The 66,336-nt window shown below is 35.8% G+C and overlaps 2 protein-coding genes and 1 long non-coding RNA gene across 9 annotated transcripts; 1 reads left to right on the top strand and 2 right to left on the bottom strand.

Moving 5' to 3' along the window:
* Positions 1 to 16,298: 16,298 nt before the first annotated feature.
* Positions 16,299 to 20,997, bottom strand: LOC138348121 (uncharacterized). Its single transcript, XM_069296732.1, has 3 exons — positions 20,838 to 20,997; positions 17,059 to 17,361; positions 16,299 to 16,915 (listed from the first exon to the last, which is right to left on the bottom strand). The coding sequence occupies exons 1-3, from the start codon at positions 20,995 to 20,997 to the stop codon at positions 16,299 to 16,301; spliced, it is 1,080 nt and encodes a 359-aa protein (XP_069152833.1).
* A 4,507-nt stretch (positions 20,998 to 25,504) lies between these two features.
* Positions 25,505 to 28,671, top strand: LOC104646995 (uncharacterized). Its single transcript, XR_011220685.1, has 3 exons — positions 25,505 to 25,621; positions 26,268 to 26,679; positions 27,004 to 28,671. It is a non-coding gene; the product is annotated as an uncharacterized lncRNA (long non-coding RNA).
* Positions 28,672 to 33,199: 4,528 nt separating this feature from the next.
* Positions 33,200 to 63,060, bottom strand: LOC101253276 (regulator of nonsense transcripts UPF2). 7 transcript variants are annotated; one of them, XM_069297136.1, is made up of 19 exons: positions 62,857 to 63,008; positions 62,681 to 62,730; positions 62,123 to 62,216; positions 61,883 to 61,970; positions 61,056 to 61,258; positions 59,371 to 59,715; positions 58,657 to 58,761; positions 58,266 to 58,393; positions 53,166 to 53,342; positions 52,992 to 53,073; positions 45,070 to 45,387; positions 44,757 to 44,954; positions 44,556 to 44,657; positions 43,753 to 44,004; positions 43,457 to 43,675; positions 37,999 to 38,169; positions 36,380 to 36,565; positions 34,424 to 34,888; positions 33,200 to 34,185 (listed from the first exon to the last, which is right to left on the bottom strand). In XM_069297136.1, exons 3-19 carry the CDS (start codon positions 62,183 to 62,185, stop codon positions 33,691 to 33,693), a joined length of 3,597 nt encoding a protein of 1,198 aa, XP_069153237.1. In that variant the 5' UTR covers positions 62,186 to 62,216; positions 62,681 to 62,730; positions 62,857 to 63,008; the 3' UTR covers positions 33,200 to 33,690. The 7 variants fall into 7 exon arrangements, with proteins under 7 accessions (XP_069153237.1, XP_069153238.1, XP_010319848.1 ...); XM_069297137.1 differs by having other exon boundaries at positions 62,123 to 62,211; positions 62,857 to 62,965; XM_010321546.4 differs by lacking the exon at positions 62,681 to 62,730 and having other exon boundaries at positions 62,857 to 63,060.
* Positions 63,061 to 66,336: the final 3,276 nt, after the last annotated feature.

Raw genomic sequence — 66,336 nt, 5'->3', positions numbered from 1 at the left:
TTCCTTGAAGAGAATGTGACTTGTGATGAGTATCGTAAATGCTCGATCATTCTATAAGAAAATGAGTCCAGATGTGATAAAATCATTATGGGTTGGATATATGCCACAACTCACCTCTATGAAAGGTTTGAGAAAAAAAATGATACATGTCACTTCTCATCTCTACGGGAGATTTGAGAGGAAATAAATTTTATTTGGCAGAAATGGCTAATTGTATTGTACGTTTTATACGTCACTATGGTATGAACTACCGAAAGGGAAAAAGAAAGAAATAGTTTTTGCCTATAATTAAGGATTGTGGTCATTATTGTGTGGCAATACAAATTTGTCATTGGTTGTGTACCTATGGTACAACATGCTCGTAATGATTTTGACCATGACAATAATAATATAATTTCCTCCTTGAAGGAGATGCTCACAACAGGATAATGTCATGCAATATGTGATAATACACAAAATTAATTGCAAGCTCTAACGAGTTGTGCTATTATCATAAGAATAATATTGGGGTTGTAGTAAGTCTCAAAAGAAACTTTTTAAGCTTCGGATGAATTGAAAATAAATATTGAGACTATAAATCACTACAACCGAAGAGGGTTATAAATGTTTATGTAAAAGATTACCCCACTTTTCCTCTTGTTTGTTCCATACAAACATGTACATGTTGATGAAATCACATGTAAAAGTAAATTATAAGTGTACTAAAATAAAGATCAGTTGGCATGACTGGTTGACCATTCCGATTAAATGTGATGCAAACGTGATTGAGAATTCAGGTGATTTATATGATGAAAAAATTAAGATTCTTCAAAAATTCTCTTGTGTTGCTTGTTCTCTTGATAAAATGATTATTGTACCAGCTAAGGTTGGGATTGTAATCCCTTAAAATTTTTGGAACATATGAAAGGGTGAATATGGGTCCATTCACCTGTCATGTGGATCATTTGCAACTATATGATTGATGCATCTATGCGATGGTCACATGTATTTTGTTGTCAACTTACAAATTGGTTTTTGTAAGGTTGTTTGCTCGAATTGTTAAAATTAAGAGCACAGTTCCAAACTATGAAATCATATTGATAATGCTAGTTGATTTAGCAGAAATTGTATGCCTCCAATTATAGTAAAATGATGGTTATGAGAACAAAACTCCCAAATAAGATTTGGTATGAGATAATTTTATTTAACATGTAGCAACACATGTATGCATCAAACCAACAAGGTTTCCCCATTAAAATTGGTTCAGGGTTAGGAACCATATAATTTTCATCTAAAATGTTGAATGTGCGGTTATGATTTTAATTGCTCCACCTCGCACAAAGATGAACTTCCAAATAAGGTTGAAATGAATGTTAGATTTTCTAACACTAGGGGGAGAGATGATTGACAGCTGAAAATTATGTGTGAGGTTAATCATGAATTATCTAGATCCTCGTTAATTAAATATGCGAACTTAAAGTTCAAGGGATAATTCAGTTGCATAATGTTGCAAATCAGTTGCCAGATGAATGCACTGACCCTATGATATAATTCAGCTGCAAATGCTCCAATGTGAAGTCCTTAAAGGACAGAGTCTATGATACGCCAAAAGCGTAATAGACCAATCGATTTCAAATATAAAATTCCTTGAAAAAGGAAGGAGCAAATGATCAATATGGTCATGATAATGAGACAAGTTCTATAAAAGAGCACATTGACATAACACTTCATAAAATCTTGAAAAAGGTTCAGGTACCTGAAATAATGAAAAATGAAGAGATCTCGATAAGTTATGTCTTGTTGGAATCGATATCAAATAACCGTCGATGGTATCTTTGATATGAGGTAGCTCTCAATGATATAAATTGTGACGAGGATCTTGAATTCAAATATGTCATATAGTGTGGACAGATAAATGGTTGGCCAAGTAAAATGAACAATTCAAGTATATTTTGTTTCACTTAGAATAATGATATTTTGAACTGGTAGTCAATAAATCAAGGTATAATGTCAGTGGGGTACAAATAAATTATTATGCGATAGTATAACCATAAGATATCAAATACGGTTTGTGCCTTGGGGCATAAAGGTTTATCGCAAAAATTCTGACATTATTGGAGATGTTTTCTCTTTTGGTGGATGCAATGAGGTTTGTTTTGATCTGGCAACATATGAAACTTGAATGAATTTAATGAATAATTGTAATGTCTATCTAGACAATGAAGGTTATATGAAAATCCTTGAAACAATCGAGGTGTCTAAAGCATATAAGAGTTTGAAAGAAACTTTTCCAATAAAGCTTCAAGAATCCTTATATGGATTGAAATAGTCAAGGAAGAAAAAGGGTACAAAAGAATGACCCTAATTGTCCTTGTATTTTATGAAAAGGTCTTGGTAAGACAAAATTTTGTCTTGACCTACAGTTTGATAATTTGACAAATGAAATATTTGTCTAACAGTGCACATACACTGAAAAGTTTTGATGCAATTTTATATGGATAAATTGCATTCATTGAGTATCCCAATGATTATGAGATCACATTACATAAATGATGATTCAGTTTGATCTCAAAAGAAGGATGAAGAGTTTCTTGGTGATGAAACTCTATATTTGTGCAATCAGGGCACTAGTGCATCTTACTAACAATATTTGATCAGATATTTGTTTTGCAGTAAATTTACTGGCAAGATTCAGTTTCTCCCCGATAAAAGCACATTGAAATGGTGTTTAGCAAATGATTGAATATCCTCGAAGGACTATAGTTATGGGTTTATTCTATTTCGAGGAATCCAAGACAAAATTGATTGGTTACGCAGATGCAGAATATTTATCTGATCCGCATAAAGATGTACCTCAAGCACGCTATGTGTTTGCATGTGGAGGCACAATAATATCCTGGCAATCAATGAAGCAAATGTTGCTATGCAGAAATAAAAGTCCTCCATGAAGCAAGTCGAAAGTGCGTCTGGTTGAGATAAATGACACACCATATTCAAGAAATGTGTGGTTTTTCTTTGAAAAAGAATATACCAACCACAATGTACGAAGATTGGAGACATCATCACAAGAAACTAAGTGATGTTTTAATCAGAGGGAGTATAATACGCGTTGCACTCTTTTTCCCTTGACCGAGGTTTTTTTCCCACTGGGTTTTCCTGGCAAGGTTTTTAATGAGGCAACAAATAGTGTGTATCAAAAGATATGTGTACTCTTTTTCCTTCACTAGAATTTTTTTCCACAGGGTTTTTCCTAGTAAGGTTTTAACGAGGCACATTATCTATGGACATCCAAGGGGGAGTGTTATAAATATATTGTGTTATGTGGATGATCCATTAGAGTTATCCAACAATTAATTGGATTCATGTATTAATGTTTCCAATGTGATAAGATTCCAAGGTGATATGAACCTTGATGATAACTATGTATAATTCCAAGGTGACCTTTCACTATGATATCTCAACACTATAGATAGAGATATCATTCACCTTTGTATACACTTGAATAAGAAGAAAATTCCCCTTCTTCTATCTACTTCTCTTTATGATTATACTCTTATGAACTTGATTTTATAACATATTCTAATTATTCTCTTATTATATGGGGTTCGAAGTCTTATTAATAAGTTGGGAGTTCATCTAATTAACCAACATTTACTAACTTTATCCTAATTATTGTGAGTTTTTCTTTAACATAGCAATATGTAGCGCACATGCTCTTCGTATGTTTCCCTTCAAAACTTAAACTTAAGATTTTTGTTAAGGTTAGGAGTGTCACTAGGACAGTTCAATCGGTTATCTTTAAAGAATTATATTACTTTTATTTTTTGAATATATTATGACGTATAATCAAAATTAAGTCTTTTAAAATCATCTCAATCATATCAATTTCTCTTTAATATCCGTATCATTCATTTAATTTTTGTTTACTTTTTTAACTTATAAATGATCATCTTAAAATACACAATTCTTTTGTAAGTGTGTTTTTGGAGAAGTATCTCAATGCTTCACCAAGAAGTTAAGAATGTAAAATCTTGTTAGCGTATTGTTTGATCTTTAACTTTTAGTAGGAATGTTTGATTAGGTTTTTCTGTAATGTTTGATGACTTTTAATTTTTCAAAATGTTAATATTTTAACATTTAATAGGATTCATTGTCAACATTTTCAATATCTAGTAAAAATATCAAAAAAATATAGTTTATTATGTATCTTAACTAAGCTTTTAATATTATTGAAAGAACAATTTTTAAATAACAGAATTGAGAAATTTAAGAGAGATAATCATTTGAAAAAGGTACAATCGCCTAAAAGTCTCATCAATTACAAAAATCAAAACTAAATGCTTCATAGGCGACTCCATTGTTGATCAATTTTCTCATTATCAATATTCAAGATTCAATTGAAAAACTCAATCTCTCATATATATTTGAGCGAAATAGAGATTCCAATCAAAACCGAGCAATAAGCAAGGCATTTTGCCTGGGAGATCTCCATATCTCTGAAGTAGCAAGGACGATTAAACAACTTAACTAGCAGCTAAAGATGTGAAGATGGTTATATTCGAAGACAATGACAAATTTGAGGAGTTTGCAATTGATCAAGAGTGGGAGGACAAAGAGAAAGACAAAGAAGTAATCCAACAATTGCTCATAAACTCGTTTTCTTCTCAACATTGGACCATGTTATTTTTATTTTGCGTTTATATGTTTCCCTATGTTTGTACTTCTTATGTCAATGATAAAACGTAGTTTATACCCTTGTTGACATATGAGACTTGTGGTGCACAAACTTGAATTTAGTTCTTTATGTTCTTATTTGAGCGGAAAAAGTCGAGTGGTGTTTCTTCTAAAAAAAGAAGATTTTAACGAAGTAGGACAAAAAAAATGTTGACAAGCATCTTTGGAGGAGAATTTTTCTGTTGGAAGTTCAATGAAATTGGTGGAATACATATTTTTCCTGATGATAAAGATTCAAATGCGACTCGATTGATTGTTCTTGGAGAAGATGTTTACAATACTTTTAGCATTCTTCGAGATAACTCGAAGTTTTCCTCGGGACAAAGAATTCCGCAAGTTGAATGCAGCAGACCAGACTCTTCTGATCTATATTTAATTTGTTATAGTGACAACAAGTGTCAGCGTTGGACAATTTTGTTTGTTCTTATTTTTATTTAATTGTTGTTTTGATCATTTTTAATGAATATTATATTTTGAAATGTATTCAGTTTGTATTTTTCATTTATTATGTATTCATTTGATATATTACTTTAATTTTTTCTATGTAATTGATTTACTTTTATGAAAGTAACAGTGGATATAGCTATATTGATTTTATAAATCTTTAATTTATAAAATACCAGATATATAATTATGAATACTAAATACAAAATGATCAATACGAAATGTAAAACTGTTCAAGTTCAGTTTATGTAAAATGAATACAAAAATTAAACTAACATCTAGTAATTAACATACTAAAAAATTGTTGAGAAACAACATGATGAATAGATATTGAATAAATTAATAAATACATACTATAATTTGGTAATTTATGTAAACTCATTATCACTTCTAATTTTGATTAAGATTGTATATGAATCATCGTGGCAAACAAATCGTATATGTATTTCAAATACCGCTAATGAATCTGACCTATCTTAGTGTATGTGAAAGTATAACCATTTGTATTTAAATTATCTACTCTATCAAGAGATACAACATATACGATCAGTGAAATATAATAATATGTATCAAAAGTTTTTAATGATAAGTCACCACTTCATAAGATCAAAATGATGACTTTACAAAATAAACTGCTATAAAATTTTTAATATATAATAGACAAAATAGTTTAAAATAAAGAAAGATTTAGCATACTACAAACTATTGTATTTCAATTGTTTCACTATCATCACAAACTATCTGATGCTTGTTATGTCTTGGGGTGTCTTACTACACTAATGACTCCTGCATCATTCTTCTGTTGGCCTTGGTTTCAAAGAAATGCAGTGTATATTGACCTTAAAGACATTACAACGAAGTTACCAGCTGTATTTCTTTGTCCATAAGACAACCATTCGGCATAATCAAACACATAAATATCGCAATCCCTACGTACATTAAGAGAAGAGAAAAAATTTCAAATACATAAATGAATGAGAATACTAAATACAAAATAATTGAAAAGTCATTGTTTAAAATATTGAATACAAATGTACAAAGTTAATATGTATCTTAACTTGACGGGATATAAACAACACTCTTGCAACATTCATAACTAGAAAATGATACACTGAGCATAATAAATACAAACACATATAAATACAGTAACTTGTAAAGCTAATAACACAATTACAACAAATATGCCATAACAAATACAAAATAGTCAAATAATAAGGTGTGAATACAATCTCAAATATCATCACTATTTATTTTAAAGAAATACAAATGTATAAGTTAATATGTATTTTTACTAAATTGGATACAAACTACTAACTAGAAAATGATATACAATATAATGAACACGAAAATCTATAAGTACATTAACTTATAAAATCACACAACACAAATACAACAAAAATATCATGATAAATACAAAGCCATCTAATAAGAATTCATTAATATAATATGAAATAACATCACTATCTAAAGTATAAAAATAACCTACATTATCCGCTATTTCTTGAGTATTAAATAATGAAAATCGCTAGAAAATTATTGACTAAATTAAATTTCTCTAGTAATTCTCTTACATTCTATCATTGGAGAGTGATTTAAAGTTTATCAAACCCTAAATGTGATTTGAACTACAGACAACAATTCTGAACAATTTAAAGAATACAGAATCATAAAATAAATCTTAAGAAACGGATAAAGATACATACCTTAATAAAAAGGATTATGTAATTATCTTTATAAAATATATTTTACAATATCTGCCAAAAAAAAATTAAAAGAAGGAAGAGAGAGAGGTGGACAATGAAATAAAGAAGAATTGAAAGATAAAAATATGAGAAAGAGAAAATATTCTTTTTTTAAAAATATATGAGAGAGAATTAATTGGAGCATGTGTAATTAAGATGAGATAAAATAGAAAGTAAATTAGGATACACAATCTTTTCTAAAATAATGACATTTTGACATTTTTTACTAATATTTATAAAGCATGGAGGTTTTTACAAATTAAGTTAAGTTTTTTGACTAGTTTGCTAAATTTTTTTTTATTATAGTATTAAATGACAAAGGCCCAAAGTTGTTACCAGAGGTCTTGGACCTGGGTTATATTTATATTCGAAAAATATGATAATATATATTTGCATATATAGACTATTCGATTCGATTCAATTTTTTTTTAAAATTAAAAAGATCATCTAAATTGTTCGATACAGTTATATACTTAAATAAAAATACAATTCTATTGAGAATTTATATTAATCGGTTCAGTGCGTTTAATCAATCGATTTTTCATATATACTTTTGACACCTTTAGTTACTGCAGTATCGTTTGAACTTCTCATTTTGAAACATCACAGATTTCTTTCTTAACTTCTTCTCTCTTTATCTCTAATCTCCAAAACACCTTAAAATCTAAAAATTGCGTCATATTTTCTCCAATAACATAATCAGAAAAGGGCCTAAAATACCCTCGAAGTATTGAAAATGGTACACAATTACCCCCATCCACCTATTGGCCCCAAATTCCCTTCACATCCACCTTTGGGTCCAAATTTACCCCTTCATTAACGGACCAAATTAAAAATAATTAAATAATAATTTTTAAGTACGTGGCACTCAACCATTGGTTGTAATTTAATTATTTAAAATAATTTTAAACCCACCCATTTTAACTAAACCCGTCCCACTTGACCCAATTTTTTTTAAAAAAAACTCATCTAATTAGAATACCCTAAAACCTTATTCCTCCAATTTTTACAACTTCCATCGACTCTATTGTCTTCTTCTTCTTCTTCCTGAAGAAAATGTCAACTTCTTCTTTGATTTCTTCCCCTGAAGAACTTTAATCTCGTACATGTAAGTGTTAATTTTTGGCAAGATATTATACTGCTACAACTCTTGAAAATGGTGGGCGTTGATTTGATAGATGTGGTCGTGTTGGGTCAAATTCTTGTGATTATTAGAATTGGATTGATGAAAAACTTCCACGTCATGTGTCAACCATGATTCATTATCAAAAAGTTGAATTGGATTCAATTCGGGAAGAAAAAAATCATTTGAAGAAGATTGTGGAGGATATGGGTGGCATTGGAGATTCTTATTTGAAGGATATGATTGCCGATGAAATGTCTGAGTTGAATGATATGAATGGAAATGAAATTTCTGATTTGACGAAAGTTTCTGCCTTGAAAGGGAAAATGTTAAATTTGGAGTTGATGGATAAAATTGAGAGTTCAAAGATGAAGAAATTATCTAGCTTGGATGAAAAAGTTTCAAAGTTAGAGTTGAAAGTTCATAAATTGATAAGTTTGCTTGCAGTTTCTTGGGCTTTTATTGTTGGTTTTGCAGCTGCCAAGATAATTTAGTGTGGTGCTATTGTTTGTGTTAAGTTAGTGAACTGCATTTTATTTTGATTATTTGTAAAGATGATGTTGGTTGTTGTTGTGTCTACTAATGAAGAATTATGCAATATTGTTATGTCTACTAATGATACATTTGTGTGTGCATTTTCTGGCAAAGCTACATTTGTTTTGATTGTTATGTCTACTACTTCAATTTGGCAGTAAGCAGTGATTGTTAATTTCTCATCAATTTGGCAGTAAGTCAGTGATTGTTGCTTCCTCTGTTCAAAGGTGAAAGATATGAATTTTACTATAAACTTGTGACTTTCACTATAAGTTGTTGATAATCCAAACCAGAGGAAGATAAAAAAGACTACAAGCCTCAAATCTGTAGAATTCACAAACTCTATTTACTCCATTATCTCCTACTGTTATTATTATCCATTTTTCTCGAGCTTGAAGTGTTTTTAAAAGATATTATTCTATCATAATTTTTCTGTGATCAATTCCAACAGTTAAAAATAAGAAATTTACATACTAATAGGAACCTACAGTGTGCAGAGAATTTCTCCTAATAGGATATCATAAGTATAGTATCTCCAACATGGAACTCCTCAAGGCATGCTTATCGAGGGAATAGATATTGATAAAGCGGAATTCCTTCTCATGTATATTTAAGACATTCCAGATCACTGTGATGTCAATAATTGCATTCACTATAATATTCAATAACTTGTGGTTTTATTGTTGCAAAAGATGACCTCGAACCATGGATGAGATGGGGCTGCTACATAGTTATGGACTTCAGCATCTTCAGCTCCACTGATTGAACGTATAGTTATGGATGTTAGAAACACAAACAACTCAAGTATTGAAGAAGCCAAAAAAAGAGTAATGGTGCTTCCTTTTCAGCCACTGTCCATTGCATTTAATCATATTTTAATGTACACTAAACAACAACCTCCATACAACTAACTCATTATCTCAATACATTTCCAACTCAACGAGTGTTTCCAACTCAATGTTGGACCTGAAAAGAAAACAATTGAGTGAAGCATCTCTAAAAAAATTACTATGGTCTGCTCATCAGTTCCACAGACCACGAAACTGCAACAGTTCCACAACCACAAAGTTTCAACAGTTCCAGGAAACCACCGAATAATAGAATGCATTTATAAAATTTTCAAGTCACAAAATATTTTCAGCCCACAAAACATTATCAAACAAATTTTTAATTCTTTCCCCTCCAAAATAGCAGTTTAAGAAGTTCCACTGTGCCATTACATACTAAAAAAAACATTAAATCAATACTTAGCAACTACTTTCTAATGCTTGCCCCTCTTTGCCTTAAGCTTGCCAATCTTTTTTTCCTTGTCTTTTTTCAAATGACTTGAGGTCACACATGCTTTGCCTTTCCTAGTTAGCTTTTTTGGTGAGTATAGTAAATTAGTAGGGACAACAACACCATTTTCATCACCCTTAAAACTAATCCTTCTTGAACCAATTGATTGTTGTAGCATCTTCTTCATTTGAAGTCTAGTTTTTTCTTCAGATATCACTCTAGGTGCAAGGACTGTATCCTCATCCTCAGATTCAATACCGTCTTCAACTTCATCTTGATCAACAATTGCAATCGAAGGTGCAACAACTTTTTTTTCCCATCTTTTTTAGACTTTTTTGGGAGTGCATCAACTTTGTCCTTTGAAACATTTTTTCTCTTTGATTTTGAGGGACCAGCAGCTTCATTGAATTCTTCACTTGATTGATGGCTTGTTTATCGACTAGAAGATGCAACAAATTCAAGAGTTGGCATCAAGATTGGTTCATTTGGGAGAACTTGTCCTCCTTCTTGAAGCTGTAAAATTTGTTAAAGTGTAAGATAAATAATTATACATTGGAAGTAATTAAAAATTGATAAAACATGACTTACTAGGGGACATCTTCTTCGATTATGACCTACAACACTACAATTTCCACATGTCATTTGCAATCCTTTTCTACTTTTCGACCATAATCCTTCCCTTTTTCTTGCCTCTTCTTTTTCCCTTACTCTCTTTAATTTTGGTCTACCAACCAATTTATGTATTTGTGGTGGTTGTATAGCTTGAGAAAGATCAATTTTCTAGAATTTTTCAACTCTAACAAGTTGAATTTTAGGCTGGTATACAAGCAAGTAAGCTTCTTTAGAATACCACCAATGCATCTCATTCAGTGGCTCTATTTTATCATGTTCTAATGCTTTAATAGCATGAGAACATGGTATTCCTGTCAAATCCCATGTCCTACAAGTACACGTCTTACTAGCAAGATTCACAACATGTCTATCTATACCCTCAAACACCTCATATCCTAAGTCTTCATTAGCAACAACTTGACAACCTTGAGAAATCATTCTGAAATCATGATACAGATCCATAGAATATGGACTATACTCTTCCGTCCACTTCTTACCCTCTTCTTCAAGTTTTTTCAACCTTTTAATAACCTATAGATAACAATGAAATATATAACATGTACATGACATATATAATCTATACATATACACCTACATATTACTATCATATTAAACAATAATAGATGTTATCATATAGTTATAATAACAGATAGTATTAAATAAATAGTATTAAATAATATTAGTATTTACTGTGTACTAATCCTAGTCCTATTAGGATTAGTATTCCTTAATCCTAGTCCTATTAGGATTAGTACTCCTTCCTATATCTCCTATATATATCTCCCATGTATTCCCTTATTAGGTTAACACTTCAATACAATCAATATTCCTTCATGGTATCAAGAGCCAGAAAACCTAGATCTTCTTTTCTCTAGGTTTTTTTCTCTCTTTAGGGCACCGATCGTTCCCTCTCTTCTCTTGGGCGGCGGCAGCCATGACAACCGAGGTGGATCCTCTCGATTCACTTCCTTCTAGCGTTAAACTCCTTCTCAAGCATCTTCATGCCCTGATTCCCAAAAAATTATCAGACATAAATTACCCTACATGGAAAATCACCGTTCTTACAGCCCTTGAGGCCAATTACCTTCTCAAATACGTCGATGGAAGCACAGAACCACCGCCGGCAGTCATCACCACCACGGACAAATCAGAAACAACCAATCCAGCCCATGCCACCTGGAAAGCCGTGGATGGGCAGATCCGATCATGTTTGATTGCGGTCATCTCTTCCACGGTTCAGAAACACGTCCGATCCTACAAAACTGCTTCAGCCCTGTGGACGGCCCTCGCAACACGCTATGCATCAATTTCCCACTCTCATATTTTTCAATTGCGTGATCGTCTCCACACAATTACCAAAGGCACGAAAACTATGACGGAGTATTTAGACGAGGTATCCACCATCATCACAGCCCTCGACACCGTGAACAAAATCATTCCCAAAAAAGATCTCGTCATGTGTGTCATTCGAGGGCTCCCATCAGCTTACTCCTCCATTAAACAGGCGGTTCGCATCAGTCCAACGCCCGTTGACCTGGCTACTCTCTCCTCGTGGCTAAAAAATGAAGAAATCAACGTGGATCTGGATGCAAACTTCTTCTCCGAGAAGCCGCTATTATGGAGCCGGCCACCGCCCTCACCGCAAGCCAGAACTATCGCGGGGGGCATGGTGGTGGCCGGTAGGGGAGCCGCGGCGGCTACGGCAGAAACAGCGGAGGCCGCGGGTGCAGGGTCGGCAAGGCAGTCGTCTACCCTACGACGGTCAGCAGCACGGCAGCAACAACAACATGCACTCCTTCGGCAGCGGCGGGCAGTCATCTTCTTGCGCCGGGCAGGGCACTTACGAGCGGGATTGTCCAACTTTTCAAATCTGTCAGAAAATAGGACACACCGCTGTTCGTTGCTGGTTTCGGTATGAGGAGAGCCGAAATAGTGATAACCGTGCCAATTATGCATCTCAAGCCGGCCCTTCCTCTAAATGGTTGTTGGATACTAGGGCCAACATGCACGTTACTTCTGATCTATCAACGCTTAACGCTCTAAATCCATATCATGGCTCCAATGGTATTAATGTTGGCAACGGTGAGTCCCTTAATATTTCTCACACTGGCACGGGTACCATTAAAACCCCCACCGCTATCTTTCACCTAGGTAACCTTACCCACGTCCCTTCTATTAAAACCAATCTTCTTTCAGTTCACCAATTCACAAAAGACAATAATTGCTCACTCTTGTTCACCGCTAATGATTTTCAGATCCTAGACAATACTACCAAGAGGGTGATTTTTCAGGGCCCCTGTGAGCATGGTCTGTACGTTCTTCCTAGCACAAGTTCGTCTGTCCACCCAGTTTCAGAAAGCATTCCTGTGGCTCTGGTGGCTCTTTCGGCTGATGGCCACAGTCTGTTGTGGCACAATCATCTGGGTCACCCGTCTACTCAAATAATAAATTATTTAATGTCTAAATTAGGTTCTTCTTCCATTCATGTAAACAATTGTGACTCCTGTTCAATCGCTAAATCTCATAAATTACCTTTACTTTATCTGAGAAGCGTACAACTGCACCTTTTCAACTTATTCATTCTAACCTATGGGGTCCTATTGTTGTTCCTTCATTTACTGGTTTTCGCTATTATATTTGTTTTGTGGATGATTTTACAAAATACACTTGATTGTACCCACTAAAACACAAATCACAGGCATACACCACCTTTGTCACTTTTGAAAAAATGGTCAAAACACAATTCAATTCTCATGTTAAACTTTTTCGAAGTGACAATGGAAAGGAATATGGAAATAACATCTTTGGCCAGTTTCTGCAATCCCTGGAATTATACATCAAACCTCTTGTCCATACACTCTCGAACAGAATGGGGTGGCTGAGCGTAAGCATCGCCATCTCATTGAAACGATGGTTACTTTTCTACATCAATCTCATCTCCTTGTCTCCTTTTGGGTAGAAGCTCTAGCCACCGCAAACTACCTCATTAACAGAATGCCCAGTCACACCCTCTCCAACAAATCACCTTATCAACTCCTTTACCAAGAACTTCCCAATTATACCAACCTCCGTGTCTTTGGGTATCTTGCCTACCCTTGGCTATGCCCTCATATTACTCACAAATTACAACCCCGATCCCGTCCTTGTATTTTTTTGGGGTATCATCCTACCTCCAAGGGTTATTGCTGTCTTGACCCACAAACTCATAAAGTCTACATATCTTGTCATGTCAAATTTGTCGAAAATGAGTTTCCCTATGAGTCTATTTCCTCCACCACAAATACATCATTCATTGGCGTCCTTCCCCTTTTTCCAACATACTCACAGGGTCCCTCACCACCTTCCCCCACACCTCCACCCACTACACAACTACCCTTCATCACCCCTTCGACCGTCACCCACAATACACCCGTAACCACCACCCACACTCACAACCAACCCGAACCACCCCATACCCACAACATCTCCAGCCCGATCCATTTTGGGTCCTTCCCAGCCACCCCCGAATCACCACCACCCGTGCCACCCCCCAATACTCATCCCATGTTAACCCGTGGCAAAGCCGGTATCTTTAAACCCAAGACCTTTCAGGCTACCATACTACCAAATACACCCCTTCCCGATAGTGAACCAACAACCTACTTTGTTGCCTCAAAAAATGCTTATTGGCGTCACTCTATGGATGACGAGTTTAAGGCTTTGACTGATCAGAAAACTTGGGTTCTTATACCAAAGCCCCATGGGCGGCACCCAGTGGGCTGTAAATGGGTGTACAAAATTAAACACAATGCAGATGACAATATTTCCAGGTACAAGGCTCGTTTGGTTGCTAATGGCTACAATCTGGAGTATGGGCTTGATTACTCCGAGACATTCAGTCCTGTTTTTCGGCAGGAAACCATTCGCCTGGTACTGTCACTCGCCGTGCGCAACAATTGGCTCATCAATCAGTTGGATGCTTCCAATGCTTTTCTTCATGGCATGCTTGATGAAACTATCTACATGACGCAACCACTGGGCTATATTGATCCCCGCTTCCCTCAACATGTTTGCAAACTCCAGAAGTCTCTGTATGGGCTCAAGCAAGCCCCCCGTGCTTGGTACACACGTATGAAAACGTTCCTCCAGGGACTCGATTTCACGTGTTACGTACACGACACGAGTCTGTTTATTCGACATTCAGCACACGGTACAGTCATTCTTCTTGGCTATGTAGATGATATCATTATTACAGGCTCTACTGCAACTCTCATTCAGGATGTCACTCGAGCTATGCATACTACCTTCAAAATGAAGGACCTTGGCCCGTTACATTATTTTATGGGAATGGAGGTTTCTCGGACAGGCAGCGGCTTGTTTCTTCATCAGTCAAAATATGCTCGAGATCTGTTGCAGAAAGATGGACTGGAAAAATGCACTAGTCAACCAACACCGATGGCAGTCTCTTCGTCTACGAATGGAGCCGACACCTACTTTGCCGATATCACCCACTTTCGCAGCCTCATTGGGGCTCTACAGTATCTGACATCCAATTTGCTGTCAACCGAGTTGCTCAGCGCATGCATCAACCAAGTGAACATGATTACCATTTTCTAAAACGCATTCTCAGGTACATTTTTGGCACTCTTGGTCGTGGTTTACTAATTCGACCTGGGGACTTGAAGCTTCGGGGTTTCTCAGATTCAGATTGGGCGAATGATAAAAATGACAGAAAATCTACATCGAGGTTTCTCGTTTTTTTGGGGCCGAACCTGATCTCCTGGTGTACAAAAAAACAACCCAAGGTCTCTCGGTCCTCGACTGAAGCTGAATACCGCGCCCTTGCTCTTCTTGCTGCTGAGACCATGTTGGTCACATATATTCTTCGCGAACTCCGCACCACTCACACTGTTCCTGCTCTCTATTGTGACAACAAATCAACCATCTGTGTGGCCAAGAATTCCATCCTACACACCAGAATGAAGCATGTTGATACCGATTGTCTCTTTGTTCGCGATGAAGTTCAGGACGGCACCATGACTGTGCAGTATGTACCCACTGAAGAACAACCAGCTGATATTCTCACCAAGCCTCTCCAGAGCCGACAGCACGATTACCTCAGTTCCAAGCTTCCGTTCGCTTCTGCTCAGCTCAGCTTGAGGGGGGATAATAACAGATAGTATTAAATAAATAGTATTAAATAATATTAGTATTTACTGTGTACTAATCCTAGTCCTGTTAGGATTAGTATTCCTTAATCCTAGTCCTGTTAGGATTAGTATACCTTCCTATATCTCTTATATATATCTCCCATGTATTCCCTTATTAGGTTAACACTTCAATACAATCAATATTCCTTCAAGTTATATAAAATAGCGGCAATACCTTAATTCTAATGTCTTCCAGTATCTTGATTATTGGTTTTGCCCTTGCTTCCAAAATCCATTTGTTGAAAGACTCAGTAAAATTATTATCACATGAGTAGTTTTTGCAGACAGTGTCAAAAAAGGCCCTACACCAATGTTGTGGTGGATACCGTAAAAGACCTTCGGTTGCTTTTTTAGACACAGAATCCATGGACTTCAATTGGTCTTCAAATTCCTCTCCATATGTACTCCAAGCAGACCACCAAAACATCTTCTTCATTTGTACACCTCTCCAAGACTTAGACCAATTGACTTCTATGTGTTTTGCACACCATCTATGTTGTGATTTTGGGAGCAAAGCACTAACGGCACCAATCAAGCCCTGTAACAATAAGAAAAAAATAGAATAGAATAGCTTACAAAAAATCAAGTGTATACAATAACTATAAATAAAAAACTGTCAAACACTTGCAACATTACCTTTTGCATATTAGACATTAGTGTCAATCATTCACCATCTGCCAACCCCAATGAGTTCCTCAGCAACTCAATGAACCATTTCCATGTTCTAATAGTTTCTCTATCCACTACTGCCCAAGCAAGTGGATAGAAATGCTTCATTGAATCTTGACCAACTGCGACCAATAGAATTCCCTTGAACTTCCCTCTTAAAAAGGTGTCATCTAACCCTATAAGTGGTCTCAAAGCAGCTCTCCAACCACTTTTCAAAGCCTGAATAAAAATATACATTCTCAAAAATTTTCTTAGTCCATGTTCCAACAAAGCCTCTTTGGATATGTTTATAATTACATCAGTACCAGGATTATTGTCCCTTAACTCTTGAGCATAACCCTCCAATTTATTGAAATCATCAACATAGCTACCATCTAGTTTCTCCAGTACAAGTCTTTTAACCCTCTTCATTTTTGAATAACTAATATTAAGCTTAAATTTATCATCTACAATCTTTCTCATTTTAGTCACTTTGCACTTAGGATCATTTTGGACCCTATTCTTAAAGTAGTGTGCTAGAGCTTGTTGAGTAGCTCTTCTATTCTTGAATGCTTCTGGACATGTATGTTTTGTTTGCAAAGTCTTAATTTCAAATCCTTGCCCTTTTTTAACTTCAGAAATAAGACACACAAAAGGACAACCAACAATACATTTATATCTAACTCTAACAGAGTCACTCTAAGGGCAACCTTCCTAGCAATTGAGTAGTAACTTACAACCCTTTTAGCTTCATCAAGGTTCTTAAAACTCATACCTTTTTCCAACTCTTTAAAGTTGTCAAGTTGATCATTAATTTCTCTTTTCTTTTCCAACCTAAAGGATTCCAATTCTTCACTATTGTAGTCACTTGGATAAGGCTCATTTTCATCATTTTCTTCCTCACTTGATTCACCTTCAGTTGCAACATCTATTCCAGCATTCATTGTGACTAGATTAGGTTCATTTTCATCATCTTCTTCCTCACTTGATTCACCTTCAGTAGCAACATCTACTGTTACTAGGTATGGTTCATCATTGTGGCTGATGTCAATAGTGGGAACAACACCATCCCCCTCATCTACAACAAACAATTCAAGTACACTAGACTTAATAGACAGTGTTGTTTGTATTGTTCTTATGCCAGAATCCCCCTCAATCAAATAATACCTCCCCGAAGGTCCTTTGAGTAGAAGTTGTTGGACCTTACTAAAACGTAACTTTTCATGGAACTCTTCACATCAACCCGCCGAAATGGAAGGCTTTGCACTGTATGTCTATATATGACAATAAATCTGAATCATACTCCTTCCAAACATGAGTTAATTTTTTAATGTAAATAACACTAGGTATCATTACCCACTTGCCCCCATAATAGAATAATAGGTCCACCTTGTCAACCATTCTTCAAGAAAAGGACAATATAGACAAAAAAAAAAAAGAGAAAAGGTCCACATAAGCAACAACAAAATATTTTAAAAATCAGAGGAATCTACCAAGAGTAAAGGAATAGGGACCACATGCTTCAAAGTAAAACTTTACATACGCAAAAATATATAATATAATATCTAAAATCTAACCATTTAATAAAATATTTCATACCTAACAATAGTAAAGACATATCTGACTAACACAAATTGAAAAGTATTATGAAATAAAGGTAGAAACGACGAGTAAAGGCAGAAAAGAACAAACTTGAGACAACAATTAAAAAAATCCTACTCAAAATCAACATAGTAACACATAACACTAACATAAATAGACAACATTAAACAAAATTGTAGTATCACCATAAGTAATTGTTAAAAAAGCATAGAATACACGAAAAATTAACATAAATAGAAATCGATTCTCAAAACAAGTAACATCGATTAAAACCTAAATCCTAACCGAAATTTCAAAGTGCACAAAAGTTCTTACTTGAGTTCCAGTCGAGATTGTGAACGCACATGGTGAAAGTTGCAGGATGAAGAAGAAGAAGACAATGGAGTCGATGAAAGTTGTGAAAATTGGAGGAATAAGGTTTTAGGGTATTTTAAATAGATGGTTTTTTTTAAATTGGGTCAAGTGGGGCGGGTTTAGTTAAAATGGATGGGTAATGGCTGGGTTTAAAATTATTTTAAATAATTAAATTACAACCAATGGTTGAGTGCTACGTAATTAAAAATTATTATTTAATTATTTTTAATTTTGGTCCGTTAATGAAGGGGTAAATTTGGACCCAAAGGTGGATGTGAAGGGTATTTGGGGGCCAATAGGTGGATGGGGGTGATTATGTACCATTTTCAATACTTCGAGGATATTTTAGGCCTTTTTTCGTAACATAATTTAAGTTCGGAAGTTGTAATTTTTTTTGGGAGCAGCAATGCTAGAGAATTTCCTCTAATTTATGGTAATTATGATTTTAGTATTATATTATATATGTATATTTATGTTGATTATGATATAATTTTTCATAAAAAGAAGAAGAGACATCATTCTCAATACAAAAATACATCACGGAGAAATTATGGAGGCTTAAGTCATTTGTGGCCCCTTAAAGTTGTCCGCATAATTCACTTAGGCACCTCAACTAACACTTGCACCTATTGAACACCTATACCCTCTCAAATATGAACCACTTAGACACTGTGTGCATACATGACACAAAAATTATAATGCACACGTTGATGGGCGTGTGACATCAATATATTAATATTTCTCCTTTTCTTTTTCTCATTATTTTTTTAAAAGTAAAAAATATTTTTCTCTTTGCTCTCTTTCAAGACCAGCCAGTTCACTACTTCTCACCCCCAAATTTTCTTTAAACAAATTTTCTCTTCATCCTTTTTTTTGTAATATTAATTTTTAGATTTAAAATAATCTCATTATTTTTATGCCAGAAAAAAATGGAGATTATCATCATAATTCGCTGGATAATGGAGATTATTTTCTATATTTTTCGCCGGAAAAAATTGAGTCCGCATTTTTTTCACTCAAAAAAATGGAGTCCAAAATCTTTTTCGCCTTAAAAATGGAGATCACTATTCAAATATGTTCTCGCTCCCTCTTTACTTCCACCAACGTCCTGACCCTCACACCTTTTCCCCACAAATTGAACAAAAATTGAAAAAATAATTCGAAATTAAACAAAGGAAGAACAAATTTTTCACGAAATACTATCAATTTAAACGATAATTAAAAAGGCATAAAAATAAAAATAATAATTCATACTTCATATACGTTAAAATTCAAAACCTTCAATTTTTCAAAATGGAGAATTAACAATGGGGAAAAAAGTAACTATCAAGAATAGAGAAGAAAAGGAGGTGGGGTCAGCGTGGAGGATGAGTGTATTATTTATTTTATTTTAAAGTTGATTTTTTTCTTTTTATGTATAGACTTGGTTATATTTAAAAAATTATTTTTATAATTTTTTAAAATTAAAATGTCACTTCTCTCCACTTGATTTGTTATTTTGCCACACCATATGTATTTGTATTACACACACTTCTTCTCTTAACTAGGTGTTCACAAAATGTTTGATAGGTCTTAATTTCTTAAGATTAGAGTGTCTTATAGATATTAGCTCAAGTTGAGGTGTCTAAGTGAAATATGCAGACAACTTTAAGGGGTCATGTATGACTTAAGACAATTATAGAACGTACTCAAGAAAAGCATTATCCAAAGGTAACATAAACTATATTGATTATGTTAACGTGGATTAAGACTGGGCAATGGACCAAAACGGGATTACCGGATCGATACGAATCAGTACCGGACCGAAACAGGACGAGTTGGCCAGTTCGTTGACCGGTACCGGGATGAACCGGACCAGAATTACGGGAACGGATACTCCGTTCTGTTTCGTCCCACTATATATCGGGATGAACCGGAACGGACCAAGAATGAAACGGAATTGGATAAATGGTATAACACATCTAGTTATTTCAAAAAATATTTTTTTTGAATTACGAAAATATGAATATTTTTTTATTTTTCTAAGTTTAAATTAATAGTTGTTAAGTTTATAATATGATTTTTTACTTAAGTTATTTTAAAGATATTTTTTATAAAAATTTTAGTTATTAAGTTTGTAAGTTAAGTCTAATTAAGTTTTCAAGATTTAAATCTTTTGAAGTTTATAAGTTATTACTTATTATTTAATAATATGTTATTTAAAAGTAATATTTATAACTTATACGTAATATTTATAACATATAATTTAAATAAATTAAATTTGTAATTTCAAAAAATTAAATAAAAATAATGATAAAAAAATTAAAAAAATTAAAAAATATCAATTTAATTTATTTAAATTTGTATTATAAATTACAATTTCAATTTACAACTACTAGTAGAGTGCATAGTTTACGCAATAGGAAGAGTTCCGTTTCAACTAAGTCTCGAATGTAATACCAATATAATACTAATAGGGAGTAGTTGGTTACTTGGGTAGTATTTAATATTTGACATAAAATATAAATTATAATTTATAAATATATAATATAAATTAATTAATAAATATATAATATAAATTAATTAATAAATATTAATTAATCCGAACTGGACCGAAACCAGAATAAATCGGAATAAACTGCTGTCGATATACCGGTATCAAACTTTGGTTCCATTCCGTTTCGTGTCCCAGTTCGGGATGTCCCATTCCGTCCCGTAGGCAATCAAAGCGGGACGTACCGGAATGAACCGGAACAGTACAGAACTGGTACCAGTACATCCCGTTCCGTTGCCCAACCTTAATGTGGATAAATTGGACCTTGATGAGTTTACGAAGATGACAGAGATTTGTATATACTTAAAGAATTCAATAACTTTTTGACATAGATATGAAAGATCTGGTAGTAGATGGAGGTTGATGTCTATGGGTAATGAACATTCCAAATAATGATATGATCGAAATTTACTTCGAACACTTCGATTCATATTTCATTATAGAAAATATGGCTTCTATACATAGCTCAAATGTTGTAGATAATAATGGACAAAAAACTTGCTCAAAAAAAGAGATCGTGAACTTCCCTTAATTTAATCAACAAACATACTGACAAAATTCAATTTTAGCTATAGAATATTTTTTGAAAGCAAATAAAATGTAGTAATTACTCATGAGATTAAGAATGGAAAGTGAAAGTCAAGAGGGGAGGGGGGTGAATGAATTAAAAATATCCTTTAGCCAACTTTCTTGTGGGATAGTCGATTCACATGTAGAGTAACATAAAAGTATAAGGAAAGAATAATGCTTGAAGTAAAAGACTCATAGAGCTACTACACTGATTCAGAATATCGATATGGTGTCTACTTTCAATCCCCGTGAATTTTAAAGGTTTTCGTAGCTTGTTGAGAACTTAGGTGTTACAAAGTATTTCAATTGAGAAACATGTCTGATATGCAAATCAATCTTCAACTTTGACACAACTTCTACTTCCTACACTTAAATTTTTCTCTCTCTTTTCTTTTTCAATTTTATACTCACGGAAATACAAAGCTTTTATGAAAGATAACAGAAGACAATAGTACAAGTTCAAGTGAAGAATTCACATGTAAGGCTAAAAGAGGTTTATATAGATAAACTTTTGCTCTTGTAAGAAAAACCCAAGGGTGTTTCTTTCAATCGAGGAAATTGAGGGATTTCTTGATTGAAGTGGTTTGCTGATTCATGTCCATATCAGATAAGTGAATGGTAAAATCACTTTACTTCCTTCTCGGTGAAGATCTTCTTGATTCTCAGCTTAACTGGCTCTTCTTCCTTCTCTTGGTGGCTTACTTAATTTTTGGGTGGAATTCTGATCTTTTGATTTCGTTTTATCAATCAAGAAATATTATTTTAAAAGCATGAAGTCCTAACTTGAATTTTAAATTATAATAATATCGCTAACTCAGGTTGTGACTTTAATTTCATTAAGTTGTGCATCTTCCAAAGGGTTGTGACTTCTCGAAAAGGTCATGACTTTTTATATAAGACACAAAAAAATATTTGTTCATAATACCCTTTGTTGACTATAAACAGAGGGGTTTCCTCTCATTTTTCAACCACAAATTTTTTTTTAATCTTCTACTCTTTTTCTTGCATTTTAAATCTTTTTGTGTGATTTATTGTCGTTGAGTGAGTTTGAATTTTAGCATAATATGAGGTACCACTATTCTGATGAATTAAGTAGTTCTATCCTAAGAGGGTATATTACATAACCTAGAGTACTTGAGGAAAATAGTTTTGATGATATAATAATTATTTTTTTGCTTAATATATGCATTAGTATGTATTTTTCAATATATGAAGTTAACACAATGTAGTCTAAATTCGTTTATTTTTTTTTTAACAATTTCTCTTGTGATGTAAATGTATACTTCTGAATATCTTTTTCAAATTTAGAGAATTGTCGGCATTTGTTTTTTATGCTCTAGACAAAAGAATGACTTTATTTATCAATGTTACTTATGTGATTTGCTTCAAAATAGTTATTACTAGGGGTGTACATAGGTCGGTTCGGTTTGATTTTTTCTTTTAAAAAATCTAAACCAATTATGTCGTTTATCCAATTTAAAAACCAAATCAAATCATTCGATTTCGGTTTTAGTCGGCTCTTTCGGGTTTTTTTGTTTTTTTAATTCAATTTTTTAAAAAACTATACCGTATTCGAAAAAACGGTAAATATTTCTTCACTTACGTGTGTGATAAAATAAACTTAAAATACGTTAAGCGAATAGAAATTTTTCGAAAAGACTGACAAATTCACATTGAGTACAAAATATTTTTAAAAAAATATTAACGTTCATTATGCTAAACTAATAAGATTAAAGGCTAGATGCAAACTGAATACACACACACACACACACACACACACACACACACACACACACACACACACACACACACACACACACACACACACACACACACACACACACACACACACACACACACACACACACACACACACACACACACACACACACACACACACACACACACACACACACACACACACACACACACACACACACACACACACACACACACACACACACACACACACACACACACACACACACACACACACACACACACACACACACACACACACACACACACACACACACACACACACACACACACACACACACACACACACACACACACACACACACACACACACACACACACACACACACACACACACACACACACACACACACACACACACACACACACACACACACACACACACACACACACACACACACACACACACACACACACACACACACACACACACACACACACACACACACACACACACACACACACACACACACACACACACACACACACACACACACACACACACACACACACACACACACACACACACACACACACACACACACACACACACACACACACACACACACACACACACACACACACACACACACACACACACACACACACACACACACACACACACACACACACACACACACACACACACACACACACACACACACACACACACACACACACACACACACACACACACACACACACACACACACACACACACACACACACACACACACACACACACACACACACACACACACACACACACACACACACACACACACACACACACACACACACACACACACACACACACACACACACACACACACACACACACACACACACACACACACACACACACACACACACACACACACACACACACACACACACACACACACACACACACACACACACACACACACACACACACACACACACACACACACACACACACACACACACACACACACACACACACACACACACACACACACACACACACACACACACACACACACACACACACACACACACACACACACACACACACACACACACACACACACACACACACACACACACACACACACACACACACACACACACACACACACACACACACACACACACACACACACACACACACACACACACACACACACACACACACACACACACACACACACACACACACACACACACACACACACACACACACACACACACACACACTATATCACCAAAGTAGATTATATGTAAATAATATTTTTATCTATAAATAAAATAAATTATGCATATATAAGTGTGTCGATTTGGTTTGAGTCCGGTTCGATTCTTTTTTTTAATACCAAACCAAATCAAGAATGGTCAATTTTTTTTCAATTGCTAAACCAATCAAACCAAATCACAAGTCGATTTTTTTTTTTTTGGTTTGATTTGGTTCGTCTGTTCGGTTTGAGTTAATGATTCGATTTGTACACCCCTAGTTATTACTATATATTTTGCCCTTTTGTTTTAGTTATTTACTATTTTTTGATATTTCAGTATTTTAGACGAAGAAAAGTTCATATGACTTGTAGTACCTCTAGTTGAAGTTTATATTAGTTTAATTTATATTATATATTTAATCGTTAATTTTATGAGATATATATTTTCATTAATGCACATATGTATTTATATTTGGGTAGGTAATTGTATTTAAATTAAGTATTATATATGTTACAAATGTATTATCAAGTTAATTAACAAGATCTTTTTAACTTCAAAATATATTATTTTAAAATGTTTTGAGTTTTTCTTTTTAAAAAAAGTTTTTACAACAATTGTGAAATATGTGAATATATAAAATGTAGTTGTCTTTTTCACGTGTTCATATGACATCTAAATAATTTAACGTTGAATACACATGTTAAACACATCTGGCTAGATGACAAGAAAAGTACAAAGCAAATAGTGTCTATAAGGTAATATTAGTGAGGTAAAGCTAATTACATGATTGAACCTCATCAAATTAAAATAAATCGATACATTATTACATTTAACTAATAAAATTTTTCATTGACCATCTTCATAGGTTTACGTAAATAAAATACATATATAACGATCCACGTTGAAAAATCTGCAATATTATTTTTTGCTAAACTTCTTATTCAAATCTACACTTAAATAAGTAATACTATTTACTATAACATATATTTTTGAAATTTGTAATCATGTGCAATGTACATGTGAAAAATTTAGTGTGTATATATATATATCCTCCTTATTAGAAGTGAGAGTTGAAGTGTACAAACACTACACTATTAAATTGTACAGAAGACATCATGAATTATATAATATGTTTGGCCTATTTGTTGTTGGATCAACAGGTGGACTACACGTGCTTCAAAATTTTAGATACACGATAATTGTCTACAATGTTCAATCGGTTTCACTCTAATTCTCTCTCTTTTGAGGCTCACTGCATTTTGTTTGACTATCATTTTCTCTTTTGGTAAATTTTTCTTATTCCTCTGAGTTTCTTTGCATCAACATGCCTTCTCTTTTCATGTTTAGAATTCTTACTATATTTTTACATGCATATTTGGAATCGTAACTAATTTTGACATGCAGATTTGGAAAGAAATATGTAGATTCATGTTTGTTGATTTTGAAAATTTAAACATAGGGAGATTATGGATGTCATATGTTCTTTCTTTCTCAATTCATGTGGTTAAAGAGGTGTATTACAATAGATTTTCATCATATAAATTAAGTGAAGACTCTTCTAACATAACAAAAGTTTTTACATGTCTCACACCAATACATAATAATAGATATTAGAGATTATAACAAAGAGATTGTAAATAATTAACTTGATTAGTTTACATGTGATAGTTAGTTGATAGTTAGTTAAGTTGATATGATAGTTAGTTAGGATATTGAGAAGATTCTAGAAGATAGTTTTCTTGTAAATAAGTCAATTAGTACATGTATACATATGTAGCGAGTAATACAATGTATTGTACTTGATGGATATGAAATTGAGATTCATTCTTCTTATATAATTCAAATTCTGATTGTGTAATTGGATTCAATTTTTTTATCATGGTATGAGAGCTTAGAAATTGAGAATCGTTCTTCTACGTTCATTTTTGTAGCTTAAAGTTGATGATCAATGGCGAAGAAGATAGATCATGATCATCCTTTGTTCTGGGTTCTTCCGATGTACCAGGGGCAGTGCAAATTGGGATACAACTTACTGGAGTGGAGAATTATATGTTATGGAGTCGACGATGCAATTGAATTTTCTCACGAAGAACAAATCAGGATTCATCGACGGCAGCATCAAAAGAGATGGTTTCACGACTGAAATTGAGAAGAAGCAATGGGACAAATGTAATGCAATGGTCCTGTCATGGATTATGAGCAATGTTAGCAAGGATTTGGTCAGTGGAATTCTTTTTCGATCAAATGCAGCTCAAGTTTTGTTGGATCTGCAGGAACGATTTGATAAAGTCAATATGTCCAGAACTTTTCATCTTCACAAAGCCATAGTTACACATGCTCAAGGTATTTCCCCTGTTTCAGTCTATTATTCAAAACTGAAAGATCTTTGGGATGAATTCAATTCAATAGTTCATCCTCCATCATACGAATGTGTTAGATCGAAGGATTATTCTGATAATATGGGTAGGCAAAAGTTATTGCAATTTTTCATCGGTTTGAATGAAAGATATGCACAAGCTAGAAGTCAGATACTTATGCTAAATCCCTCACCCAGTGTTAATTAATGTTATGCCATGATTGTACAAGATGAGATTCAATGTGCACTAACTGGTGAATATTCTGGTGGAGGCATCACTAATCCTACTGCATTATTGACAAATAAATCAGGTGGTTATCAATTTGGAGGATCAGGTTCTAGAGGAAGAGGAGGTAGAGGTTATGGATCTAGTCGTCAACAAAGAGGAGGTGATTCTTATTTTATCATTGTGAGATGAAAGGACATATTAGAGAGGATTGTAACAAGTTAAAACACTATACTCATTGTAATATACAGGGTAATACAAAGAATATATGTTTTCAGTTAATTGGATATCCTTCGGAATGGAAAGGAAAGAAAAGGGTTAATATTGTACAAGCTTCAAGTGGAACATAAGCAGAAGGGTTTTCACAAATGCAAGGGCAATAGAGAACTGGAGTTGAATCATACAATCATCAGCCTCAATTTGGACTAAGCGTAAGTGGAGGAGTTGGACATGTTTCTTACTTACGCCAAATCAATATAATCAAATATTACAAATGCTGAACAAACACAACATGAATGAGGTCAATGCAAATATGGCAAGTACATTTGCAAGTACTTCTCTTTGTAATATTGCAGTTAATTGTTCTTCAGATTGGACAGCGGATAGTGGAGCATCTAATCACATGGTTAGAGATCTTACCTTATTGAAACCTGGATCCTTAGTGAATAATCCAAGAAGGGTTCAATTAGCTATAAAATAGTGACACAACACTCATTACCAATTCAGGCAGTTAACTTAAAGGAGGTGATGTTATAAAAGATGTTTTATGTGCGCCTGATTTTAAGTTCAATCTCTTATCAGTGTCCAAATTGACTATGGAATTGTATTGTTGTGCTGTATTTTATCCCGATTTCTTCTTCATTCAGGATCTCTTCACTGGGAAAGTGAAGGAGATTGGTGAAGAGGAAGATGGATTGTACATGTTGAAGAATCAAGATCGATTTTCACATAAATCAAGGTCATTTGTTGCAGCAAGAGGATGTGAGGATGAAGTATTGTGGCATCAGAGATTAGGCCATGTGCCTTTGAATGTGATCAGAAAAATCAGTATGCTTAAGCTCAATAGGAGTTCTGTCATGAGTCATTGTGATGTATGTCCATTAGCAAGACAAATTAGACTTCTCTTTCATGCTAGTAGCAATAGAAGTACTAGATGTTTTGATCTAATTCACATGGATGTATAACCTTATAAAGTTTCTACACATACTAACATAAGATTTTTTCTTACATTAGTTGGTGATCATCCCAGATGGACTTGGGTATTTTTACTTCATCTCAAATCAAATGTTTCCACTATATTTCAAAAAAATTATTTTGATGGTTAAAACTCAGTTTGATGTACAAATTAAGGATGTGAGATCAGATAATGGAGGGGAGTTCTTCAATTCTCAATGTGCTGATTGTTCACTAATCATGGAATTATACATCAGAGTTCTTGTCCACACACACCTCAACAAAATGGTGTGGTGGAAAGAAAACATAGACACATCTTGGAAACGGCTAGAGCAATCCGATTCCAAGGACATATACCATTAGATTTTGGGGAGAGTGCATATCAACAGCTGTGCACATTATCAATATAATGCCTTTATCTGTTTTGCATAATGTATCTCCTTTTGAGGTGCTATTTGGAAAACAACCTAATATATCATACATGAGAATCATGGGGTGTCTATGTTATGCTACAAATACACAAAAGATAGATAAGTTTGGTCCAAGAGAAACTAAATCTGTCTTGATGGGATATGAAACTACGCAGAAAGGCTACAAATTGTATGATCTTGAACATCATATTTTTTTCATCAGTCGAGATTTGATCTGTACTGAAAATATTTTTCCTTTTCAGTCTCACTCTACAGATGTTTTGCATGATACTGGTACTATTCTTTCAAGTCATATAAATGATGACCTAGAATTAGAGTTTGCACCTTCATCTATGGAAGATAGCCAAGCAGAAATTTCTATGAATGCCAATGACACTGAAGATTACACAGTTCTTTTGCCTGTAGTAGAGATTGCTCCCACTTGTAATGTGCCAGGAGGAGGAGGAACTCACATGGATCATCATGTTATAATGACACAAAGGAGGTCCAGCAGATCAAGCAAGGCTCTATTATGGCAGCAGGACTTTGTCCTAACAAAAATAGGGAAATCTAAACAATCAAATTGCTTGTACTCTATCTCAGATAAAATTGATTATAGTGGTTTTTCAATGTCATATCGATGTTATATTGTCAACTCTTCAATGGAGAAAGAACCAAGTACTTATCATCAGGCTATGAAATAGGAGATTAAGTCACTTGAAGATAATAAGACATGGGAACTTGTTGAATTACCTATTGGTAAAAAGGCCATTGGTTGCAAATGGGTGTATAAGATCAAGTACAAAGCTGATGGACAAGTTGAGAGGTTTAAGGCTAGATTGGTAGCTTTGGTAGCTAAGGGTTATAATAAAAAAGAAGGATTAGATTACCATGAAACTTTCTCACCTGTTGTTAAAATGGTGACAATGAGAAAAGTGTTATCTGTAGCAGCAACAAAAGGATGGAATGTTAAACAAATGGATTGTTTATAATGCTTTTCTACAAGGAGATCTGATGGAAGAAGTATATATGCAATTACCTCAGGGATTTCAATCTGACGAGAAAAGGAAACGTCAAGGTTTGGTATGCAAACTGATTAAGTCACTTTATGGGCTTAAGCAAGCCTCAAGACAATGGAAGCTAAGCTGACGAATGTCTTGATTGAAGCAGGTTTCCAACAAAGTCATCTTGATTATTCCCTCATGACCAAGAAAGTTGGAGATGACATTGTAGTTGTTCTTATATACGTGGATGACCTGCTTGTGATAGGAAGTAGTTTTCAAATGATAGAAGAGACCAAGCAGGTTCTAAAGGATCATTTTAGAATAAAAGATCTAGGAGATCTTAGATTTTTTCTAGGTATTGAATTTGCCAGAAATTTAGAAGGAATATTGATGCACCAAAGGAAATATGCATTAGAATTGATTTCAGATTTGGGGTTAGGGAGTTCTAAACCTATGTCTACACCTGCATAGTTAAATCTGAAACTTACTACACTTGAGTTTGATGATTTAGTCGGAGATAAATCTGATTCACTTTTATTAGATCCTGGTGAATATCATAGATAAGTTGGGAGATTACTATATCTTACTCTCACCAGACCAGATATATCTTATGCGGTTCAAAGTCTCAGCCAATTCATGCAGGCTCCTAAAGTTTCTCATATGAATGCTGCCATCAGAGTGTGAAATATGTTAAGCAATCACCAGGATTTGGGATATTATTGACAACACAATCCACAGAGTCTCTTCAGGCATATTGTGATGCTGATTGGGGATCATGTGTTAATTCTAGAAGATCAATTACTGGTTACCTAATCAAGTATGGAGATTTTCCAATATCATGGAAATCTAAGAAGCAGTCTACTATTTCCAGAAGCTCTGCTGAAGCAGAGTATAGGAGTCTGGCCTCCACTGTTGCAGAGATTACTTGGATTATTGGTTTGTTCAAAACACTGGATGTACCATTGGTGTTACCTGTTCCATTGCATTGTGATAGCAAAGCAGCTATTCAGATTGTTGCTAATCCAGTGTTCCATGAGAGAACAAAACATATCGACATTGACTGTCATTTTATTAGAGAAAAGGTGTCAAAAGGTCTTGTGGTCTTACACTATTTATGCTCATTTGAACAACCAGCTGATATTCTAACTAAAGGTCTAAGCAAACATCAACATTTTAATGTTATTTCCAAGCTAGGATTATAACAAAGAGATTGTAAATATAACTTGATTAGTTTACATGTGATAGTTAGTTGATACTTAATTAAGTTAATATGATAGTTAGTTAGGATATAGAGAAGATTCTAGAAGATGATTTTCTTGTACATAAGTCACTTTGTACATGTATATATATGTAGAGAGTAATACAATGTATTGTACTTGATTGATATGAAATTGAGATTCATTCTTCTTCTATAATTCAACCCTACTTGTGTAATTGGATTCAGTTTTTATCATTAGATTCAATAGACCTAAAATTAAATTGTCCAAACAAAAAAAATTTGATACCCTAAATTCTAATTGACTAACTACAAATTAGGAGGGTGAATTTGATCGATTTTGCAAGAAACAAGTTACAAGCAAAGACAATTTATCCTTACACTAAAAATCAAGTAGTTTGTCTCTTCCTCAAATCTTAGAAAACATTTGACTCTTGAATCAAATATAAAAATGATTTGAAAAAATCACTTTGATACTATTATGAATTCTCCTTATTGTTGTCAAATGGGGTTACTGCAGGGCAAATGACAGTGTTCTTCAAGAGGTCTCAAATTCTGAACCATGCCTAATATTTTCTTTACTTTTGCTAATAATACATTCTCTATCGAATCTTACACGATCTAGTAATTATGGTGACATGTTTGTTTGTCACAATGTAATTATAGGATAATTACGTCACAATGTAATTATAGGATAATTACAGGTGTACTGTTTTGTTGCACAAGTGTAATCATAAGACTATATTGAATTTTAAAAATAAAAACTACTTATTTAAAATTAAAAAATTATATTAGACAAATAAAAGTTTTTATAAATGATACTAAATTAAATATTTAAGATATAAATATATCGTCTCTTGAAAATATATTAATTAATATTATAAAAAATTGATTTATAATTTTCAATTTAGTATAATTTAATTAAATTAATCATAAAAATTAAAAGTACATAATTTCTATGAACATCATGAAATGTATGTTTGACAAAAAGATCGGTATTATAAATAGGGAAAAGGGTCATATGTGCCCCTAAACTATGCGAAAAATGTCTAGATGTACCATCTGTATGAAGTTTGGTTCATCTGTGCGCTCACCGTTCAATTTTTTGCCCCTATATGCCCTTGTTGACGTGAGTTGCTTTGCTGAAAATAACCAACTCATTTTTCTTTTCTTTAAATAACAAATGAAATTGTCACATCCCCTTTTAATTACCATCTGACATTTATTTATATTTAAAAAATAAAATACACCTCTTTTAAATAGGATATCCGATCTATAAATCATATCTAACCCAAAGTGGTCGGAGTTTCAATTCCTCTGACCAAATCTAAAATGAGATAACATTTGACATCTGAAATACAACTACTTTGGGGTCGTTTGCGAGTTGTCTTGCTAGACCAGTGGGGTGTGTGGGTTGGTATTTTGCCGGCTACTTTGGGGGTGGTGTTTTGGAGCTCGTGGTGGTTGGAGCTATTTGGCAGCTATTTGTCCAAGGTTGTGTGAATCAATGAGTTCATTGGAGCTCTATTTTTGCTCATGGTTAGAACTCGAAGCTCACCTTTAATGATGTTTTCTTTTAAGAGAAAGCGATGGGTTTGTTTGGAGATGACATTTCTCCAACCAAAGGGATTTGGGTCAAATATGATTTACCGGCTTATGTGAAAAATCCATCAAAGAAATTTGAGTCAAATAGGATTAACAGGACGGATACTGTATTTAAAAGAGGTGTATTTATTTTTTAATTTAAATAAATGACATGTGGTGATTAAAAGGGGATGTGGCAATTTCATTTGTTATTTAAATAAAAGAAAAATGAATTGGTTATTTCCAGAAAAACAACTAACTTCTATAAGGACATATATAGGCTAAAAGTTAGGCGGAGAGGGCACAGATGAGCCAAACTCAAACAGAGGATATATATATCTAGTGAAACATAAATAAATTTGATTATCAAAATAATAATTCTAAATTAGTCATTGTAAGCAAAAATTTTAAAAAAATATGTTTGATGAGGATTCAGTTTACTCATATGAGATTATATTTTTAGAAAAAAATATTAAAAAGTTAGATTAAAATTAATATATTTTTTCATTTCCGTTTGAGAAAAAGAGTAAATATGAGTCATTTGTTATAAGTAGTAATATATATGAGCCACGAAGTATATCAGCTCTATATGACAAAGTTGAGGAATATATCATATCTTATCCCTATATACAATCTTAACTTTATTATTGAGGGTAATTTAGGTTATAAAAAGGAAAATAATCCCACAACTCATGGTTACTGTATATGATTAGAATTCTTACCAAATATGACTCCCTAAATAAATGTCAAAAAGTGACTTAATAAACTGTTAGTGATACAGGTCCAAGTACTTGTACGTGGCTTTGACTAGAGCAGCAGGTCCTTTGAAATCTAAGCCATTTAGGTCAAATAAGCTAATTGAACCACATATCAATTAAAAACCAGTTAGCTATGTAGAGAAGCAACTGATTCCTTTTTCTTTTTTTTTGAAAAAAACAAAACAAAATGGGAGAAATGTAAAATGTTAAAGTCCCCTAGACACAACTATTCAGAGATGAACTAGCCATTAATCAACAAAATACAAGCCAGTCAAGCTCCATAATTAAGGCAATTTTCAAGTGAAACTAGGCATGAAATGTTTTCCTCTGCCTATACATACTTTGGCTATTTTACTATACTCACAGAATATTCACGTATAGCAAGTCATTTGCTAAGTTAGAATCTCGACACACTGGAAGAGGCGGCACCAACTGATATACATACCATCTGCATTCATAGATCTCTCCTACGTAATACGATTTTCAGGATGCAATTCGGACTGCTAATACCAGTCCAACAGAAACCATCACCTTCAATTGGCATGGAGCCTTTTTTCCATTTCCAAAAACAAATATGTACGTGATAGAGCTTCAAAAGTCATTGCATACTGCAACATGAGCTTGAATTCATCTTCTCCTGCCATAATAAAGGCCACCACCTGAATGATGCAGATAGCGATGACGCGAGCCACTACCCCTACCAGGTGCATCCCATGTGCTGCCCCTATGAGCAACCCTACTCCCACTGCTTTGAGTCCAGCTTGATGGCTGGTTCCCTAACCCATTTAGCTCTTCCTCCTCTCTATCATTGTACTCCAGAACCAGCCTCTTGATGTCTTGCTTTTCTTCAAGTTCAGCTGCTTCTTTCTGTTTTGTGCTCTGAATGAGGGAGCAATCACGAGGAATGAGCATTTTCTTTGTCTGTTGCTTATTACCTCGCTTCACGAGAACCTTCACTGGAACCTCTTTACTTCCTCCAGTCGCTTCATCCAATGTCTCATCACCACTCTCTCCCTCAACCCCGCGATGGTCCTTGGTCGGGCCCTCAAAGACATTCATTGGTATTGTCATGTTTAGCGTAGGTCTTCCCCGTAATTCCAATTTTCTTGAATCCAAACTTTCCTGCGAACTCATGTAACAATAACCGTCAGTAAAAATGGGACAACTTTGCATGCGTAAATTATAAAGGGAGTAGCTAATTTGCAATTAAATCTGCAAGCATAATATTATCTTCAATCATCATATAATTTCGTCATATTTTATCAAATTGATTCCCTGACTTCTAATTTCTACAGGGGAGGGGAGGGGGTGGGGGGAGAAGGAAGCAACCATCAGTAGACCACAGTCCTCCTATACTTGCCTGCATCAGAGCCCGAAGCTCTCTCTCAAATTCTGCTTCCTCCAGAGGATCAACCTCTGCAACCTTTGATCTGACATGTACTTTATCTTCCTCATCAGAACCAGGTCCATCGCCCTCATCAGATTCATCCTCAGTGTCACACCTATCATCCCGATTCCAATCGTCTGTCTCTTCATCATCATCATGAGCCACATGCTCAATGGTGCCATTCTCTGAATCACTTTCAGTCTCCACAACCTCTTCATGCAATCCATTTTCCTCAATGCCATTTGAAAGGCTTTGCCCATTTACAGACATTCCAGAGGTAGTTCTGCTGGGAATTTTCTCGGTCTCAGAGTGCTTCTCATTGTTGGCTTTTTCAGATGTAACTATGCGCTCATGTTCCTCAAGGTCAACTAAAGCAGCATTGACTTCTTCAATTGATGCATATCTCGTCATGTTAGGACGTAATTCAGCAAATAAGTCCTGCGAAAAATGTGAGCTCAATTTGAGAAAGATTTCCATGAATGAAGGGTTAGTTGTGTGGAAGTTAACCCATAGAATGGCCATCATAATTTAAAGCAAAGAAAACTTAAAAAGTCACATGCGAAATTTCAAAATTTTGCACTCCAATATTTATAGAAAAAACAAATGATCTCCAGAGAAATTTGTAGGAAGAAACCCTAAACATTGAGCCAACATCTATTTTGACTAAACATTCAAAAAATATTATTGCAATCACCTTTCTATCTTATCTCCACTGTTTGGTCCAGCATTTACTAGTTTAAGGAGCTGCATTTCTAGAAAACTTTTTGGTCCAGAATTTACTAGTTTGAGGAACTGCATTTCTAGAAAAACAAAGGCCAGATCAAAGGAGTATTTGCTAAAGAGGAATATAAATTTCCATGTTGGTACTTCCACTACAGAGATTTTTGCCCCTGAAGTAGCAAATCCAATTATTTCTCTTTCCATTTTTTTCCTGAAGTTGAAATATTTGCCTGTTGTAACATTCAGGACCTACATTCATACTTAGGACTAACCTCACAAGTGTTGAGAAAGCACGGACACTAAAAGAGCACTTATTAATGACCAAAAAGTCCGTCTAGAGCCAAGGCCAACTGCAGCCTTCGAAACTCGGGGGTGATGAGCTCGCCCCTCTAACCTCTTCACTCAAATACTGGAATTAGTTTGTTTGGTGCATTACTCAAACTCGTGACCTTAGCACAAGTTCCTCAGCCTTCGTCAATTGAGCTTAACCCTGGGAGGCTTTGAAAGAGCATTACATTGCCACTCACATGTAAAATTGTTTGTGTATTTGATGATACAGGTAACCACTACTTAGCTAAGGCAATATAAACTAACGCTTTCACATAGGACAGTACAGATTAAGAGCCCGTTTGGATTGGCTTTAAAAGAGTAGCTTTTACATCAAAAAATAAGAAGTCAAAAATAAAAAGTAGGGAGAGTCCTATTTTTGGTTTAAAACTTTTTTTAAGTCATTTTAAACTTGTTTTATGTTATTTTTAACGTTGCCAAACACTCCCAATAGCTAAAAATGACTTACAAGTAGGTTTGACCAACTTTTAAGCCAATCCAAACAGGCTCTAAATCCCCTCAACACATAAATCCTACCATTGCAAAGAAATATAAAATCACAAAACCAAACAACAAAAGAAACTGACTGAAGCGAAGAGCATAAATGTGACATCAGACCTTCATGCACACAACAATTTTGTACGCAATATAAGTAGGCAGTTTACATATTTTCAGCCAGGAATGGATGTATTTGCTTATAGTTCTCTATACTGTGTAAGCCTACATAATTACATTTTTGACTCACAATTGTGGGGAACAACTTCTAATGTACTTTATGTAATGTTATAGGGCAAAGTAAGTTACGTTTCTTCATTTCTAGTGATGAGCTTTTGCAGAGTACAGGCATGAGTAGAGATGGGTAGAGAATCTAAAGGAACCAACCTGTAAGTCAAACTCTATATCCAGGGGGAGTACACCTTTGTTCAGTATGTATCTCTGGAAATGTATTAGGAACCGATCAAGTTTTCGCTTTGATGAACCTCGATCAAAGTAGTGCCCACAGGTTTCAAGTAGCGTAATAACCATCCTGATGCGGAAACAATCTTCAGGAGGATCCAATACATCTTGCTGAGGGGAAAAAGACAGACTTGCATAAAATGGCAGTAAATGGTTCTCTCGAATACGAAATTAAACTAGGAACAAAAGCATTTGAATTTCATCTAAAAATCCCAAATCTATGGCATAACAAAAAAGGCCACAAGAAATCCATGCAATGACGCACTTTTTTTTTCTGACAAGGGAAACCCGCAGCCGCTCTAGGATTTTAGTAAGGGGGTTCAAAATCTGAAGAAGCAAACCACAAACTAATCGAAGGGGGTTCGACATCTACTATATATACATAAAAAATAATGTTCAACATGTATAAATAGTAATATTTTCCGCGGAAGGGGGTTCGGATGAACCCCCTAACTCTATGCTAGCTCTGCCCCTGGCTACCCTTTGGGTGCGCAGAGGATAAAACCCCCAGCTCCTATGCAATAGCTCGCAAACCACATAGGAGAGGTAACCCGCACTAGTATGCAAGCAATGACAAGATATTATTAACTTAAGTCTAGTGAAGTGGCATGACTGGAAATCCTGAATATTGTAGAAGTTCTATAATTATATTTAAGAGCAAGGAAGCTGGTAGCGCAGGTCGGATCTTAGCCTAAATTTGTTCCTTCCCAGTTGAATGAAGCCTATTCGTTTCATAAATACATATCGATGACTGAAATAATAAGATAATATGCCATTATTGCCAGATTTCCTTTCACAAAGATAGCCACGGTAACGCCCCGTCAGTGTTGCCAAAGGCTATAAGCTCAAAATAAGCTCTCTAGGTCTAATAGGCCTTTAAGCTCAATCAAAGTGTGGGCTTTAACTTAAAAAGACACATGAAGGGGGAAAAAAATGCAATTCCAGAAAAAAATTAACAAACTCATTCATAATGTTTTCCCTAACAATTAATCTACTTATTTGCCAAGTATATTTGCTTTTTAGTACCGCTCTACTTCAAGACAGAACACATGGGCAATGAGGTGCATGCCTTGGTGCCTTGCCTACTCAAAAGCAAGGCCAGAGTGAGGCAAAGCACCCTCCTTGAGTTTCAGGGCTTAGGTGCGCCTTAAACGAGTCTTCGACAACTGCACCTCTTCAGGAATAAGTTGTCCACCATGAGGTTCGTAAAGCTAATTACAATAGCCAATGAAATAAGGTTGTGAAAAGCACAGTTGGAGAAACTTCATTTTTTGTGTTCAAATTTGTTCCATCAGTTTTCCGTGGTTTATGACCAGTTAGTTTGAGTGTATCTGTCATCTTCAAGTCATGTCATTGTCTCAAGGATTCTTCAGAATGAGAATAAGTTCTAACGCCGGTCTTGCAGTTGCAGAACTTATATGTTCCAACCAGAACATGCCACATAATGCCACATTCTAACAGCCAATGCTAACATAGTCTGTTTTCCAAAATAAATAGTACATAATGCGTATGCAACTGAAGTTTATTTAAAAGGACATCCATACCTCTGACGTTCCATGGCCAAAAACGAGAATCAAATAGAGTGTATCAAATATCACAGAGGAATCAACAAGTTCATAGTTATACAACTCCCCTAGGAAACGCATGTGAGCAATACGTCTTTGCTGCATCCCATAGTCATTCAACTCTAATCCCACCCTGATCTCCTCCAGAACCTGTAGAAATTAGAAAGTTTGAAATTTCAATTGCAAAAGCGACATCAAGTGTATGATGCAATTAAATCGTATATACCAGTCAAATAGAGCAGAATGAACATAGAGGAAACATAGAGCAGACAGTAAGCACTTTGGGATTAGGGATATTTGATTGATCGATTGGTATAGTGGTTAAAGATGCATAAGCCTTTCAGCACTAGTTGAACAATGCCACGAGGTTATTTGTGGTTACTTACAAACCATGATGGGCAGAATTTGATTAACAATAATTTAGAAAATACTTAAATGAAGAGATTGACAAGTAATTATGGATCAATGACCATCACATTTCTCACATTTCCAGAGCAGGTCATGTGGGAAATTTGTGGAGCTTCACCAGAGAAGATGGAGTCGCGGCAGTCTGGTTCATGGGGTGTTTGGTTCCTGTTGGTTGGTGGAACATTGAAGAGAGGAAAAATGGGTTTATTTGGGTATGAGTCTTTGGAGTTATAATTATCCGGGGTTGGTTTTTTCATTGTGGGTAAAAATTAAATAAAATTTGGATACACCATTAAGATCATGATACGTGTTTCAGTTCAAACTTCAAAGGATATATACAGGTCATCTGTGTCCTCAAAGTATAACGAAGGGTGTTTAGATACCATTTACGATAGTTCAAGGTTTACATTTGTCCTTTCTCCAACCTCTTTTTTATTTCCTTTCTTGTTCCCTTTGAAGGTTGTCAACATATCCTTAATGTTGAAGAATACAATCTTTTTTTAGAATTCTTTTAAGACTTGCTAAGATGCCCGAAGAATGGAGCTGGAGAACAATGATTTTGTTGTACAATAATAAGGGTGATGTACAAAATTGAAACAACTAAAGGGGTATTAAGTTGTTAAGCCACACTATTAAAGTTTGGGAGAGTGGTAGAGATGAGAGTGAGAAGGGGTGTGCCTATTTCTGAGAATCAATTTGAATTCATGTCAAGGTGTTCAACCACAAAAGCCATCCATCTTGTGAGGGGACTGATGGAAAAATATCGAGAAAGGAAGAGGGACTTATGGTGTTCATTGAACTTGAGAAGGCCTACAATAAAGTCGTGAGGAAAGTTTTGTGGCGATGTCCCGAGGCAAGAGGTGTGCAGGTGGCCTGCATTAGGGAGATAAAGAACATGTACGAACGGGCTAAAACGCGAGTAAGAACAGTGGGAAGTGGGAGAAGATTCAGAGAACTTCCCTATGGAGATGGGATTACATCAGAGGTCAACCCTTAGTTTGTTTCTATTTGCCCTGGTGATAGATGTATTGACGCGAGACATTCAAGATGAGGTGTCGTGGTGTATATTATTTGTCGATGACATGGTATTGATTGATAAGACGCATAGTGGAATTAATGTGAAGTTAGAGTGTGGCGGGTTGAACAAGACCCTGATAGAATATGTGGAGTGCAAATTTAATGATGCAATGCATGAGATAGGCATAGAAGTGAGACCCCAAGAGAGATGATTCAAGTATCTTAGATTTGTAACCCAAGGGAGTAGGGACATCGGCGATGATATCACACATCGTATTGGTGCGGCATGGATGAAGTGGAGGGTTGCCTCCTAGTCTTGTATTATAATAAGGTACCGCCAAAACTCAAAGAAAAGTTTTATACAGTGGTGGTTAGACCGACATTGTTGGATAAGACTGAGTGTTTGGCATGCACGCCAAATTTCATTTAATTGTTCTATTAAGCACTTCTTTCACGTCATTATCTTTGGAAAATGTCTCCCGTGTCAAGAAGATGAGGATGTTGAGGTGGACGTGTGGTCATACTAGGAGCCATAAGATTAAAAATGAGTATCCGAGATAAGTGGAGTGGCCTCTGTGGTGGACAAAATAAGGGAAGCGAGACTAAGATGGTTTGTACATGTGAAGAGGAGAAGCATAGACACACTAGTGACGAGGCGTGAGAGGTTGGCTATAAAGGGTACGGTGAGAGGCAGAGGTAGTCCGATGAAGTATTGGGGACAGTTGGTAAGACAAAATGTGATGCAGCTTCATGTTATCGAGGACATGACCTGTAGACTGTAGTGTTGTCTTGCTTATGGTGGTTGGTGTTTCCGATGATATTAGTCATATTATTGTAGTTCTTTTTTTTTTTTTTGAAACCGTAACTTCGCTGGCCACCTCAAAAGTGTTGGTTACATAGAAAAACTAACAAAAAAAAAGAAAACATGACTACTTACAAAGCTCCTATGAAATCCACTAGTTGAATTTCTTCTTCCATGTTCATTTCTTTACACCAAAAACCTAAAGAGATAGTAGTTCTTATTTTTTATATTTAATTATTTATCATTGTTGATTATTGCTTTTAATAATCTGTCATATTACGTGGTTTATTCTATTTCAATTATCACATGATTTTATTATTGTTTTGGCTCCTATCAATTTGTCGGTTCATTGTTTTGTTGTTATTTGATATTTATTTATTTTTATGACAAAGGAAACCCACAGCCGCTACCCCCTTAAGGTGCGCACATGGTAAAAAACCCGCTCCTATGCAATAATCCGCACTAGGCGAGCCCGACACAAAGAGCTCGACCCAGAAGGTAAACCCCTTGCTTTCGCTGGCAAGGGGTTTCGAAACTAGAGACCTCCAACATGGAGTCCCAAGTCCACGGAAACAGCTTCTCTACCTCCACGAGGTAGTGATAAGGTCTACATACATTCTACCCTCCACAGAGTTCAGACCTTGCGGGATTTCAATGGATATGATGTTGTTGTAAAGTTGTATTCTTCATCATCAAGGACATGCTAGGCTGCTAGCAGCCTCCAAAAGGCTATAAGACCATAATGAACTCAAAGTAGAAAATAACAGTAACTACAAAGATCCTAAAAAGTCTACTAACTATTCAGCTTCTTCAATACCCTCTTCGTTACACCAAAAGTACAAAGTACTGATACAATTCTCTTCGATTTTCTGGATTGAGTTAGAGATATCCTCAAGCATTTGTTGTTTCTGACTCTTATGACCACCATATGCATTATGGTACTATATTCCACCATTCTTTTTGGTTCATGCTTCCTCCTCTCATTTATCAGGCAACAGAATAGATCAGCTGTGTGTTCTGCAATTACCCAATTTTCTTGAGACAATCCTAGAAACACTAGACCACATCTGTGTAGTAATCTTACAATGAAGAAACAGGTCACTACATTTGTTCCCTCATTTCCTTGCAAAAGAAAACATTGGACATAATATGGAAGTCCCTCTCAATTTTTCATGAGTGAGACATGCTCTTCTGGTTACCAACCACGTACAAATCAGGTATTATACCTCTTGTGTGCAGTCGTCATTCCCTGAAAAATGTGGTATTTCTATCACCTTGTTTCAACCATAGTACTCTAGATTAGGGCTATTGAAATCCGAACCGAAACAAATAACTCAAAAATCAAACCGAAAGAGAGTTATTGGCTTATTAGTAATAGTTCTTAGTTTAGCAGTTTTGGTAACGATTTTGATTGTTTTATATATTGGGTCATCCGTTCTTAATGGTTTGACATATTTTCTCAATGGGTTAACCGATTAGCCGATAATAAAATTAATAAATTGCATTTATACCATTAAGTATATAAAGTCCTTGAGACTTAGAGTTTAACGCTTATACTTCCATTACTCATTGCCTCAAACTCTTGGTTATTCTACAAGGTGCCAATGTTTGGTTCCGAGCAAGATGCAATTTGTCAACTTATGTCCAAAGGTTCATTTGGTCTGTCACCTTGTTTCTAAGAGATTTTCAATAATTTATTTTGTTTGAAATCTTACCGTTAAACGGATATCGATCAATAAACAACAAACCGATATCATAATGGTTCTATAATGGTTTCAGCATGTCTACAAACCAATAAACTTTAAAACCGAACCAATCAGACCAATATGCCACCCTACTCTAGATTTCTATCTCCATTTCGACTCTTCATTCTTGGTCATTTTCTCTGGTTCTACTACAATTGTTGCTCGTACCATCATTTCATCCTTGCCTCTCAACTTCCACGAGCTAGTGGTAAGGTTGCGTACACTTTACCTCCCTAGACCCCACCCGGTGGGACTGGGTATATTGTTACCATGTCATCCTCAGACAGGTCTCTGCTTTCCTATATCAGATCAATATCAGCCATTTCCTCTAGCGGACCTCCTTTTTGTTGTTGGTCATTTCCCCACATGTGGTGCTGCTACATTCTTTCAGTTTCTGTTTCAGCAGCCTAAGTTTGATGTTGAGTCTGTAGTCTGAAAGGCTAATATATTTAAAATCATACTTCTATCCAGAAGTTTCTAAAATCTCTGACAAGTTTTATTTCAATCATTTTGCTCGTTCCATCTAGTATTTGCCATCTCTAAAAAAGCAAACTAAAATCAGTGTGGTTGAACCATCCAAAATTACCCAACATAAATATCTATAGCAACTAAAATTGCAAAATCCTAGTTAAGACACAATAATATTGGAGGGGTTCATAATCAATAATTCCACTTCAATTATATGGGTGGGGTCAAATCAATACATATGGATCGGTTAATTTAATTCACATTAGATTAACACTTGGACCAATCGTACGCTGCCACGTGTTCTTTAAAAAATAAAGCCCTGTCTATTCCATTAATTTAGGGGCATTTTTAAGCCAAAAAAGGACATTGAGAGCATCTTTGGTCCAATAGGTGGAAGGAGGATATTCTTTAGCCAAATTCAATAGATTCGAGGCATTGTTAAAGCCAAAATATAATGTTGAGGGTATTTTCGGTCCACTAGGTAGAAAGAGAGTATTTTTGAGCCAAATTTGATACATTAGGGGCATTTTGGCCTTCTTGAAATAAAAAAGCATTCGTTCAACTGTAGGTCAGAATATAATTAAAATGTGACAACCAATTATATTCATGCAAATTTTGCAGCTGCAGATATATCCCCTTTCTGCTGATTCCATTACATTATACAAAAGAAATGCATAATTAAGATGAAAATATTCATTACTCTTTTTTTATTGTATATACTCTCAACTCTTTTTCTGAAGATGGTAGTAAGATATAGCTATTCTCCTTAAGAAGATAGTAGTAAGAGACAAATATTCTCCTACATACAGTTTTCACCTTTTCTAGTCATGGCCAGGTTCGTTTTACGTTTTTATTTTCTTTTAAATTTCTTTCTTGGGTCGTCCATTGATGCAGTTAATGTGACGTTAAAGGAGCTGGAAATAAGTTTGAAGATCAAGGACTGTATATGCTTTAAGTAGTGAAAGTGACAGACATTTGTGCATATTGAAGGACAAACCTCATCAACAACCGCAACAGAAAAATCATCATGATAGCGGCTTAAACAAGCAGTAAGTGACGCAATCAAATGAATCTGACCATACTTGCCCCTGTGAACCTTCATGAAACACTTCAAAAGGTATGCCTCACATTCACTCCAAGGAAGCTTACGAAGCTGTCTGAGCACATGCTCTAATGAAGACTTGTCAAGATCCGAAAACAGCAATTTTCTAATGTACTGCATAATCCACGGCATAAAATTTAAATTCTGTAGTATCCAGTTTATAAACCACAGAAGTTGCAAACTACATATACCTGATGCAGAGGAGGCCGAACTTTAGACACTCGTGCAGATCTTTCTGGTGGCTTGCATAAGTAATATGCATTCTCCACTAAGGTGATGTGGCGAGGATCCAAATTTTTAACATTCTTCAGACGCATCAATATTTCTAACATGTTTGCCATGCGTATTGTAGTTTCAGGAGATCGGTAGAGAAAACGCCCACATGTCTCGAGAAGATTGCAAGCAACATCAATATTGTGATGACTGAAATCATCTAAACAAGCCTGGGAACAAAGAAAGCAGCAGCCTCAACCCAAACATAGTTCTTACTAGCCCTAAACAATATAACGTCTAATCTACAAACTTTACAACAACAAAAAGAACTAAACACATTTGAAGCACTTAGCATGCAGAACTGTTGGTCGTAGTTTGGTTATCTATCTTGAGCAAGGAACTTCACTCTCTTGACTTGAGTAAGGGTTGCTAGAGAGCAGAGCTTACTGTTCTGTTATACCATGAGCCTGTTTGTTATCACAACAATGGTCATAATCGAAGCCAATGCTGCTTTTGCATCTGCAAACTTATTTCTTCCCTGGGTAGTGGAGATAGACTTATTTTCTTGAATTTCTCAATGAGTTTTTTTGAGAAGGAGAAGGATTTCTCAATGAGTTTTTCAAGATAAGCATTGTAAATCAAAAGTATGGTGGCTAAGTGCTACAGCAGAGCAGATCCCAAACTAAGGTTTTTGTTTTGTCAAAATAGATTAGAAAAAGGAGGCTAAATCATCCCTCCTCAATTTACCACTAAAAATATACTGTAAGCTTACTGGTCATACCTTCAGACAACTGAAAACAAGGCCAGGTGGAGCAATTCGAAATTTGCAGAGCTCTCCAATAAAACGAATATTCCTTATTTTTGTTTCTATATTCATTTGATCCTGCAAAAGCAGACACAATTTATTTTAAAAAAATGTTTGCTTCTTATTGATGGTATCCTTTAAGTCAATGGATAAACTGCATAAGTAGGCTACACTTACCTTCTTATTTATCAAAAAGTTGAACTCCTCTTCCAACAACTGTAAAAGCATAGAAGACACATCCTTCATGCAAGTTGACAGAGTGGCAACCATGCGAGAGTAGTATGGCAACAACTCTAGTGATGTCCTGGGGACATTGAACAATGCCCTAACAAGTTTTTTCCTACTGGACTTGGAATTCAAATAGCAAAACTCCACCTGTAAAATAAAAATTAGGCACAGAAGTATAAATTACAAATGAAGCCGCAAATAATTAAATCTTAAACAGGGACCAGGATAGCAAATATGTGAAGATTTAAGTCAGGGGCATTACAGTCAACTGGTCAATCAAATCACGGCTAACACAACCAGGTAGCCGCTGAAGCAGACTATCCAAATTAGTTCCTTCAACACCTTTTGCTTTCTCCTTATCACCTTCTCCTTTTCTTTCAGCTTCCTTTTCTCTTGTTTTTTCCTTATCAGGCTCTTTATCCTTTTCATCTTTATCCTTTTCTTTTGATTTTTCCTTGGTCTTCTCTTTATCCTTCTCATCTTTATCCTTGCCTATATCATTTCTGTCCTCCTGTACAGCTACAGCATCAGCAATCTCTTGTGCAGCAGTCTGAGTTTCATCTGCATCGGGTGTTGAATCCTTCACCAGGAAGACAAAAAGCATGTCAATAATACATGACATCATGTAATCACAAAGCAAAGAATGATCAGAGTGATTCTGCAGCATCAGTCATAGTAGGAGCACAACATAAGGTTTGTACTTTGTCCGAAAAACATCCAAAGGCTGTTAACAGGCTGAGAAAGTAGTATTTCATAACAAATATGTTTTTAGATAAATTAGTGTTTAGTAACATTTATTTGTCGCATGATAGATAGTGTTTAATGTGACAGGAAAAACCGTAGCATCCACTTCCCTTCTTGCCAAAACACTACAAACATTGCAAAAGAACCAAACTTTAGGAAGTTACAGACTTCCCATCCTCTTAAAACTCCTAATTCTGCAAGCAACATTAAGAAAAGAATATAAGCAAACTACCATGCTGTCACTCAGAACGAAGGACAAGTGAATGCCAGCCATGACCTCTTGTGGATTGAACACATTCATAAAAACAAACCCTTAAAGACTGGTAATCATCAATCATGAAAATAAAAATAAAATAATGTCTATTCATTGTCGATTTGTCCTAACCCATTCCTCCAATGCTTTCTTTCAGAAAATTTCTATTAGAATAGGAATTAGTATTTCCTACTTAAAATAGGAGTAGGAATAAGAATAGGAGTAGGAATCCTAGTCGGAAAAGGGTTCCAATGTAGTGTATATAAATAGGGTCTCAATGTAACAATTTAGATACACAATTCAATAATATTCTCATATATTTCTCACATGGTATCAGATGTCAATTGCTCTTTCAACTCTTGCAACTCAGCAGGTGCCATTCTATAAGGAGGTATAGATATAGGTTGGGTATCTGGCAGTACATCTATAGTTAACTCTATCTCTCGTTCTGGAGGAAGGCCTGGAAGTCCCTCTGGGAATACATCGAGAAATTCATTAACTATCGGGACTGATTGAAGAGTTGGTGCCTCTGCCTTTATGTCATGCACCCGAACCAGATGATAAATATAGCCTTTTCTAAGCATCTTCCTGGCCTTAAGGTATGAAATAAACTTACCTTTCGGCGATACTGTACTCCCCTTCCACTCTATAATCGGTTCCCCTGGAAATTGAAATCGAACTATCTTTCCTCTACAATCAACATTAGCATAACAAGCAGCCAACCAATCAATGCCCATGATAATATCAAAATCAATCATATTTAACTCTATTAGATCTGCTACGGTACGACGACTATATATAACCACTGATGACTGAACAATTCTTATATACTCGCGTAGCTATGACAGAATCTCCTACAGGTGTAGCTACCTCAAATGGTTCTATCAACTCAGACTCTATTCCGATCCTACTAGCAACGAAGGGGGATATAAATGATCAGATGGAACCTGGGTCTATCAATGCATACACACTTCGGGAGAATAGTGATAATATACCTGTGATCACATTAGGTGACGCCTCCTGATCCTGCCTACTAGTCAAAGCACATATGTGGTTCGAGGGACCGCTAGAACTGGAAGCTCCACCACGTCCTCTACCACGGCCTGCTGGCGCCTGAATACCCTGCCCCGTAGGGCGCATAGCCACAAAAGAAGATGAACTAGCAACGGACCAAGTAGGCTGTGCCATACCACCTACCAGCACAGAGTGCACCCCCACGTTCCATGGGTAAGGGGTTCGATCGTACGAGATATTTGGAAGCTGGTCAGTGAATAGGGCGTCAGGGTCACAGATTGGCAGGGGTTTGAGCCAGTCGAGGCCACCTTTGCCTCGGTGTTCTCGCTGTGGTAGGTCCCATCCTGGGGAATGTCGTTGGGCTACAGGTGCGTGTTTTTCTTGCGGCCGTCAGGGTCATACTATGAGGGAGTGTCATCTTAGAGGTAGTGCAGGTGGTATGGCACAGCCTACTGGTCCGTTGCTAGTTCATCTTCTTCTGTGGCTATGCACCCTACGGGGCAGGGTATTCAGGCGCCAGCAGGCTGTGGTAGAGGACGTGGTGGAGCTTCCAGTTCTAGCGGTCCCTCGAACCACATATGTGCTTTGACTAGTAGGCAGGATCAGGAGGCGTCACCTAATGTGATCACAGGTATATTATCACTATTCTCCCGAAGTGTGTATGCATTGATAGACCCAGGTTCCACCTTATCATTTATATCCCCCTTCGTTGCTAGTAGGATCGGAATTGAGTCTGAGTTGATAGAACCATTTGAGGTAGCTACACCTGTAGGAGATTCTGTCATAGCTACGCGAGTATATAAGAATTGTTCAGTCATCAGTGGTTATATATAGTCGTCGTACCGTAGCAGATCTAATAGAGTTAAATATGATTGATTTTGATATTATCATGGGCATTGATTGGTTGGCTTCTTGTTATGCTAATGTTGATTGTAGAGGAAAGATAGTTCGATTTCAATTTCCAGGGGAACCGATTACAGAGTGGAAGGGGAGTACAGTATCGCCGAAAGGTAAGTTTATTTCATATCTTAAGGCTAGGAAGATGCTTAGAAAAGGCTATATTTATCATCTAGTTTGGGTGCATGACATAAAGGCAGAGGCACCGACTCTTCAATCAGTCCCGATAGTTAATGAATTTCTCGATGTATTCCCAGAGGGACTTCCAGGCCTTCCTCCAGAACGAGAGATAGAGTTAACTATATATGTACAGCCAGATACCCAGCCTATATCTATACCTCCTTATAGAATGGCACCTGCTGAGTTGAAAGAGTTGAAAGAGCAATTGAGAGATTTGCTAGAAAAGGGCTTCATCAGGCCTAGTACGTCACCTTGGGGAGCACCGATACTGTTTGTGAGGAAGAAGGATGGGTCGCATGTGTATTGATTATAGGCAGCTGATGGTGAGAACAAACAAGTCACCATATATCTGTCAATTTTCGGTAGTCACCATATATCTGTCAATTTCCGGTGACGATTGGGACAGATTTTATCAATTTTTGTTCTATGGGTGTTGTGCGAAAACCAACACCACCACGAGGCTCGAAAAGCTCCCGCGACCAAACCCCAGCTAGAACCACCGGAAAACACCACCACACGCCCTCTCACGCGCCGATCAACGGTGGTAGATTCCGGCGAGATCTGGCTCACGCGCCGGCGCGTGAGGTCTTTTTCGACCATATCCTTTGAGAACTTTTTCAACAGTTGGGGTCATCAAGCCATACCCATACTGTTTTTGACCAGATTCGATCACAAAAATTAGGGTTCTGACTATTTTCAGGTTGTTTTCGGCAATTTCTATTTTATTTTTTTTCGAGATTTGAATTTTCCGACAATCAGATCTCAATAAGATTTTTTTTATTGTTCCCAAAACAAATTTAGCATAATGTCTTTTCGATGTGATGTTTTTGGTTCTAAAAATATAGGGATTGGAAGATCTAGCCCTATAATCACTTCAGAACTTTTATTGGGAAGTTCAAACTATTTATCTTAGGCTTCGTCAGTTCAGTTGTGGTGCAAGGGTAGTGGTGTCCAAGATCACTTAACTAACAAGACTTATGTGGTAGATGTAAAGGGGTTGGAAAAGCCAAACCCTTATCTTCTATCACCCTAGACTCTCTGTTCTTTATGTCCGTGGTTTTCTTTTTAATCTAGCATTTGTTAGTCGTTTGACGGAAGCCCTGCATTGTAGCATAACTTTTTTCGATGTTTTTTTCTCATACAAGACCGCAGTACGGGACATAGGATTGGAACAGACAGTGTTGTGAATGGCGAGCGCCTCATCGCCAAAGGCGAGAGGCAAGGCGAAGCGAGCCCTTCTCACCATTCCACAGTGAGGCGAGGCGACCCATGGCGAGGTATGGCGAGCTAATGGCGACAAAAATGGCGCTGCCTTTCTAATTTAAAATCTTTTAAAAGATTTGACTTAACAATATTATTCAAGATTAGGGTTTTTTTTCTATTTTCAAAATTTGCTGCTACCCGACTCCTCTTCCCCTCGTGATCTCTTCTCCCCGACTCCTCTTCCCTTCGCGATCTCTTCTATTGTCAAAATTTGTCGGTCGCGTCTCTTCTCCTGTTCTCCGTCATCTTCGAGTTGCTGTTACACTGAGGACCCGAGGTATACCTTTTTTTTCTTTCTTCTTTTGATCTTTTCAGTTCTTCTTGAGTTCTTTTCTTCAAGAGTTGGATAGTTTTGAAGAAGAATAGACTTTAAAAGTTTTAGTATTGTATTTTGAATTATTTGGTCTTTAAAGTTTTAGACTTTTTAGTATCTACTATTGGTTTTTGAATTAAATATTTGTTAATATGTGTTATTACTATTAAGATTTTGGATACTTATATATGCAATTAAATGTTTTTAATTTTTGGTATTAATTGGTGCCTTAATTCAAAAAGGCAAGCACCTCGCCGCGTGGCGAGGCAGGCCCTTGTCGCCTTTTGTCGCCTCTCGCCGTCCAAAACACTGGAACAGGACATGACTCACAAGTCCTTTACTATCTTACCTCTTCAAATTCCTTAACAGCATGCTCCGTTACATATTCCACAGATCTAATTCACAAACGTTTGGGACATCCAAGTCTATCTAAACTGCAAAAGATGGTGCCTAGTTTGTCTAGTTTATCTACATTAGATTGTGAGTCCTGTCAACTTGGGAAACACACTTGTGCTACGTTTTCTCGTAATACTGAGGGTCATTCAAAGTCTATTTTTCATAAGTTCATGCTAATATTTGGGGTTCTAGTAGAGTCAGTTCCACCTTAAGATTTCGTTATTTTGTTAGCTTCATTGATGATTATTCAAGATGTACTTGGGTTTTTTAATGAAAGATCATTCTGAGTTATTTTCTCTTTTCAAAAGTTTCTTTGTTGAAATACACAATCATTTTGGGGTTTCTATTCGTACTTTTCGTAGTGATAATGCCTTAGAATACTTATCCTCTCAATTTTAGGAGTTTATGACTCACCAAGGCATTATTCATCAGACTACTTGTCCATACACCCCTCAACAAAACGGTGTAGCTGAAAGAAAAAATCAACATCTTATTGAGACCGCTCGTACTCTTCTCCTTGAATCTAATGTTCCACTGCGTTTTTGGGGAGATGCAGTTCTTACGTCTTGTTGTTTGATAAATAAAATGCCTTCTTCTTCTATTTAGAATCAGGTTCCACATTCCATATTATTTCCTCACTCACATCTCTATCATATCCCCCCTCGTGTCTTTGGGAGCACATGCTTTGTTCATAACTTAGCCCCAGGAAAAGATAAATTAGCTCCTCGTGCCCTCAAATGTGTCTTTCTTGGTTACTCTCGAGTCCAAAAAGGAAATCATTGTTATTCGCATGATCTTCATCGATTCCTTATGTCCGCTGATGTTACATTTTTTGAGTCTCGGCCTTACTATACATCTTCTTATTTTCCTGATGTATCTATGGTCTTACCCATACCTCAAGTTTTACCTGTGACAACCTTTGAGGAATCTACAGTTACTTCTACATCTCCAGTTGTAGTGCCACCCACGTCCAACCCTAGTCCCAGATGATTCATGTCATGCGCCAGACACTGCTCCTACTGCGAACTTGCCTCTACCTAGCCCACCGCTTGCACTTCAAAAAGGTATACAATCCACTCGAAATACTAACCCGCATTATACCTTCTTAAGTTATCATCGTCTATCATCACCCCATTATGCTTTTTTGTCGTCTTTGTCCTCTGTTGTCATTCCTAAGACTACAGGTGAAGCACCTTCTCATTCTTGATGGAAAGTAAGGCTATGGTTGATGAGATGTCTGCTTTACATAAGAGTGGTACTAGGGAGCTCATCTCCCTTCCTGCAGGAAAATCTACTGTTGGTTGTCGTTGGGTTTATGCAGTCAAAATTGGTCCAGATGGTCAGGTTGATCAACTCAAGGCTCACCTTGTTGCCAAAGGGTATACTCAGATATTTAGGCTAGATTAATGCGACACTTTCACTCCTGTGGCTAAAATAGCATTTGTTCATCTTTTTCTATCTATGGTTGTCATTCGTCATTGGCCTCTTTATCAGTTGGACATTAAGAATGCTTTTCTGCATGGTGATCTTGAGGAAGAAGTCTGTATGGAGCAACCACCTGGTTTTGTTGATCATGGGAAGTCTAGTAGCCTTGTATGTTGATTGCGTAGGTCACTATGGTCTGAAACAGTCTCCTCGAGCTTGGTCTGGGAAGTTCAGCACAGTAATTCACGATTTTGGCATGATTCATAGTGAAGCTGTGTTTTATCGACATTTTGCACCAAGTCAATGTATCTATTTGGTTGTTTACATTGATGATATTGTTATCACCGATAATGATCAAGATGGTATCACCGATTTAAAGCAACATCTCTTTAAGCACTTTCAGACTAAAGCCCTTGGCAGATTAAAGTATTTTCTAGGTATTGAGGTTGCTCATTCAAGATCAGGTATTGTTATTTCTCAACGCAAGTATGCCTTAGACATTCTTGAGGAGACAGGAATGATGGGATGTAGACCTATTGACAATCCTATGGATCCGAATGTTAAACTTATTCCGGTACAGAAGGAGCCACTTAGTAATCCTGAAAGGTATAGACGGCTTGTTGGAAAGTTGACTTATCCCACAGTGACTAGACCAGACATCTCTTTTCCCGTGAGTGTTGTAAGTCAGTTTATGACTTCCCCTCGTGATAGTCATTGGGAAGCAGTTGTTCGCATTCTGTGATATATAAAGTCAGCTCCTAGTAAAGGACTACTTTTTTAGGATTAAGGCAATGAGCATATCATTGGATATACAGACGCTGATCGGGCAGGATCACCCTCTGACAGACGTTTGACATTCGGATATTGTATTTTAGTTGGAGGTGATTTGGTGTGGTGCAAGAGTAAGAAACAGAATGTGGTTGCTCGATCTAGTTCAGAATCAGAATATCGAGCAATGGCGACAGCAACTTGTGAGTCAGTTTGGCTCAAACAGTTGCTGGGAGAACTAAAATTTGGTAAAATTGATCAGATGGAACTTGTGTGTGATAATCAAGCGGCTCTTCATATCGTAATAAATCCAGTGTTTCATGAAAGGACTAAGCACATTGAGATTGACTGTCATTTTGTCAGAGAAAAGATACTCTCCGAAGATATTGTTACAAAATTTGTGAAGTCAAATGATCAGCTTGCAGATATGTTCACCAAGTCTCTCACATGTCCTCGTATTAATTACATCTGTAACAAGCTAGGTGCATATGATTTGTATGCACCAGCTTGAGAGGGAGTGTTAGAATAGGAATAAGTATTACCTACTTAGAATAGGAGTAGGAATAAGAATAGGAATAGGAATCCTAGTCGGAATAGGGTTCCAATGTAGTGTCTATAAATAGGGTCTCAATGTAACAATTTAGATACACAATTCAATAATATTTTCTCATATATTTCTCACAATTTCAACACACTTTCATGAAATGGTTCAAGAAAACTATGGCTATGAGTACAAAGAGCACGAAACACTTTTGAGTTGGGCTGCATAATGCAAGAGCAAGTAGCTAAACAAAGGATACCAGAATAAAATTGATAAATATCTCCCACAAAGACAACCTGAAAATTCCTTGTGACGATAGTTCCTGTTATAACATCAAAAACCAGAGGGAAGTAAAAGAGATAAGGCACATGATGACACCTAAATTCTTACAATTGAATGATCTTGCACTTTCGCAAGTTGTTCACTCAACTTTGGTTCTGCTTCTCCAAGCAATACTGCTGGAACAAATGCTCTGCGAAAGGGAAATTGTTACTTATGATGCAAGTCTATAACTTCAGGAAACTAAAAAAAAAAACCCTTCAAAGTATACTGATGAAAAATAACCTGAGATCTGGTAGACATTCATAGAAAGCCCTTGTATCTTCATCATCCCACAGGGCTTCTAGGGAAGAAGAATCTTTACTACCACCAGGGGATGATGCATCTTCCCCCGATGTTACCCTGGTTGTATGACCATCCTCGGGCATCACCGGAGGTTGCAAGTCAAGTGCTTCTGCCAATCTGCAATACGAGAATGCAATAAATTATTGTCTAAATGAAAATAACAAAAAACATAAGGATTTCTGGAATTAAAGTAAGGTACAAAACTAAACAAGCGAAGAGGCAGTTGAGAACATTAGCATAAATTCATAGTCAAAACCCACAAACACCTTCAAGGCATAACAACATACATAACAGAATGAGTTATGTAGGAAGAAAAGTATACGGAAATAAATGTAGCTAATGCACTGTGTAGCATCAAGACCCTAGTGAGAGAAAATTATTTGCCTAGCACCTTAACTTGTCTTAATTTCAGTTTTCACTGATTGCAAGTGCTGGTTTTGCAAAAGATGCTACGACATGGGACATATGCCCTCTTATAGCGGGTTAGGAGAGAGGCTTCAGGCTTCAATATGTTTTGGTTGTTGCTGGACACATTATCATCACTATAGAGAAAACAGTCTTCAGACTTACAGCTGATGGATTCATATAACACACATAAGCAGAGCCTCATGTAAGCGTTAAAAATAAATTCCCCCGTACTAGGGTGAGGGACATGCACAGAGATTTAACACCAAGGGAAATAGAAATACAGGAAATTCCCAGCTTTAACCTGTTTGCAACTTATACTAACTGTGAAATTGTCCTTCACATTCAAGTAAAGTGTTCTTAGAGTTTGGATTGGCTTAAAAGTTGGTCAAACCTAAAGTCAGTTTTTGATTCCACGAACTGTTTGGCTTATATAAAAATAACTTAAAATAAGTCAAAAAGACTTAAAATAAGTTGGGAAGTGTTTGGCAAGGTTAAAAATGACTTAGAATAAGTTTAAAATAACTTAAAATAAGTCAAAAACCAAAAGTAGGTCCCCCCCCCCTACTTTTTTTTTCGACTTAAAAGTCATTTCAATTTGACTTTTTATATTTGACTTAAAAGCTACTTTTTTTAAGACAATCCAAACGGGCTCTTAATCCTTATACACTTTTACGAAGTATAGAAGTGCAAGTGCTCATGTTTGTAACCATTATCCCAGACCCGGAAAAAAAACTGGGCAACTTTGGGAGGGCTCCTACTTCTCTCTAGAAGCTAGAAAACTTAAAGATCTGCACTACAAGGAGGCTTTGTCAACTCCTGCCCATACACTGGATGGTGGGTGCAGAAAATTGCACAGGTAAGTATGAGCAGATGTTCAGATTGTCAGCAGGTCAATTGCGGAAAGGAAACCTTTCTTTGTGACGTGCTTGGTGGGAAGGTTTGAGAAGAGAGTGACTTCACCAAATCTGGTTTCCATGTGAGCAGCAAAAACATGGGCAATGGAACTTTGAATTCTTCACTGGATTTGGTTTCCATGAGAGCAGCAAAGACATGGGCAGTGGAACCATGGATTAAACTATCTGTCTTCCATGGGAGACTCTACTTTTCTCTTCAAATTCTCTAGCGAGGCAGAGAAGTACGGTCCTTGGAAGGGCGATGGAAAACAACTTTCTTAGTCTTCATAAATGATCCGAGGATACAGTTCTTCTGAATGTACAAAGGCAGAGAGGAGTTGGGGTGGTGAATGTGCTCGATTTTCCATTGTATCTTTGGTGCAATTATTTTTTCAGATTATTGGGGATAAGAGTGGGGGTTTCTTGGGGATGGATTGCAGCCATAGTGATGTGTTGTGGGTCAGGGTTTTGGTGAGGAAAGGGTGAAGTATGCAAGTGTCTACGATGGTACTAGGGGGAGACGAGAACTTCAGGGTCAGGTTAACACCAGATTTCAGCCCTGAAATTCTCAAAGAGAGTCGAGATAGGGAAGATAGAATGGGAGGAAGAAGAGATAGGGAGAAAGTGGAGAGAAAAAATCAATTTCCTGAGTAATAGAGGTCTCATTCACCAGCTTCCACGGTTGGAAAGATTTTTACAGATAAGGGAAAGGAGAAGATTGACTACAGATTTGAAGTTTAAAGGGACAGGGGAAGGAGGATTTCAGGGAAAGATCGAGTACACCCCTGAATTAGTGAACCTGTTTGGAGGAAGAAACTTAACAGGTTCACTAACAAAAATGAACTAGCTATCCATAAAAGGCTAGACATGTCGTTTGTGCAAGGCTGCAAGCTAGATCTTGAAAAGGCTTATGACCATGTAAACTTGAAGTTCCTTGAGTTCATTATGCTGAAGATGGGTTTTGGAGAGAATTGGAGAAAGTAGGTCAAGCTTTTGTATTTCTCACGTTTGCTACCCAATGTTGGTGAATGGCAACCTGTGTGGCTTTTTGGCAGTTTGAGAGGGTGGAGGCAAGGGGGTCTTTTATCACAATTCACACATGCTCTTCATTTCAGTGATAGAAGCTTTGAGCATGATAATGGATAGAGCTGTTGTTGGGGGACATAAAATAATCCAATGTTGCAGTTGGAGGTGTTGGGTCCATATTGGTTTCTCATCTTTTGTTTGCAGATAATACCCTAGCTTTTTTTATGTAGATGCGGGTCAACTAGATATTCTAGGCTAAGAATAAACTTGGTCTCAGGTGGTGTGATGTCGGGCCTTAAAATCAATCTTAAGAAAATATGAGATCATTTTCATTGGTGAGGTGGAAAATATTGACTTGACCACTCAGGTTTGGCATTGCCGAGTAGGGGCTTTTCCTATACTTATTTGGATCTTCAATTACTAATAAACACATTAAATGTGATACTTCAAAGAATCAAGAAGACGCTTGCAGGTTGGAATAAATATTTGTCCAAAGGAGGGAATAAAGTACTTATTAAGAGCACCACATTATCATCCCCGCTTACTTTGTCTCTTTTTCATACCCCTCCTAGTGTTACTGGGAAATTGGAAAGGCTCCGCAGGAACCTTTTTTGACATCAGACAGGTTCAAGGAATTTTCATTTGGACTGATGGGAGACTGTGACAACTCCTAAAAGTTGGGGAAGATTGGGAGTTAAAAACGTATCAGTCTTTAACAAAGCTTTGTTGGGGAAATGGTTGTGGAGATACCGAGTGGAGGTCCAATCCTTACGGAGAGAGGTGATAGTAGATAAATATAAACTGGTAATGGGGGGTTGGAGAACTAATGATATCACTTTGGCTTCAGGTTGTGGAGTGTGGAGGAATATCACGACGGGATGGGCAGAGTTTTATGAAAACATCTCTTTCAAGGTAGGGGGGTGGGAGAAGAGTTAATTTTTGGGGATACAAATAATGTGGAGACTTGTGCCTAAAAGATGAGTTTTCGAGCATTTACAAGTTTCTTGGCAAAGGGAGGCATTAGTTCGACATATAAGGGGGCCACGAGGAGAAGAAACATTTAGGGATTTTAGGTTTATGAGGAATTTTCAGGATTGGGAAGCAGATAAGTTTCTAAGGTTGCAAGCTCTCCTCCATCAACATTGTGAGCCAAGTGACAGACCCGATACTTGGTGATGCTAGTTGAAACAATTGTGATTTCACTAACAAGTTCTTTTATGAGGAGCTTTTGTACATGCAGAGGAGGCTTTTCGTGTAAAGTCGAATTGGATCTCTAAGGTGCTGAGGAAGGTGTGCTTTTTTACATGGTTAGATACTTGGAGATGCTAGTTGGGGAACAACTGTGATTTCTCTGTCAAGTCCTTTTTATAAGAAGCTTTTGTTGAGGGCATAGGAGGCTTTTCCTGAAAAAGTTGATTTGGATTTCTAAGGTGCGGAGGAAGGTTTGTTTTCTTCACATGGTTAGCTGCTAAAGGGGTGATCTTTAATGGCCGAAAAGCTTAGGAAAAGAAAGATTGCATGCATCAGTTGACGTTACTTATGCAAGGTGGCAGGTGAGGATGTAGATCATATTTTACAACATTGCAGCTTTGGTCACGAGACTGGTAGCATATGTTTAGCTGGTTTGGTATTTTGTGGGTGATGCCTAGATCTGCGAAGGGCCTGTTGTTTTGTTCGAAAGCTGGAAGAAGGAAGAGCAGGGCATAGAATGGTGTTCCTTTGGCACTGATGTGTATCATCGGGAGAGAGAAATAGGAGGGCTTTCGAAGGAGTAGAAATAAGCTTTGGGCAGTTAAAGGAGTAGCCTCCAGTCCCTCATTTATTTTTGGTGCACCCATGTAGTTCCAGGATGTATAGAGAAATAGGTGTCTTTTGTAGAGAACCATATCATTTTGTAGGCTCTTCACTGTTTGCTATAGTTCTTATATACAGCCTCTTTTGGCCTTCCATTAAATAAAATTGTTTACCTCATCAAAACAAATTATCAATATTAATAAAAACTAGGAATTTAGTTACTCCTAAATCTTTCAGCCAATTTGTCAAAAAAGGATCAATATTATAAAACTAGGATTTTAGTTACTCCTAAATCTTTCCAACTGTCATTCTGGTCTAAGTAGTCAAAAACTAGCCCTCCAAACCTAGGCCCCCTTAACTTTGTCTCATGTCTCCCACAAGAATTTCACAACCCACCTTCATCAAAATCTGCAAATTCTAGTCAGTAAGCTGTTTGAGGGAAATAACTAGGATAACAGAACTCATGCAAGCATACATGACCATCATCATTGGGTGTTACCAAAAGTCAGTATTCACTAAAGCTTTCTCTAGTCTGCAGGAACATGAAAGATAGTTACTATAATTTGCTGAATGATAAGAGGTTCAAGCTTACAGTCTGTGGTTCACAGCAACATGCAAACTTGCATGAGAGAGGAATTTTATTAGCCTATTATCTCTAGCAACTAATGTGAAACACCATTTAGGAATGGTTAATACCCACGACGAAGATATTGGCTTAGAGTCGGGGGATCTGTAAATCACAGTCCTCGACTGAACAAGTAAGGATACAACTATTTCTTGCAAGCATGGAGCTGAGAATCTGAACACTCATAAAGTCAATACTCTCCTCACCTGCCTTTTAGGGTACAAAAGGAGTAAGCACTTGAGTTTCATCTGCCATGGCATCACACAGTACATCAATAGAAATATAGACACTTACCCTGAGATGCCACGATACAGCTGGTCATAAGCTTTCCGCAGTTTCTCATATGCAGAAGCATTCTCTTCATTCAGTTCACCTTTGGCAGATAAAATCTTTTCATTTTCATGCTCCATTTGCCGAAGTGACTTCAGTTTGGTGTCAAGAAGAAAAGTATCATCAGTCAACATAATTATCAAATGGGACATTTGTGTGAATTTTTCAGAAGCTTTCAGGAAAGTAGCATAGACAAAGAAGATTCCCCTTACAAACACTTTTAAAGATGGCTCAAGCATGGTATAATTATTAAAGGCACCAAAAATTGAGGAAGAGAAGACTGATCACACTACTAATCCAGCACCTTCCCTTCCAGATTCAAAGTCTTCCAATTTAAGAGAGGAAAAAGCCTTACAGCATGCTCAGATTGAAGAAGTTCTACCGACGCATCATAATATGTTTGGAACACCTTCCTAAAGAACCTTTTCTGATCAGTAGTCACATTGAGGGCCTTGAAAAGCTGCAGCAGTGGGTAACGTTATAAGGAATTGTGAACGTGGAGAACATTAGCAGATTGTAATGAAGCATTAAACAAAGAAACACTTTAACAGCATCAAGTACTAGCAAGTTAAAACTCATCACAAACTTCTATTCTGAAGTCAAAACTGTAATTCCAAAACAAATTGGTTTAGAAGAGATGAGTCAGCAATCCAATCAAGACCCATGTCAAGTCATTGACTGACAATCCATCTAGTTCAACAACCTTTAACACCTAACAAAGACAACAATCAAGCCATGCTAAAAATTGTCTCTGCACTACGAAATGACATATATCCAAGGAAATCTATTCAGCTACAAGAGCTTTTGATAAAAACTTCATAAGGGCAAAATGGTAAGATCAACCAATCTATGGAAGCGCAGAACTAACAGAAGATAAGGGTTTGACCATATATGAGTAATAGACTACAGAGATATTCTGAAGTATATTCCTTCCCCTGAGTTAAATAACATAGAGAAAAAATACTGATGTGCCATAAGAAGCAGAGAGCAAGCTATCTCCAATGCTAACTTTTCAACATTACATATTTTGCTCGGGAAGAGAGGAAGAAAGGAAAGGGAGGTGGTGTACCTCCTCAAGAATATCTTGGCCAGCCAATTGAAGCCCAAGCAGGTATCTTCCTTGTCGAGCAAAGCTAGCAAGAAGTGACAAATTAGTCTGAGTTGCATCTCGGTCCTTCAAATGCTCAACACTCGTGAGGTCCTTAACAATGTTCACAAAGATGCCAGTATCGTCAACAACTCCAACAAAGTAAAGTTCCAATAGAAGTTTTAAAGTGCTACGCTTTTTCATAGCCCTCGCATTTCTGTCCACATCTACATCCTCTGCAGCTTTTCCAGGAAAGAAGATTTTCACAAGACCTTGAACTAGACTTGGTGAAAAGTCCTTGTACCGCTGATGAAGCAAAGAACAGATCTGGGATAGGAAGAAGATGCATCAACAGAAATAGAAAACAATGTATGTACAAAAGAGAAACACAAAGCTTAGATACATCAACAGAGATAGAAACAGTGTATGTCCAAAAGAGAAACACAAAGCTTAAACTTCACCTTTTTTTTATTCATATTATAAGCTTGTCTTAGGCAAGAAGGTAATAACTCCTTTTTTACAAGACTCTAAAGAGAGAATATGTGCTAATTAAGAACCATAAAACCAAAAATACATGTGCTCTAAAGCATATGTCACTTCTAAGTTGACAGCCATGTAAGATACAATTTGAGAAAGTCAGCTAAGAAGCTTACTCCAATATGACTTTCTAGTTCTACTGCCACACACGTGATGGGATATGGTGTGTGTATTCTAATTCACTCTTAGTACATTTTATTCTAAACTGATATTGCTTAGTACATAGGTAAGCTAAAGATTCCTTTCGGCTCTTCCCATAGGGATTTTATACAGTTGGTCCCCATGGTTCATATCAATGCCAAATTGAGTTTGCCAAGAACGTTAGGTGTGTCTACTATATGATACTTTGCAAAGGTTAGCCTCCATGGTTGTACGGCCTATGTACCGGTAAAAGTAGTTGGTACAATATAGTATTGATACCAGCAAATACTGAGTAATGTTTCAGATTTTTTACCACAAAAGAATTCAGGCAATGGTAATTAAAGAGAATCTAGAGTGGGGTAGATTGTCATGAACCGAATGATAAAACAGAACCAGACTCCCAAGAATGAAGAGGCCAAGCACAAAAGAAAAGATGATCTGAAGTCTGGATAGAAAAACTTAGTTCATCCTCAGCTACAGGGAGCATGTCACAACAGAGAAAATGATGAGTCTCACCAAAGAGAAATTGCATAAGTTAATGGAGAGTGACAATTCCTGGTATCACTTCTGACAGCAATTAACAACAGAAAACAAAGGTGAAGTTTGAGGGTCCAATAATCTCAGTTTTTGAGTAATTCTCGTTAAATCACAATTTTTCTAAGGAGATTAATAAACCCTAATCTTCGATTTGACAAATTTCTCCTTCAATTCTTGTCAAACTTTGGACAAAATTAACCACCTTTCGGCCAAGAAGTCCATTCTCAGCAAATATCAGCAGCAGCAGGAACAACAAGATTTTGGAACACAGTATTCACCCCTAAAGCTATTATAGTTTGTTTTGACCACACTTCACGCATTTATAGGCCCGGTATAGTATGAAGACTTAAACTATATTTATTGTAGGCATAATCTAACAATTCCAGCAAGAGCAAGGCAGAGCAAACTTGTTTGAAAAATTAAACTAAATCAGAAATCAATCTAGTAGGTACCAGCACTGCAGCTTGTATGTCTGCAGCCCGAAGCTTTGCATCACAAATAGCAGTCACTGCTTCACTTACAAACTTGCTTAAGTTGACACTGCGCAACTCTTCCATCAAACCTTCTCGCTGCTCTTCATTAATCTGTTTTAGTTTTTTAATAACTGCAGTATTGCGCTTAATACTAGAATCCAATGTCCTTAGAAAACCAGTGTCTGAAATTGGAAAAAAAAAAGGCAGGTCAGCCTCAACAAAATGTGCCGATATGTTCAACAAAGAATATACATATTCCATATCAAGCCAAATTCTCAACTTCTGAGTAGCTACATATGTGTTAGCAAGTGCTAACATAGGAGTAGAAAAAAAATAGTCATTGATCTTGAAAAGAATTGCCTCATAGAAAACCAAAACCAAGTAGGGGGGGAAATATTGAATCTACAACAACATAAGTTACAAAAACCACTTTTATTCTTGTTACCCTTATGACCATGAAAGAAAAACAAATAGATTATGTATGAATTGAAGTGTAATTTAAAATTGTTTGTCTATAAACTACTTCATCCTGGGGCCAAACTTCTGAGACCAATATAGCAAATCAAATAGTAATTTTATCTGGTTATTCCTACATGACATGTAACTTTCCAAGAAGGATTAAAGATAGTATTGTCAATATTCAGAGTTACCTAATTGTTACATGTCAATTCTCATGTTTATCACCTACAAGTTCATGAAAACTAAAATGAAGGTAAAGGGAATGGAGGAATGGAACGAAAAAGAACTGGAGTGAGGAAAACAATGGAAGAAATGAATTCACAAATAAATACAACACTCAGAGTAACCTGGTCGTTCTGGATTCAGATTATTCTGCCTAAGAGCTATCTTTGCCTCAACAGATTTTTTGAATTCCTCATGACGAGCCACAGCTTCCTGTATGAAGATACCAGCATAAATAATTGGAATAACAACTTAATTTCAGTAAGAAAAGGAAGGAAACACTAACAATGTTATTGTAATTTCATCAAAGCTGTTGATTAACCAAAGAAAACTAAGAAATCGTCTCTTGAAAATATTGACATTACCTCATCTTCATGTTTCTCTGGGTGTTCCACTCCAACACGACAGTCATCCTCAGGATGTTCCATCTTTGTCTATATGACTGTCTGCAGTCCTAAGCTATTCGAGAAATAATTTATTAGCAGGAATATTGACGATCATATTCTCTTTAATTATAACAATCATGGTAAACACACAAAAGTACTATTACAGATATTGAACATCTTCTGCGTTTGTCATTAACTGAAGAGCTCTACAAACAGACTTTCATCATAAAAGAACTTATATTTATCCTTATCAAAAAGTAACCTTACAACTTCAAGTTAACCAAATGTCGAAACTTTAGATAGTTAAAACTTAAGAATTGAAGCCCGTAGTCAGGTTAATTGAAAGAATTTACAAATTACTTCGAAATAGTGACTGAGAATTCATAATACAAATAACTATTTAAATTTACAAACAAGGGAGGACTCAACCCTAAAAAATAAGGGCCTCAAAAAACCCTAAGAACCGAAAAGCCCCAAATTCAGTTCAAAAACACACCGATACATCATGCATGAGAAAAACGAAGTTGAAATACGTACACATATACATCCGAAGACGGCAAATCGCAGAGAAAAGAAATAAATTCGACCTAAACGGAATATCAATAAAACAAAGAAACAGAAGTCGAGATCAAACCATCAGACCCAATAGCAGAGCAAGCAGTGAGTAGAAACACAGAGAGAGAGTAAATCGAGAAGATGAAGGAGATACATACATATTTGAAGAGAATCAGTCTTAGATGAAAATTGTGTAATGTTAATGGCGTTCCTAGGTGAGAAGCACCGTACTAAGAATAGCAGAAGGAACGATAAAAGTGAATTGTTTTTTCATTTTTGGAAAAAGGGTAAAGATTCTCTTAAATTAGTTAACATATTATTGTTTGGTATCTATTGTATGGTATTGCATATCATATTATATTATATTATTTTAATTAATATAATATTTAAATAAATTGTATTATTATTATTATTATATAATATCATACGTCGATAATTTAAATGATAAATATAAAAAAAAAAGTAGGGTATGGAGTAGAGTTACTATGAAAAGATAGGCTAAATAATGAAATATAATTATTAAAGAGAAAAAACATAACGTCGTTATTGAAGTTGTCGCACATTAACTTTGGAAGTGTCTTATTGCCTCACGAAACTATCTAAATCCATAATAAATATACCCTTTTGACTAAATTTAACACCACTCGTGTTGTCACGAAATATGAGCGCGTGAAAGACTCTAGGTGCAGCTTCTAACCAACGTAAAATTGCCACATTGCACTCCCAATTTGACTTATTTTTAAAAAAAATATAAAAACTCATGTATTAATTTTTTAAAACTTTATTAGAAATAGTTTTTTAAATTTTTCAAATCCTTTTTCTCATCTTCCCTACCACATTAGCTTACCCATATTTTTTGGGCATTCATGGTTTCCTTCATATTTTTTTCCTTTGCTGGTTTCCCTTTCTTATCATTGTATTTTTAAAATTGATGTTAGTTCATTTTCATTTTTATTTTTTATTTTTAAAAAACAAATTAGTTTAGTGATTTTTTAACTCCTACAAATCAAGATTTGAATTTTAAAATAGTGAAACTCTGAGAAACTCGAATTGGGAGTAAGAACATGGAGAAGTTAGTGATTTAAATGTCAAATTTAACTTGATAATATTTTGAGTATTTAGATTTAATAATTTGACGGAATTTATTTTTATAAATAAATTAATTGGTGATAGTTTGAGTAACAATTAATATTGTTACCGTGAAATCCGTTCCGCTATGGTAAATATGCCAACTGTTGCAGTATAATTGAAGGCAATGGTAGAAGACAAAAGTTGAGGCGAAGAAGAAAGAGAAAAAGAAAAAAAAACAAGCAAAGGAATCAAATAAAAATAATTAAAAAATACTTTTTAACACGTGGCAAGTGATAATTTATGCGTGATTTACAAATATTTTCGTATGAGTGGTATTGGGTGAAAAATGGGGTGTACATACTATTCTGGAGTTGTTTTGTGGGTTAATAGGACACTCACAAAGTTAAATTGTCTTTTTTAAAATCCGAGACAACTTCAATGGTGACTTTATGTCTTTTCTCATTATTAAATAATAAATAGACAAAAATATGAAAGAAAATATTAAGGATTGGTCATTACATAAAATGGGTCTTTTGATCGTACCCAGGGACGACTCTATGCTTGGGGAAAGCCTAGGCCCCCAAATTTTGGAGCCCTCAAATTTTTATCAAGAATAAATTATGTGTTAAATTTTTTATAGAATAAATTAATTATTTATGATAAAAAAAAATATATTTTAAAAATATATTATTTTACCCACTTTAATATTTTTTTCACTTTGTTAAAAATAATAATTAATAGTGAAAAGTATTGAACGAAGTGCATTATAAATTCTTTTTATTTTTAAAAGAATTTTAGTTTCAAGCATTACTACAAGTATATTAAAATGGGGTATACTAAGTCATCAACTTTTTGAGACAAATTATATGGTATTAACTCTTATCTTTATTTAATATTTGTCAACTCATTACTTATAACATTATGTTAACAATTCATATAATGAATGCTTCACTAAGATAACGTTTTTCAATGTTGAGTTGAAAAAATCTTAACTAAAACTAATAACTGGAAAAAAAATATTAAATATTAATTTTCGTCTAAATAGTGTGAGAAAAATTATTTTTGAATAAACACAAATATGATTATATATATATAAGGCCTCGAATTGAAATTTTACTTTAGGCATCCAATAACGTTGAGCTTCCCCTGATTGTACCTCTATGGATTTAAATAATACAATAAAGTAAAATTTAAATAACAATTAAAATAAATATTGTATCTAAATTAACAATATATTACAATGAGTAACAACCATCCAAACAAGGTATTTATGACTTTTTCGAGTTGAAATGAAGATGAAGTGAATTCTGTTTTTAAAATAATAGCTCTTAAATTGGTATAAAAGTGATCACTTATACTATTTATTATACTTCGGAATTAAAAATATCATTGTTACTAATTTAAGAGACGATAAATATCCTCAAAAGTTAGCAATTTAATTTTTTAGTAATGTGGCAAAGAGTGTGGGACTTATTCCTCCCCCTAAGCGTGATCAACTAGGATTCACTACAAGAAATTAGACCGTTAGCCGTGTGATAAGAGTCACCACAAAATTTAAGAATATTGTCACTAAAGGTGTACATGCCGGAAATTTTTTGAGTTAAGACTTGAACCATCTTTCGTAGTAAGTTTTTGCCAAGAAATTTAAAAATTTCTTTAGTATAAAGGTCAGGTCACTAGATGTATCACCTTGAGTTCTAAAAGAACTATATTGGAGAATAACAAAAATATGAAATATGAGTTTCTGGTCAACTTCAAACGACCATACTCCTAGCACAGGATGTGTAGGTGTACTACAAGATACCTCAGGAAAGATCTTTCAATTATCTTTCCAACGCCAGTGAGTTTGCTAAGTTTCAAGTTCAGAGAGTGAGATGTGACCTTTTGAAGTTAGGTTGTACATTTAATGACCCGAAAATAGTAAGGGGTATTTTGGTCTTTTTCTTACCTAATCAGAGCTGATTCGGTTTTAGTAATATTTTTGGGGTATAATCCTATTAGGTTCAGTTTTATAATCCTAATATATGCCTAGGGTTTTAGTTGAGAGTTCAAGAAAAGAAAAGAGGAGAAAAGAGAAGTGAATCAAGCGTTCGTCAAAATTCTTGCGTCTTGTTGTGGAATTTCATCATGGGTTTAATTCCTAAGAGAGATGTAAGCTTCTACAGTATTGAGTTTGTTCACCCATATGCCAAACATGTTATTTTCGGTGTAATTTTGTTCTTGAAATTTAATGATTTAAGCTTTTGATGAGTTCTTCATAAGTGTTCGTGAAGTTTCCTTATTGATAAGTTCTGATATAAAATTCTACTTGGGTCAACTTTAAACAATCATATCTCTTAGAAATTAAGGTTACATGAGTCATAACCTATCCAATTAAAGTAATTGAATCTATTTTCCATGGCCACCAATTTCGCGCCAATCCAATTTCTGAGTAAAAAGTTATGACTATTTTAGTAACCTATACAGTGTTGTTACGAATTAGCCGATGGAAAAATATTACTAATAGTTGTTTTTGTATTTTTACCTCCAAGAAAATCATAAACAAATTTCTTGACTAATAAAAGTCT

The sequence above is a fragment of the Solanum lycopersicum genome, chromosome 4 (assembly GCF_036512215.1).
Source record: "Solanum lycopersicum chromosome 4, SLM_r2.1".
Taxonomy (NCBI): Eukaryota; Viridiplantae; Streptophyta; class Magnoliopsida; order Solanales; family Solanaceae; genus Solanum; species Solanum lycopersicum.
This window is presented reverse-complemented; position numbering and strand designations above follow the sequence as displayed.

Coding starts and splice junctions, on each gene's coding strand:
- LOC138348121 (XM_069296732.1), bottom strand. CDS start 20,997: ATGTACTGGTACCAGTTCTGTACTGTTCCGGTTCATTCCGGTACGTCC. Junction 17,362..20,837: donor GTTTATTCCGATTTATTCTG/GTTTCGGTCCAG, acceptor TGTTTGTTGTAG/ATGAGGGGGATGGTGTTGTT. Junction 16,916..17,058: donor CTTTAAAGAGTTGGAAAAAG/GTATGAGTTTTA, acceptor TTATTTCTGAAG/TTAAAAAAGGGCAAGGATTT.
- LOC101253276 (XM_010321546.4), bottom strand. CDS start 62,185: ATGGAACATCCTGAGGATGACTGTCGTGTTGGAGTGGAACACCCAGAG. Junction 61,259..61,882: donor TCTGAATCCAGAACGACCAG/GTTACTCTGAGT, acceptor TTCCAATTTCAG/ACACTGGTTTTCTAAGGACA. Junction 44,955..45,069: donor ATTTGATTGACCAGTTGACT/GTAATGCCCCTG, acceptor TTTATTTTACAG/GTGGAGTTTTGCTATTTGAA.